This window comes from Carya illinoinensis, chromosome 8 (assembly GCF_018687715.1).
Source record: "Carya illinoinensis cultivar Pawnee chromosome 8, C.illinoinensisPawnee_v1, whole genome shotgun sequence".
In the NCBI taxonomy this organism is placed as follows: Eukaryota; Viridiplantae; Streptophyta; class Magnoliopsida; order Fagales; family Juglandaceae; genus Carya; species Carya illinoinensis.
The window spans coordinates 15,061,411-15,133,499 of record NC_056759.1 but is presented as its reverse complement, the minus strand read 5'-3'; the positions used below and the strand labels follow the sequence as shown (position 1 = coordinate 15,133,499).

The window sequence follows — 72,089 nt, the reverse complement described above, 5'->3', positions numbered from 1 at the left end:
ATTTAGAAGTTTCATTTTTCTGAGAACATTCTCCTCCTTTTAGTCTGCCTTTGTACTTCTTCTTAGCATCTTTTTGTTTCTGGTTTTTCAAATTAGCTTTCAGCCGAAATGCATTTTCTAGAGAGACTTCACTCCTTCTATCAACTCTTTGTTCATGAGCTTGTAAAGATCCCATCAACTCAGTAATAGTTAAAGTTGAAAGGTCTCTAGATTCTTCAATTGGAGCAACCATATGATCAAACTTTTCTGTTAGACTAATCAAAATTTTTTGGACTATTCTTTCATCAGGTACCTCTTCTCCATAAGCACGCATCTAATTTATAATCTCAATGAGTCTAGAACAATAATCTTTTGCATTCTTAGATTCTTTCATTTTAAGATTTTCAAGTCCACTTCTCAAACCTCAAAGCTTGATTGTCTTAACTTTAAGATTTTCTTGAAACTCTTGCGGCAGAATCTCCCAGGCCTACTTTGAAGTTGTTGCTCTCATCAGTCTTGGAAATATTGCTTCACTAACAGCCTGTTGTAGAGTAAACAAAGCTTTAGCATCTCTTTGCTTGTCTATTTTGTTTCGGGTTGATTATGAAGTTCCTTCAACTGAAGTAGAGACTCCACTTTCAACAACATCTCAAAGATCAAGTGACAGGAAAAGATTCTTCATCTTGATACTCCAATAGTCATAATTCCCACCACCAAGTGTAGGAACTATGGTAGAAGAATCAAGAGCAGCCATAATGCCCTTCACAGGTTGAAGTAGATCTGATGCCAATTGTTAGAAAACAATTAGAAAAATAAAGAATTGCAAGGAGAAACTTCAATCAACAACTTGTTTGATTGTTTCTTAATGTTCTGCCCTTTACACTTCCATGGGTATAGGTTTATATAGACACCTTGTAAATAACATAGCATTAATCAAAACAATTTCCAAGATAGGCCAATTAACAACATAGTCTAAATATAACAAACTATGCTATTAATAGAGTTTATTGAATAAGTGCCGTAGGGTATAAGTGATTATTGAAGAGTCATATTCAGTAGATGTATTATTTTATGTTGATTTGAGTACCTTAAGGCATGGATATATTTTAGTCTTTATGGAGATTTTTGTTTGTTATGTTAAGGTCTTTCTTTGATGTTCTTGTAGAGGAATATATATATATTTGGTTTTGAACAAATAAATTTATATTTTATGGATTCTTTAGAGTATATATAATTGTGATATATATGGGAGATAATCTTAGGTGACAGGAGCTAACACTCTAGACCTTTGAGACCGGAGTGTTACACTCTATCACACACACACGCTCTCTAACATCCAATGCCTCTACCTACTGTTTGACCACTGCTGAACGGTTGTTATGGCCAGCAGCTGCCATGTGTAACAACCATATTGATAGTACTTGTGATTATTCCGGCCGTCACGGACAATGAAACCAGTCCACTACTACTCTAGAGCCCGATTAAATATATCATCGCCTATTAAACTTTTTTCTGGCACAACCTCATGAACTTATCCAACATCTCTGTTATCCTTCCCATTATCATAATTTAAGTATCTTAATTATTACAAGCGGTTGCCTTCAAAACCTCCGATCATCAAGATGTGTATAATTTGTACGACTAAAATGATTTTGGAGAAAAACCATAAAAAGGGTTCGTTGAAATACAGAACCGGCCAAAAACAAAGAAGCTTGGGATTTTTCGGAATAAAAGAACTTAAATTAATTATTAAGATTAGAGAATAACATTATTTGAAACAAACAGATATATATTGATCACTAATTAAATAGAAACAAACAGTGCACAAATGCATTATAAAGTAGTTGATCGACATCATATCTTTGAAGAATTTAATCACGAGGATTATCTAGGATTACTCCATAGTTAATTATTCTCAGCTGCACGGTACAACGCCAGGAATCACTGTTTTGTTACGTTGTGGCTTCTTCACGAGGAATGCCCATACCAGCCTATAGTACATCTGCAATGAAATTAATTGTACTAGAATAAACAGCGGCATCAGTATGCTTCCACATGCCCGGCGATATGCAGGTATCTCTGGATCGGAACGTAATGGGAAACGTCTATAAGAGCACATGGGAGAAATAAAAGAATGAATTGAGTGGGCTTGAAACAGATACAAGCAATTCTTTCCAGGGACAAAAATACAAGAGACCACCAAGAATGAAATAAAGAAAAGAAAAGTAGCTCTCATTTCTTTGCTTTGGTACGTGAGAAGTAAAGGTTGGCTGCTTTTGGAAAACACGCATACGGACTTTATTCTTTCTTTTGGTTTTGAGTACGCCTTGTTGCAGAGTTGGGCAGTGCAACATGCTGCCAAGGACTTGCTGCAGCTACAGAGTGCCAGACGGAAGAACAGCAACACAAACAAGAAGCCGCAGCTGGAACGAGAAGGACAGCAACACAGCAGAGGAAAGCATGCCTGTAGGAGCTCTGGGACCCACGTTTTTATTTTCTTGCTTTTTGGCCCGATGCACGCGTGAAATGGCTATAAAAAGATTCTTTTTGACACTGAGTATTAGTATTTTTCGCAGTTTTTGAGAGAGAATTTTTTCTTTGTTTTTAGTAATATTATTATTTTTAGTTATTGTCTATTAGGTCTCGTATTTAATTACTCACTTCTTTTAAAAGAATTGTAAGACACTTGTATTATACTGTTGTAAATATCATTTTTCTCTAAGAAGGATGGATATCATATTTTTTTTTTCCTTTATTGATAAATGCTACTTTGTCCCTTGAATTTGTCCTGGCCTTGGATATATGTAACTGCTAGTGTATTTTACCTTTTATTATTTAGAAAAATGATCACTAATGAATCTGTAGGTTTTCATAATATTTTTAAAAAATAAAAATAAAATCTGATTGTGCTAGTGGGCACACCCATTGATATATATTGGGCGGTATAATAGCATTACCCTTTTTTATTTAACGATGTTATTGATGTTTCGGCACTTCCTAATAATTATATATATGCACCGCGTTGCGCCGTTGGCCTACTAAACTTATTCAATTATTATATATCATGTCCACTATACTTATTCAAGATCGAATAAATTAAATACGACATAAACGTTGACAACGCTTACAAAAAAAATATATGGACAATAGAACACACAGAAGGCATGCTTGGTGATAAACAAATAAAATAACTTTATTTAGAACTAATTTGGGAATTAAATAACTTAAATATGAATTAAGAATAGAAACAAACAGGTACATAGATCATTAATTAAATAGAAAGACACAGTACACAAATGCATTATAAAGTAGTTGATCGGTACTAATGAGCCGGAACATCGTATTCTTGAAGAAGTATAATCAGTAATGCTTCTCTGTAAATAATTATTCACACAAACGTACAAAGCCAGCAGGAATCACTACGTACTCTCGTCAAACGACGCGGATAGTCCTCCTTGCATGCCCGTACATAACAGCATCCCGTATGCCCGTACGTAACAGCCTCCCGTAACTCGGCAATGGCGTTTTTGGTACTAGACAAAGCCCCAGAATAATTATTATTGAATAAACTAGCCATATCGGCCATGGGTCGGACGTTGCAACATGTCCATAAAGGAAAGATACCAAAGAAAGAATCACAGATGCGTAAAACGCAGTGAGCCCACTAAGAAACACCCTCAGTGTGTTTTCTCTACGAAAACTCCTTTCACTGTAAGATGAGGCAATGATTAGAAGGAAACAAAGCACTGCTGTCGCTGAAAGGACGAAGGAGATTGAGCTCGTCGAGGAAAAAATAGTATATCGGAGAAGTTCTGCGTCTCGCTTGTTAGTTTCGTTTAATTGGACATCCAGTTTCGTTAACGAGGAGAAAGCAACGGCGACAAAGACACCCGTTGCAACCGGGCATGCCTGACTGGAAATGTCAATCATCCACTTTCTCCCTTCTTCGACAAGCACCTCATGTGATTTGGTGAAGACCTCCGTTGGCGTTTCGCCCGCCTTATTGCGAAGAAAAGGGTAACTTTCTGGCATGGATTTTTGTACATCCTGCATTGATTAAAAGGGAGCTAAAATATTATGATTGCTGGGATACGTATACAACAAAAATCTCTTTTCAAACATAAATTAAGGAAAATCAAACAATCAAGCCTAGCTAGGATGGAATATATTTGACCCTGTACGTGCCTCAAACCATTTGATTTCCGATATCATTTGGAGCTCTGGTCCATCAACTGGCCAAGGATTAGAATTCGCTACCTTCGCAGCCAAATGCAATGCAGTGTTCCCATCGTTGTCCACTTCCCAAAACACACTGTCATGAATAATATTCGTCTTCTTCTTGTCGAGTAAGAGCTCATAAACTTGACGTTGCTTATGCTCCACAGACAATAACACTATATTCTTCATATTAGAATCCGCGTCATACACAGACTCAGGAAAGATTTCGAGGATCTTCTCAACCATTTCAGTAATACCGTTCTTTGTTGCAATCAGTATGGGTGTCTGTTGTGAAAAACGATGACAATGAATTGAAAAATAACACCGAATGAGAAAACGATCACACACGCAATCACACACGACACAAGATGTACGTGGTTCGGCAAATTGCCTACGTCCACGGGAGCTGCAGAGGATTTTTATTATTGAGGAATCACACTACAAGATGGGTCACAACACTGTTCATCCACAGTGTTTTCGTAGCTGCTCTATTGCAGACAAAAGAGGCAAAAATCATATATATAGTTCAAACGGCGGAATCCCTAAAACGCATGTTCGCTCGAGCGGCGTGTCGAGCGCGCGTCGAGCGAACTTCCCTTCCGCATCCCGCTCGAGCCCACTGTCGAGCTGACGTCGAGCGTTCGACTCTGCCTGATTTCGCTCGAGCGGCCAATGCCTCCGCTCGAGCGAACTCCTCCCGCTCGAGCCCACTGTCGAGCTGACGTCGAGCGTTCGACTCTGCCTGACTTCGCTCGAGCGGCCAATGACTCCGCTCGAGCGGTGTGAACCAGACTCCACATTACTCAACAATTCTCCCACTTGGAGACTGGTACACTCGCTGTATCACCGTCTTCCTCAAACATGATATCCTCCACCTCTGCAACTCACTGCTCCTGTCTTCATTTTAGAAGACCAACTGAAGTTGCGCACAACTTCAGTTTCTCAAGCGTAACACCCTTTGTCAACATATCAGCAGGGTTCTTGCTTCCACATATCTTTTCAAGTAACAACTGTCCGTCATCTAACAATGACCGTATGAAGTGATACCTGATCTGAATGTGTTTGGTCCTGGAATGGAATGCTGGATTCTTGGCAAGGAATATGGCACTCTGACTATCACTGTGGAGAGTGCCTTTCTGATTCTTCTTACCCAATTCTTCCAAGAAGCCTTGTAGCCATACCATCTCCTTTGCAGCCTCTGACACTGCAATATACTCAGCTTCTGTTGTAGACAAAGAAACTGTTTTCTGTAAATTAGAACCCCATGACACTGCAGTACCACCAAGTGTATAAACAAAGCCCGTGGTACTCTTTCTACTGTCAATATCTCCAGCTAAATCAGCATCAACATAGCCCTGCACCTCCAAGCTCTCTCCAGAGAAACATAAACAGGTTTCTGAGGAACCCTTTAGGTACCTCAAAATCCACTTCACTGCTTCCCAATGTTGCTTTCCTGGGTTACTCATGTATCTACTCACAACTCCCACTGCATGGGCAATATCCGGTCTTGTACAAACCATAGCATACATAAGTGAACCAATGGCTGAGGCATAAGGAACCTTACTCATGTAATCTCGTTCCTCCTCTGACTCTGGTGACTGATTCTTGCTGAGTCTGAAGTGACTTCCCAAGGGTGTGCCAACTGGTTTGGCCTTGTCCATGTTGAACCTGCTGAGTACCTTTTTCACATACTCAGCCTGTGAGAGTCTCAACGTACCTCTGACTCTGTCTCTGACAATTCTCATGCCAAGGATTTGCTTTGCAGCTCCCAAATCCTTCATTGCAAAGTGCTCTGACATCTGCTTCTTCAGATTATTGATCTCATCAATACTAGCCCCTGCAATAAGCATGTCATCCACATACAATAGCAAAATAATATAAGAATTGTCAAAATGCCTGACATAACAACAGTGATCTGCCTGACATCTAATGTACCCTGCACTGTGCATAAAGTTGTCAAATTTCTTGTACCACTGTCTAGGAGCTTGTTTCAGGCCATACAAGCTCTTCTTCAGTCTGCAAACTGAACCTTCCTTTCCCTGTACCACAAACCCCTCAGGCTGGTGCATGTAGATGTCTTCTTCAAGGTCTCCATGAAGAAAAGCTGTCTTCACATCTAACTGCTCAAGAAATAGATCTTCAGTGGCAACCATAGCCAGTACCATCCTGATAGTTGTGATCTTTACCACAGGAGAAAAGATCTCAGAGTAGTCAATACCCTGCTTTTGCTGAAAGCCTTTTACAACAAGTCTAGCCTTGTACCTCTTACTGCCATCATGCTCAGTTTTCACCCGGTACACCCACTTGTTGTGTAATGCCTTCTTCCCTGATGGAAGTTCTGTCAACTCCCATGTCTGATTCCCTAGCAAGGAATCCATCTCGTCTTTCATGGCCAGCTCCCACTTGCTAGAATTCTCATCTTGCAAGGTTTCTTCATAACTCTGCAGTTCTCCACCATCTGTCAACAGAATGTAATTCAAAGTAGGTGAGAAACGCTGTGGGGGACGTATAGTCCTAACTGACCTGCGAATTGCAACTGTAGGAGTAGACGGTTCTGAAACTGCCTGCGGAATAATAGGAATGGGTGTACTGGACCCACTCTCCCCGTCACTCTCATCTCTACACTGCACTGTGACCTCTGGTAGGTCATCCAATCCTACAAACTCGGACTCCTGAGGAGCTACTGCAGGAACTGTACTCGACTTATCCTTGTACATCATTTTCTCATTGAAAATCACATTCCTGCTTCTTATGATTTTCCGACCCTGATCATCCCAGAAACGATAGCCAAATGCCTCGTCTCCATAGCCAATGAAATAGCATTTCTTTGACTTAGCCTCAAGCTTACTGCGAGCATCAGAATCAACAAGCACATAAGAAAGACAACCAAAGGTTTTAAGGTGAGAAAACTTAACCTCTTTCCCGCTCCAAACCTCCTCAGGCAATCCACAATCCAGTGGAACTGATGGCCCTCTATTTATCAAATAAACGGCAGTGCTGGCTGCATCTGCCCAGAAAGTGGGTGGTAGTCCAGCGTGCAACCTCATGCTTCTAGCACGCTCATTAATAGTCCTGTTCATACGCTCAGCAACTCCATTTTGCTGTGGTGTCCCAGGAATGGTCTTCTCCATTCTGATACCCTGAGCTGCACAGTACTCCTTGAACCCGCCATCAACATACTCACCACCATTGTCAGACCTCAAACACTTCAGTTTCAAGCCTGTCTCTGTCTCAACCATGGCTTTCCAAATTTTGAAAACATTAAATACTTCAGATTTATGTTTCAAAAAATAAATCCATACCTTTCTACTATGGTCATCAATGAACGTAACATAGTAGCGAGAACCTCCAAGAGATGCAACTGGAGAAGGACCCCACACATCTGTGTGCACAAGATCAAGTCTTCCTGTCTTTGGCGTCCTGCCACTTTTCAAGAAGCTGACCTTCTTTTGCTTCCCCATAACACAACTCTCACACATACCGAGATCAACTGTCTTCAGTTCTGGTAGCTTGCCTCTAGACAGAAGTTCCGTCATGCCCTTCTGACTCATATGGCCAAGCCTACAATGCCACAAATCTGCTGTGCTCTCTGCAACGGTAGTAGCAATAGTGTCAATTAAACCAGTAGTCATATAAAGTGTACCAGTTTTCTTACCCCGAGCTAGTACCAATGCCCCTTTTGTGACCTTCCAGGTGCTATCTGAGAACACCACTGAATGACCACACTCATCAAGCTGCCCAACAGAAATGAGGTTCTTCTTCAACTCAGGAATGTGCCTGACCTTTTGCAAGGTCCATTTGTTCTTGCCAGGGAGTGCAATGTCAATGTCTCCCATCCCCACTACGTTCAAAGCCTCACCATCAGCCAAATATACCTTCCCAAAATCACCTGCAACATAATTCCTCATTAGTTCCCGGTGGGAAGATGTATGGAAGGAAGCCCCTGAATCCAGTATCCAGTCATCAACTGGACTATGAACTGCAAGCAATAGTGCATCCTGTACTTCTTCAGTTACCACATTAGCACTATCATTCTCCGTCTTCTTGGGGTTTTTGCAGTTTTTCTTTATGTGGCCAGCTTTGCCACAATTCCAGCAAGTTGCCTGCTGACCAGGCCTCGACTTGCTCTTGCCCCTATACTTTGATTTTGATCTTCCTCTGTTTGAATTCCTGTCATGTGATCTCCCTCGAGATTCAACATTCAGGGCTGAACTCAAACCCGAGGTCTCGCCTGAATCTTTCCTGCGCACCTCCTCAGCCAAAATCAAATCACGAATATCATCATACTTCAGTTTATTTTTACCAGCAGAATTACTAACAGCCATTCTCATGGCTTCCCAACTATTTGGCAATGAAGCCAATAGTATCAGTGCACGTATCTCATCATCAAATTCAATTTCAACAGACGACAATTGATTTGTGATAGTATTAAAATCATTCAGATGTTGTGCAACAGACGTACTATCTGCCATTTTCAAATTGAATAACTTTTTCATCAGATGTACCTTGTTATTCGCTGACGGCTTTTCATACATACCTGACAAAGCCGCCATGAGATCCGCCGTCGTCTTCTCCTTGATGACGTTGTGTGCAACGGATCTCGACAGGGTCAATCGAATAACCCCCAGAACCTGTCGATCCAACAGATTCCAACTAGCATCATCCATCTTTTCCGGTTGCTGCCCCAATAGTGGAAGATGGAGTTTCTTCCCATAGAGGTAGTCCTCTATCTGCATCCTCCAGTATCCAAAATCCGTGCCATCAAACTTCTCGATCCCCGATACCTTCAATTCATCTCCAGCCATCGTTTCTCCTCAGACCCGAACCTTGGCTCTTGATACCAATTGTTGTGAAAAACGATGACAATGAATTGAAAAATAACACCGAATGAGAAAACGATCACACACGCAATCACACACGACACAAGATGTACGTGGTTCGGCAAATTGCCTACGTCCACGGGAGCTGCAGAGGATTTTTATTATTGAGGAATCACACTACAAGATGGGTCACAACACTGTTCATCCACAGTGTTTTCGTAGCTGCTCTATTGCAGACAAAAGAGGCAAAAATCATATATATAGTTCAAACGGCGGAATCCCTAAAACGCATGTTCGCTCGAGCGGCGTGTCGAGCGCGCGTCGAGCGAACTTCCCTTCCGCATCCCGCTCGAGCCCACTGTCGAGCTGACGTCGAGCGTTCGACTCTGCCTGATTTCGCTCGAGCGGCCAATGCCTCCGCTCGAGCGAACTCCTCCCGCTCGAGCCCACTGTCGAGCTGACGTCGAGCGTTCGACTCTGCCTGACTTCGCTCGAGCGGCCAATGACTCCGCTCGAGCGGTGTGAACCAGACTCCACATTACTCAACAGTGTCTCCCTTGCCATTGAAACTAAACAACAGAGTCATAATTATTATATACACAGAAAGCTGGATAAATGCATATACCCGTACATAGGCGATGTGCATACTGCGCATGCATGGGCTAGATTTATTTTAACTGTGATGACATTAGCACAGCCAATAGAATAAGGGTCGACTCATACGAACCCTCGTTCTATTGAAATTTCACAAGCCTAAATTCAAGTAGACTAAATGATAAACACTGGTAAATGTAATATTAGAGTAGTTTTGTAAGTATATGTCCTAGGCAATGTAATATCAGATCTTTTAGGGTATAATGTTTCTATTTTAGTTGTACTTAATCTTTGTAATATTGTACATAATTCTGATTAGAATCCGGAATTCCATGTGCAATAACATGAAGTCTTGTTCGTTAACTATATATATGCATGTAATAAACGTCATGTCATATATATGTAGCCAATAATAAGTACATACATCATGTGATTCTTTTTTTCTGCATGATTAATTAGTAGATAGGAAAAGCATTTTACATCGTCATTCAACAAAATTCCTTTGGGACGTCCCTTAGTAGTTTAAACTTCTATGTGTTAATGGAAAAGAATTAAGTAAGAAGGGTAAGGACATACCCAATCCACTAGTACTCCCATCGGTTGGGCTTTTTTGCTTTTGATCCCCCACCATTTCAAGCCCAATGATCATGTTGGAGTCCGTTTCTCCATCTAAATCTAAAATTTCTAGTTCTTTCATGACTTTACAAGCGGCCAATTTGCGCTTCTGTTTATCATCTCTTAGATATCCGGCAGCGCAGGGAAAACCTTATGAACATAACACAAAATCTTACAAATTAATGACAAATGAATGCACATTGTAGATAGGTATATTGTACAGTACACCCATGTATGGTTTTTTATACATTAAGAGATTTAAATGAATTAAATTAAATTATTGGTATATGGATGGAAGAAAACAATTACTGGCTTGTGTCCAATGTCCGTATAGGAAGGATTAAAGAGTGTGAGCCAGCAGCTTCGTTAGCAATTAAATTCCATACTCCAGTACATAATTCACTTGATAAATATAATTGGGAGACAAGATTGTAATGTCTTACAGCGGCGGGTAGACACTAATGAAAAGAGTCTTTAGGGGCTTAATAACAGCTTGAACGACTTGATGGATATGCTGCTTCATTGGGTGGTAAAGCAGAATAATATTCCTAATTGGTATGCTGTTAAGGAAAAATTAGTGAGATTAAAGGTTAGGAAACAAAAGCCAGTGGTAGTTGAATACCAGGAGGACAAAGAAGATTTGGCAGCTACGGATTCAACCGAGGAGACACAAAAATCGTTAGTGCATGCAGAAAAGGGGACAAAGGATGAAGATAAAGTCGTTGAAGAAGGCGTAGAAAAGGCAGCAGCGATGGAGGAGAGTGTGGCAGTGTCCAGGGAAGTTACTCCCGAAGAAATCCCTCATTCATATGTTCCTAGAAATCCAACTCTGAAATTAATTCCTAACATCTTAGAAGAACAAGTATCGCGACGGATTGCTGAAGAAAAAATTATTTAATGGGAAGCCAACATTGTCCAGTTCCATCTCAAAACTGGCAATTATAAATCTAGCGGTGATGTTCATCAAGATGGCGAGTACCTTCGAGTTCTTCATATAAGGAGAGTTGTTGCCGGATCTAATCAGGTTTCCCATTATGGGTTGTGGAATTTTGATCCGGGTATTCGCACTTGCTCTTTTTCCCAAATTCAAGTTCATCCGCTGTCTCACTCTGATTACTATGTTGACTCTAAGGCCTTTGTATCAAGTAGTAGCCTCAGATCGAGCCGCTACGGCCAGATCCTTCGCCCCGATAAATTCGGGTTCATCTCCACTGGATTGTGGTTCCTACTGAAGTGCCATTTAAAACCTCTAGTCCTCAGAGACTCGGGCACCGCAGGGGTGGGTCGATTCTAGTGTCACACTTGATTCTGCCCCTTTCGGCACCATCTTGCTTGGCATCAATGTTGGCACCAGCAGTGCCCACACAGGTGTGTTGGATGAGAATCGGAAGCTTCGGGGTTCTTATAGTAGCCTGATATAGATTTGGAAAGATGGCAACCGCGATGAGCACCTTGCCTTCAGGGACATCCACCCATGCAAGTGTTGTTTTCATTTCCGGTTCCTTTGAGATTCAAGGGCATCGCAGGAGGTAAAGAATGAAGGAACGTTAAGGGCACTGTTCCACTCGTCGTGGTCCTTACAGGGTAAGGGCCGCAACTGCTGTTGGTGGAGGCTCTCATTCTCTCTGATCCACAGAAGCTTGGTGGCCCCATCTCTGAACTCACGCACTACAACTCCATCTTCATTGACCCTGCAGCGCCACCTCCCACTGCCACCAACAATGGTTTAACACCCAACCCTCTTTCTGTTGATTATACCGCTAGCCAAGCTATGCATGGTTGACAGGTTGTACGAATTTTGAGCTCAACTTGTTCGATAAAATGCATAAGCGAATTTTTTGTGCTGGGATAGGAGGAACACAGGAGGGACCTATTAAAATTGGGGTTTTGTTAATCTTAAGGGAAATGCCCAAATTGAAGGAAGAATGCGTGGGTAGGGATTTTTTGCTGCAAGGGTCGCTCTCAATGATGAAGACACAAATATCCTCAAAACAACCTGATTCAAGCAAAATGGGAAGCTGGGTTATTTTTGTGGCTGGAAGTCAGTTGGAAGGGGTTTATCCTTTTAGCGGAGGAGCACATTCATCAAAGATTTGCTACCCACACCGCAAGAGGTTAAGGAGCTTGGCCAATTTTCATACCGTGTAGGCCCTGGTAATTTCTACGTAGCTCACATCAGCCTTGTCCCTGCTCTCAATGTCGTGGGTGAGCATAAATTTTTTGACAAGTTGCATGATCCAGTTAGAATTGCCATGGTTGGAAAATACACTTGCCTTTCAGGTTCTTACCTCTCTGTTTTAAAGGCTCTTTTGCGTGCTTTGTCACTTGCCATTGGAAGCTTATTGTAGAATGAGAGGCTTTTTACCACATGGGCAACATTCACAAGCAGCAAAACTTAGCTTCTCCCTCCTTTGCCAAGCTTTGGAGATGTGCGGAATACGTCCCTTCTATCTCTATCATTTCCCTCATCCAGCATACACATGGACAACTAGATGCTCGCACGCTGTACCAATTCCCATAGATGTGACAGAGTGCCCTGTGACACCAGCTCCACAAATTATTTGCATGTCACTCAGTCTCTCCCTATAATCTGTCTTCTGCAACATAGAAATCTCTTCTTCTCTCTCACACACTCTCTCTCTCTCTTTTGCCCTAACCTATGCTCCAGAGAACTATTAGGAAATAAGTGTAGGAGTAACCACACTCACTCTAAATTATAATGAGACAGGCAATGAAAAAAATACAGAAACACAAGAATCAAGAACACACACACGACACTCAAATTTTACATGGTTTGGAAACTTGCCTACTTCCATGGAGCTGTAGGAATTAAAACACACACAATGAGTTACAAGAGCTTCACTCTACTCACACAATCTCAACTCTCTCTCTCTCTCTCTCTAGGGCTTTTCTTATTTACTCTAGCTCTCTCTAACGCCTCTTGCCTCTCAATCTGATTACATTCTGATGCGTATAATCCTTTTAAAACATTACACATATATAGGCAGGTCTGAGAAACCCTAAAGCAAAAGAATCTAGGTTCTTCACTCTACCTGAGTATCGAGCGAACACTAGGGTTTTCCTTCGCTCGAGCCCACTGTCGCATGAACCTTGAGTGAACAATTTATCTGACCTTTGCTTGAGCCAACTGTTGAGAGCACCTCAAGCGAATAATCTATTTGAGTTTCGTTCAAACTAAGGTCAAGCAACAGTCGATCAAACAATCTGCCTGGTGCGTTTTCAACTATGAAGAAGAAACCCTAACTCTCTAAATTTCAACACCCACCCTCTTGGACCCATGAATTCACATCGAATAGCAAGAAGCCGAAGCACTGATAACCAAGCTTAGAGATTTATCACTGCTCGAGCCTTCAATTCCAAAGTTCCAGACTCATGCTCAAAATGTGCAAGGACAGCAGGAGACCTAGTGTGGAGTTTAGAGCACTAACAACCAAGACTTTCACTACTCAAGGTAGATGACCTCTCTTATTGAGCTTGAAATGGGTGAGATGGTCATAACGCTAGCATTCCTTTCAGTTTATGTTACCTTTTTTTTAAGGTTGAGAAGGGTAGAGTGATGATCCTATTTTTTTGGGTTTTTCTAATCACTTTCTCATTGTTTCTTGTCCTCCACGATGCTCCTAATAAATTGTTCTTCTATTTGGATAAGCTCATTTCTTGGGCCTTGTTCGTTGCCTGTGCAGTAACTTGAGAGTAGTAGAATATGGATATATATTTCTCGATTACATGGATGATGGTAAACTGTTTTTTCTCTTCATTATGTTTTTCGGTCTTTTTCTATATCTCAGGCAAGGATCATGGATTTTTGGGTTCTTACCTCAGTTTGTTGTTAATCGATTTTACCAAAGCATGTACACAATTTTGGATGATTGACCCACGTGTAAAATTTTGATAATTTGGGTTGATATGCTTCTTGAGTTATGCTTTTCATTTTCAAATAAAAGGATGATATATTTTTAACAAATGGTTGATGTTTTTAAGCAAGAGGAGTACGTGGGTGTGTGCCAAGTCGAGATGGGGCATTATCTAGGTAGAGTTCCTCTAGTCACTCGGGAGCATGTAAGAACAGAGTGACATCCCTTGGGTTGTCTTTGGAAAAACAATGGGCTGAGACAGTAATGCTCTCTAATCCAAATCGTTGCCTCTCGACTGGCAGAATCTATACAACGTTGTGGCCAAGTATGAACGATGTTGTGGTCAAGTACAGACACGAAACCAAACATTGCTCATAACAAAGTCACGAGTATGGTTGTTACCTGTGGTGTGGTGAAATGAGCCAAAGTGCATGAAAGACCATTTTAGAAGTGGTCATGGTGCACACATTTAATCTTTCTTCTAGTACTTATGCATGTAGTATTATTCATACCCTTTTATATTTTCGCTGTGAGGTTCTATGCTAGTATGCTATGCATATGAGCACATAAACAAGTTATCACATATTTATGGGGTGTGAACCGTGCATTGCAAGTCCCCATTCTACAACTCCCGTCAAAACACAAGTGCGGACTAAGGGCGTCATAATTTAGAGGTCAAACTCTGTCACCTCGGCCTTACCTGTCTCCCCACCACCTCCTTCCCGTCACCATGACTTTCTTTTTGTTTTGTTGTCTATAATTTCTCGCTTAACGTATTAGATCAACCTATTGTTGACCATTTTTATGCTGATTGATCATGTGATATGCTTCCTTATTTGTAGTGCATGTGTTTGGTGCTTTAATAAATGAACTTGCAAATTAAATTTTTGGTAGATAGTATGTTTACCTCGGTGTTCCTGACGTGGAGAACTCCGTATTTGAGGATTCTCTAAATCCTCCGTCTCCCCTCCTTTCTCTTTTGATCCTATGGTGTATTTAAGAAGAGATAGTTCAACCACTAGCACATACCATATATATAAATATATAGCAAGAATGAAAAAGCACTGCTTCGTCAGACCAACTTCACAAGTAAACAATAATCAAGGTGGTTGCGGCCATATGGATAGACCCCTAACTTATGAATTGATTAATTTAAAAACCAGCAGATCGGAGATGCATAAAGGAGGCCTAGATTTGAACATATATATGGTTTCTTAGTGAAATAAAAGATTTCCAAAAGGTATATCTAAAATTTAGAAATTAATCAAGATAGAAACCTTATCTAATTCTATGTAGTATGTATGATTGTCGAATCAGGAAAGAATAATATATATATATATATATATATATATTCACACACACATATAGAATCACAGGACATTTTATTTTTCTATCTCAAAATCTGAGTAATATATATGATGTTTTAGGGTATAATGTTTCTATTTTAGTTGTACTTATTCATTTTAATATTCTACATAATTCTGATTAGATTCCGGAATTCCATATGCAATAACATTAAGTCATGTTCGTTAACTATATGCATGTAATAAACGTCACGTCATATATATATATAGCCAATAATGAGTATATACATTATGTTATCCCTTCTTTCTGCATAATTAATTAGCAGATTAGAAAAACGTTTTACATCGTCATTCAACAAAATTCCTTGTGACATCCCATAGTAGTTTTATGTGTTAATGAAAAAAGAATTAAGCAAGAAGGATAAGGAAATACCCAATCCACTAGTACTTCTGGTTGGGCTTTTCTGCTTTTGATCCCCCACCATCTCAGGCCTAATGATCATGTTGGGTCCATCTTGATCTAAAAGTTTTAAAAGTTCGTTCATGACTTTACAAGCGGCCAATTTGCGCTCCTGCTCCTGTTTATGATCTCTTGGATATCCGGCGACGCGGGGAAAACCTTATGAACATAACACACAAAATCTTACAAACTAATGACAAATGAATGCACATGGTATACAGGTATATTGTACAGTACACCCGTGTATAGTTTTTTTACACATTATGAGATTTAAATGAATTAAATTAAATTATTGTTATATTGATGGAAGAAAACAATTACTGGCTAATCTCCATTAATGTCTGTATAGGAAGAATTAAAGAGTGTGTGCCTGCAGCTTCGTTAGCAATTAAATTCCGTACTCCAGTACATAATTCACTTGATAAATATAATTGAGAGACAAGATTGTAACGTCATGCTTGGGTGTATATAAGTAATTCATTGTAGTACCTAAGAAAAAAAAGTTTCTCCAAAATTCTACATTACAAGGACATATGCGATATTTAAAGATTAATTAATGACGATAAGCTTTATCGATCCTTTATTGATTCACTTACTTAGTTATTTATTTATCTTTATAAATCGAGAGAGCACTGGTAAATTAGACAAGTTAACCAAGATACAATTTAAAGAAGAGGAAAGCAACTGTGGGGATCTAAGAATTCAATTTGGAGGTGGTGGTGGGGACAAACTTATTATTTTTTCAGGTGTAGAACCACGCAAGCTATCTACACTAAACCCAACAAACATTGAAAAGTACTACTAACTATAATGTGAGAAGAAAAAATATTGAGAAGTAGTCAACTAGTTGTGTGAGGGCCTAAGTTTGTCTTGTGTTTGTGTTTGTTTAGTGGGGTTGGAGTCCAAATTGTGGTAAGTGGGTTCTTTATTTTGTATGTTGTGGCTTAAGTTTTTTGCTGGGAGGGCCCAGCCTGTGTGTATGAAATCCAATCCCTGACCAAACAACATCGTTTTGGCCTAAGGTAAGTAAAAACCCTAAAACTTCAACTCTTTCCCATAGAAACTCCTTGTTTCCCAGGCTTCCCATTGCACCTTTACCAATGGTACAATTTTGGATTATAGACTTTGTTCCTTCCATTCTGCAATTCATATCGTCTTTCTTCATAAGTCAGATTTGGTTGCGATGGAACTCATTTTGGACTAATTATGCAAGGTTGTTGGTTCTCAAAACTTTTCGTCAATGAGGAAATGTGAAACACATTGTGGATCCCTTCCTATTACCTTGGTAACTCCACTTTGTATGCTATTGAGCCTACCTTCTCCAATATCTAATAGAATCTAATGTACCTTGGTCTTAGCTTGAACCTTTTTACCCCTTTCTTAGGTGATACTTTAAGCTACACCTAATCACCTTTTTCAAAGGACAACTCTCTCCATCTTACATTGGCGTAACTTTTTTTGTTTACTTTGAGTATTTTCCATTCTTTTCAATATGAGTTTGGTTTGCTCTCACATTTTCTATACTATCTCAAGCCCAATTATCCTAGCCTCTCGAATATCTTGCCAACAAGCAGGCGATCTACACTTCGTTTCGTATAGGGCCTCATATGGGTCATTTGAATAGTCGCCTAGTAACTATTGTTGTAGGCAAACTCAATGAGTGAGATGTCGCTTTCCCATGAGCCTTTAATGTCCAACACGCATGCCCTTAGCATGTCCTCTAGTGTCTGAATTGTCCTCTTTGATTGTTCGTTGGTCTATGGATCAACCCGTCCATGATGACGACACATGGTAAGACTCAACTTTTGGAAACCACCACATCATTGATTCGCATCATTCAATCTCATCTTCTCAAATTCATTGCATAAAGATAAACAATAAATATAATGAAGAAGATATATTAGTTTCATGTAGAAAAGGGTTAGGCATGCAAAAGCTAATCTTACAACAGACTCACAAACATTTATTACCTATTCCCAATGATTGTAGGAGCTAACCTACCTGAACAATATTTCCATTATTACGGTAGCATTGGTGCTACTCCTTCCGTTGCACCCTTTGAAGTCACTTGCTTTCTTGGAGACTTTGACTAGATGCAAGGGTAAATACTTATTAATCACAAAAGTAAGATTTTGATTTTTTTCCAATGCCTTTTTAAACTAGGGAACTGTCGGTCATATTTTTGACATTCTCTGACTCTAGAAATCCTTGAACAACAGTCCTTTATTCTGGTCCATCCATTTGCCCCCTGGCCTTGCAAGATGGCAGAGATTGAGGGAAATAAGGCGTGGAAGTCCTCTGCACTTTGCCTTCGGTCAAATCCATAGTCTGTCTCCTAATGAGGGTCTCCCACATGGTGCTAAAGCATACCTTTGAGATTAGATGATATGGCCTTCAGATTTGTAAACTTTTTTCTGTCAGCTCACCCTAGAGGTGACGTCTCTTATGGAGTATGGGTCTCTACATATGAAACCTACTACGCCAAAGCACCTCTATGTTATGTTGGGGAACTCTCACATCTGTAGTGGTTTTGTCCTTACCATTGCTCACTTTTGTACTACGTGGCATCATTTTTTTAGAGCTACTAGCCTCTTTAGATCCCATCCTTGTACGGTGGCATAGTGTTTGCCCACCTGGCACATGGTGAAAAGTCCTTTTTCACCAAATATTGGATCGTATCAGTCAGGCTTTCTACAATGTTTTGCTCGCCTTACTCTAGGTGTGGCTGCACGTTGCTCGCGCAGTTGCCTCCTCTTCGCCAACACTTTGCTCACAGCAGAGGATCTCTAATTCAGTGTGATTTATAAATTTATTGTAGAATTAGTAGAATCATGATGTGGTCATGTGTGATTGGTAGATGTAAAACCTAGTTTAATACAACATCATGCTAATTCCCATGTTCCTTCCAATGTCGTTTGGTTTTGAAAGCTGTCATCCTAGATTTTATTTCTATGAGGAAATGTGCCTCACCACTCTAGAAAAACAATAAAAAATACCTCTTTGAATCTTTATAAAGACACTGATAGTCTCAATATTTAAAGAAACATTATCTCCTTGAATCTTTTTAAAGAAACTGAAAGTCTCAATAGAAGCACAAACAAAAGGAGAATGAAAAAGTAGAAAGGGGGAAGAAGTTATATATTTCTAGGTCTCGTTCAAACTTCTTGGCAAAAAGAACTCCAAAATACATATATCTACCCATGTATATATTATATCTAGGTAAAAGACCTTTACATAAGTTTGATGGGATGTTTATAAAAATATTATTATTGATTCAAGGTAAAACACTTGTAAATAAGAGGCAAATAAACTGATTATTTGGTGCTAGAAGCCGCTTTCGTTCTTTCAGTTATAGTAGTATCCGTTGATTTTTTATGGTTTCAATGTTTTTTTTTATTTATTTAAATGATTAAGCTATAAAGTCGTTTAAAATGTGACACATTTAACCAATGTAACTAAAACTAATTTGATAAAATATATTGAGGACTTTGTGCATAACAAAAATTTAGAACCCTTACATTTAGCAAGGAGCCGTACTACGAGTTCATACATGGTAGGCTTGGTAGCACTTTCAAATGCGGAAGGGTCGCTCGCCAGCACATGGAGAGGGGAGAAGCCTTGCTTATTGACGAAGTGTACTAGTTCGGGATACAGTTTAATTATTTCTAATGCCAAATCTGCAAAAATAAACTCGCATTAGCATTTATGTCGTAGTCAATACCTATTCGTGATAAACATGGATCAATTCAAATTGTTTTATATTTACTTGAAATTTGGATTAGAATTCAAACATTTTCTTTCAAAAATAAATACACATTTTCACAATTTGGTGTCAGTTACACTTTTACTATAGACCCATTATATTTATAAAATGTGTTAAAAGTATCAGTATATTTTTATATAAACTGATGTGACAGACTCGGACATCAACAGTGTTTGGTGTATCAATATATAGACTTGCGAACAGATTTTCAGGATTCATGAGGGCATTAGCCTGGGGTGAGAAACGTTGAGTTGATCCACCTGTTTCCTAACTGCTGCATTCGAAATTCTAGATTTATGGAAACGTTACTATACGACATTTGATAATGATCAGGAATCTAATAGAATTATTTAGAATCAGAAATTTTCATCATTAATTTATTCATATAAATTATGTAGGAATTATTTCTTTTTACGAGAATTATGTAGGAATTAGTTATGAGTCTGAAAATGTTCTTATTTTTCTCTCTTCAAGTGCATAAGCATATTAGAAACAAAGAAATTGGAAAAATAGAAAATTACATTTAGCCGATGATAGGATGCGTTTTTCTTTCATTCCGAATTAACACATTGTTTCTTTTATTTTCTTTAAATTCTATATTGAACTGCATAAAGCCTACTCATTTCCATTTTTGTGTAATAAAATAGATACCATACAGAAATCTTATTTATTTTTTTGATATATTTGGATCCGGAGTGGGGGTTTTGAACTCCAGACCTCCATTTTAGAGGCTAGGGGTTATGCTTATCAAATCACAGGCTTTTGGCATATAGAAAGTTTTATTACATGGTCAAAATCAAACAAAAACAGAGCATATATAAAAATAATTATTATATCTAACTTTTCTTACATAAATTAACATAATAATATACAACAAAAATAAACACATATAGTATCAAAAAGTTGATATATTATGGGTGGTTGGAAATGCTTGGTCCCTCGCTCTCTCTCCTTCGCGAGAAAGTGTAGGGTGTTGGTGCCGCTGTCTTACGACAAACGGCGTGGTCTCACAGGTGTTGTGAGTTTTGTTTCTTAGTTTAAGCTGGATTTTGATTTCCTCTCTCTCATTCTCTGCTACGATGGCTGAAGAGGAGATTACCAAACGATGGGAACGTCTGAACCTATCAAATGAAGAAACGGATGTTATTAAAATACAAGCAGAAGAAGCACGCACCAAAGATGTTCGAAAAAATGCCTGTGTGGTTGGCCGAATCCTCTCAGAAAAAGGGGTAAACAATGAAGCGTTTAGAAACACAATGACCCAGGTCTGGAGGTTGGAAGGATGGGTACGCTTTAAAGATCTAAATGATCAGTGCTTCCTAATAGAATTTCAAAAAGTGCAAGACAAAGAAAAGGTGTTGAGTGGGAGACCATGGTGCTTCGACCGAAACCTATTGACTCTCCAAGAAATTGATGCCAAAACTTCAATCAATGCTACCCAGTTTCGGTTTGAACTGTTTTGGGTGCAATGCCATAACCTTCCACTAGCTGCCATGAATGAAGACATAGGTGAAAAGCTGGGCAACTGTATTGGACATGTAATAAGGGTTGACACAGATTCGGATGGCTCAGCTTGGGGCATATGTCTTCGGGTAAGAACAGCCATAGACCTTCACAAACCTCTCCTAAGAGGTAAATGGATGGAATTTGAGGGACTAAGGCATTAGATCTCATTTAAGTATGAACGGCTGCAAGCATTCTGTTTTCATTGTGGGGTATTATACCACAAAGGCAAAATATGCTCGAGATACAACCTTGAAGTCTACCCCGAGGAAATCCAATATCAATATGGATCATGGCTTCGAGCACAACCTATGAACTCATCTATATTTGATAGGAGGACGTATGGTGGCAATCAGGCAAGCGAGGAAGTGAAAAACCAGAAAACCTCGGCTAAGGAGGACAAAGGGGAAAGGGATAGATGGGGCTATAAGGAAAGGGAGCTGGCCAGTTCTATGGAAGAGAGGGGCTGTAAGCATAATAACTGTGAAGAAGTAGAAGCAGAGATAATAAAAACAGAAAAACCTGATGATGTGCTTGAGGTGGATGGGAAAAAAAGCATTTCAGCAGCTATGATAAATCCGAGTATAGGGGAGGACCATAAAAAGAGGCAACCCGAGGAAGAGTCAAAGAGCATGGGTACACAAGAAGAAGAAGACGGATTTCAAAACTTACCAAGTATTCAAGAGGCTCCACCTACTATGATGGAGTTGGATATTAGTAATGCTGCAAAGGACACCTGTACTAAGCAAGAGGACATTACACCTAACAGTCTTCAAACACCAACTAGTCAAGAAAGAGAAATAGGGGAGTCTGAACAAAATGGTAACAACACAGGTTTATCCGAACCCAACTACAACCTCTGTAATGTCAAGATTGAAAGGGACTCGGATAGGACAGGTGCAAGACTGGATGAGAATCATAAAGGGGGCAGATGGAAGAGGAAAGCAAGGGGAGAACCCACTCCTTTTAATTTACAGGATTTCACCAACATACAAATCCAAAGGGGCCCTAAAAAGAGAAGCCTAAGGGGAGACAAAGAGGTGACCCCTCAACAGAAAAAAGCAAAGAATGATACTCAAGATCCCGAATCCAAAAACCTAAAGGCAGTGGCTGGTTCCCAGCACTGCCCTCCCCAATGAGTCTTCTAGTGTGGAATTGTCGGGGGCTTGGGAACCCTCGATCAATTCGTATCCTTAGGAAATTAACTAAGGAGAAGTTTCCCATGCTAGTTTTCCTTGTGGAAACTAAGTGTAACAAAAGTAGGATGGAGGGCATTAGAAGATCTATAGGTTTTGATGCATGCTTTGACGTGGAGAGTGTGGGGCTGAGTGGTGGGATCGCTCTGCTGTGGAAGGAGGAGTGGCAGGTCAAAATAGTTAATTATACACGATGGCACATTAGTGCAAGGATCACTGGCAAGGACTCAGCAAGGCCTTGGTTATTCACGGGCTTCTATGGCCACCCTGACAAAAGGAAAAGAAATGGCAGCTGGGAACTCCTCAAGAGGTTAAAACCTGACCCAACTACCCCCTGGTTGTGTGCAGGAGACTTAAATGAGATCTTACACCAAAGGGAGAAAGCTGGTGGACCAAGTAGACCATATAAACAAATTGAAAAGTTCAGAAGGGTGATAGAACAGTGTGAAATCAGAGATATCCCAGGTGTAGGTCAAAGTTTTTCCTGGTCAAATAACAGAAGAGGGGAAGGGCACACAAAGGAAAAGCTCGATAGAGCAATGGCAAATAAACCATGGATGGACCTCTTTAATGAAGCGAGCTGTAATGTAATGGCTGCTGTGAAGTCGGATCACTCTCCAATCCACATCAGAATACCTATTCAGATCCAGAGAGATAGGAAAAAACAGAAAATTTTCAGATATGAAGCTGCATGGGAGGTTAGTGAAGACAGTGCTGCAGTCATAGAAGCTGAATGGAACAGGGTTTGGATGGGAAAAAATAAAGCTGAATCCATGAGGATGAAGCTAGAAGGATGCCAAATGGGACTCATGAAGTGGAAAAAAGTTAAAAACCAGCAGGAGAACCAGGATTTGAACCAGCTCTGGACAAAGATAAGCCAATTGCAAGACAAGGGCGATGGTAACCATGTAAATCAAATGCTGGCCCTGCAGAAACAAGCTGAGACAGTCCTTGAGGAAAATGATTTAAAGTGGAAACAACGTGCAAAACAACATTGGCTGAAGAATGGAGATAAAAATACACCATATTTCCACATGCAAGCCACTCACCGAAGGAAGATCAACACAATCAAATCCATCCTTGGACCACAAGGCAACAATGTCGTGGAAATAGAGGAGATTGGTTCAGCCTTCACAGGTTTCTTTTCAAACTTGTTCAATTCATCATTACCGACTAATATTGAGGCATGTTTATCTGTCATTCAACCAAAAATCACAGCTGAGATGGAGGTACAGCTTTGTAAACAGTTTACTGAAGAGGAGGTTAAAATGGCCCTTTTCCAAATGAACCCTCTCGGGTCACCAGGGTTGGATGGATTCCCTGCACAGTTCTATCAGAAAAACTGGGATCTAGTAAGGAAAGATGTGTGTGAGTTTGCCCTACAATGTTTGAATCACAGTGGCACTCTGAAGGAAGTAAATGACACGTATATAGCTCTCATCCCCAAGGTCAAATGTCCAAGAAGTGTATCTGAATATACGCCAATAAGCCTATGCAATGTGCTGTATAAAGTGGTCTCCAAGACTCTAGCTAACAGATTGAAACCAATACTACCTCAGCTGATCTCGCTAAATCAAAGTGCCTTCGTTCCTGGTCGACTCATATCAGATAATACATTAGTAGCCTATGAGGTCCTCCACTCAATGAGTACAAGAATCAAGAGCAAAAAGGGATTCATGGCCCTCAAACTAGACATGAGCAAGGCATACAATAGGGTGGAATGGTCTTTCGTGAAAGCTATAATGACCAAGCTCAGTTTCCCCTCCCAGTGGGTCCAACTGATACAAGAGTGCCTCAACTCAGTCTCCTACTCAATATTGGTGAATGGAGAGCCCCAACAGAATTTTAAACCCACTAGAGGTATTCGCGAAGGAGACCCAATATCCCCATACATTTTTATACTGTGTGCTGAAGCCCTATCAGCCTTACTACACCAAGCTGAAGAGAGAGGGGAAATTTCAAATGTCCCTATTGGGAGAGGCCCAACGAAAGTAAGTCACTTGTTTTTCGCAGATGACAGCCTTTTATTCTGCCAATCATCCTCGTTGGAACTCACCAAAATAATGACAATTCTGGACATTTATGGGCAGGCATCGGGACAAGTACTAAATAGAGATAAATCCTCAGTGTTTTTCAGCAAGAACACCAAGCAAGAGTTGCAAAACAGGGTACTAAGTCAGATTGGAATGAAGGCCACAGGCAATTTTGAAAAGTATCTTGGGTTGCCAGCCATGTTAGGTAGGACCAAAGTCAGAGCTTTCCACACCCTCATTGATAGAACTTGGTCTCGTATAGTAAACTGGAAAACCAACCAGCTCTCATCAGCAGGTAAAGAAATACTCATCAAGGCTGTGCTTCAAGCCATTCCCCTTTATTCAATGGGCATGTTCTTATTACCTGAATCCCTTACCACTAAACTAAACCAACTTCTTAGAAAGTTTTGGTGGGGATTTAATGAAGATTCATCAAAGATCCAATGGGTCCCATGGGATCAGCTCAGCTCAGCAAAAGAAAATGGAGGACTCAGTTTCAGGGATCTCAAGGTTTTCAACCTAGCAATGCTTGCCAAGCAATGCTGGAGGATTATACAAGAACCTGCCTCACTAGTGTCTAGAGTTTTAAAGCAGAAGTACTTCCCCATGGGTGATTTTTTGGAAGCTAAAACAGGAGCGGGGCCATCTTTTGTTTGGAGAAGTATCATGGCTGGAATGCAAACACTCAAACCTGGACTAATGTGGAGAGTGGGTGATGGCTGTAGTATTAACATATGGACAGCAAGTTGGGTCTCATCCCTCCCATACCACAGAGTGATTTCATCAAGGGAGGAGGACTGCTAGTGTGAAAATGTATCGGACTTAATATTGGCTGGACAGAGGAGGTGGAATGAAGAGATACCCAAGGAAATGTTCTCAGTTGAGGAGTGCAAGGCCATAACTTCCATACCGATCAGTACAAGGAGCAGGGAGGACAGATTGACGTGGAGTTTATCGAACAATGGGCTATATTTGGTAAGGAGTGGTTACCACTTCCACCAGCAGTTGGAAACTGAAGAAATGGGCGAGAATTCCCAGAAACAGGTGGAAAAGGATATGTGGAAACGCCTATGGTCAATGAAAATAGCTCCTGCAGTCAAGCACTTTGTGTGGAGGGCTTGTAAAGAAGCTCTTCCTACCTTAGCCAACCTGAAAAGAAGGAAAGTTGTTGAAGAGAGCATGTGCCCAATCTGCAAGCTGGAACCCGAAACATCTGGCCATGCACTATAAGGTTGTGAAGCAGCAAGAGACGTATGGAACCAGGGAAGTGTAAAAACCCAGAAAATGTCTTTCCAACATGATCTTATTCTCAAAATATGGTCAAAGCTGAACCAAAAACTGAAAACTTCTGAACTTGAGGAGTGTGTTGTCATAATGAGAGGCATTTGGTCCAGGAGAAATGAGAGTATGCATGGAAAGGGTTTCAAACATCCAAATACAATAGTACGGGGAGCCAAAGCTGAAATCATCAACTACAAAGAAGCAAACAGTTCAAAGAAGGAACACATGTTGCCTACTATTCAGGATACACGGTTATGGAGGAAACCAACTAGGGGAACGTACAAGGTCAATTGGGACGCTGCCCTCAACATAGAAGCAGGTACAATGGGGCTGGGAGTGCTGGTTAGAGACTATAAAGGCCATGTGATTGGTGCTCTGAGGGCACGAAGGCCTCTAGCGGGGAAAGCTCTAGAAGCAGAAGCCTACGGAACTGTCTTGGCACCACTTTCTGCAGGGAACTAGGACTCAAACAGCTTCATCTGGAAGGGGATTCACAGCTGGTGATCAACCTATTGAAAGGAGCAGAGAGAAACTGGAGCCTAGGGGGCCTCCTAGTTGAAGATGCAAAGTTGATTTTATCTAATTGTGGAAGCTGGAAAGTATCGCATGTCCATAGAGAAGGAAACCAAGCTTCTCATAAGCTAGCTAAGTCTGCCTTGTCTCTTGATTATGATGTATATGACATTGAAGAATGCCCTACGTGCATTCAATCCACTGTAATGTCTGAGCTGTTTTCAGCATAATCAATGATATTAATATCCCATTTCAAAAAATAAAAATAAAAAATAGTATCAAAAAGTTGAAAAGTTTGTCAACTAGAGATCAATGCCCCCTATTTTATATATATATATATATATATATGTATGTATGTATCTATTAATGGGCTCACTCTTACATATTAGAGAATGAATATTATTAATTCTGTCCCTTTATTAAAAAATGTTCTTAGGGTGAAGGTAATGTGAATTATATACTCTTATCCGAAGGAAATCCATATTGCCAACAAAGTGATCAGATTGAGGAGAAATGCAATACAACTCAACAAGATTATAACTAAATTGATAGTTCATGTTAGAAAATACCCACCAAAACGTTTTGTAGCAATAGCAACGTGAAGAATAGTTTCATCATCATCGCTCCGACAGGAAAGGTCATTGTAGTTAAGGTTGTTCTCCTGGTAGACTTCGTGAACGGAAATGAAGGCTTCTTTCTTAGCACAAAGTGCTGCCAAGAAAAGCGGAGTCTCTCCCTTACAATTACGAGCTTCCATAAATGATAAACCAAGTTGACGGCCAGTTTCAACTATGCTTCTGCATAGAGTCACACTCCCCATTGATGCAGCAACATGGAGAGGCGTATTCCCTCCTTTATTCTTAAATTTAGGTATCTCTTGGCCTTCTCCATGATGACGAGCAATTATTTTCATAAGTTGTTCCACGGTCTCTTTTCGATCACTGGAGACAGCTATGTGTAATGCTGTGTCCTCGTTGATTGTGAGCTTTGCCGCATGAACTTCTGGGTGCTTATTATAGATATCAATAACCCCATTCCACTGACCCTTCGTGGAATTCCTGAGCAAATCTTTCTTTATCGCCTGCATTTCTGTTTCAATAATGATACCATCCAAGTTGAAAGCCATTTTCTGATCTCTTCCTGCTTCGTAATATACTGTAGGTACAAGAAAGTTAGGCAAATATATGCATGGGTTGATGGCATGCAGCTGATGATAATGTCATTGGTAGCTTTATTTATACCACAACCGAATCGCGTGCTAGTACTGTCACATGCATGAAAGCAAATACTCGTCATGTGGGAAGATAATTTAAAAACCACACCTGAAACGAAAAGCTTATTCCACATTCTTTGCGTGCGTGGCTTAATTCTATTCTCACTTTTAAAATGGAAAATATCTTATTCATAAAACTAGTTTACAACCTTTTTTACGCCGAATCATTATGACTTGTAAAAAGAGCAAAAGAATTAAGTTGCATATGCTATTACTAAAAGGATGGAAGTGAAACAACAAAATCTAAGATGGTTAAAAAAATAAATATATCAATTTCAGCAATCATACAAAACAACAAAATCTAAGTGGTTTGGGTTAAATGCTCATGTCCATGGACATATATGATAAGATGGTCACGAAAAAAATTATGAACCAAAAGATAAAAATACTATATAAAATCTTTCAAACTTAAAAAGCTAGCTTACATTGTGAATGGAATTCAACTTTGAGTAAGAGATTTTCCTTTACGCTTAATTTACCCCGGAAGACATGGAAGAACTTGAGCAACATTTGTACCACATATTTGTCGAAGGATGAATCATCGCCCCTTTTTTACAGTAATCTTATTATTTGAGATTTTCTCTTTTCAACAAAAAAGTTAAAGTTTCACATTAAAAAATAAATGTTGTCGGTCAAGGTGAATTTTCTCATTCTCAGTCGTCGTACATATTGATGTGTTATATTCTAAGTTTTTTCCTTTTAAGTGATTGACTTCCAACACTTCTTAAAATATGTCATGTTGATTGATATGGTTAATGATAACAAAATTCATAAGGAATGGTAAACTTTTCCTGAAGCTGGCGTTATATATATGTAGTATTTTTATTAATATACAATATTAAAGCGAATGAACATGTCCAACACATGTTTTTATTTTGAAATTCAGATGGTACAAGTTTTCAATAATAAGATCGAATTTACCTACTGTTAGCCGGCATACTGTAGTGTCTAACAAGCTCATCAAGCGTTTTAATTAAGAGTTTCTCAACCATACCCGGATAAGAAAAAGAAATATTCGTATCTTTTCCTTCATATGTAAGTATGGTATCGACCCACACTAAAAGAAATAGTTGCTTTACGAAAGAAGGGTTTTGGTAGCGAAAGACATGGTATCCGTGAGAAATATAACTTTTCCACCAACTTGTGCCATGAGGAGCTTGTGGAATATAATTGGTGAGATAAGCTGTTTTTTTCCACGATAGCTTCAACTCATGGGAAAAAGCTAGTTTTTTTAAGTATCGAAATATGTAACACAAGGTTACCTACTCTCGTTTATGATATATAAAGATGCGATGTTCTCAACATACATCTAGTATTATGCAATATTCATAACGGATAATTTTTTTCTTTGAACAAGACTATGTACCAAACTGATAATATCCCAATCACTCAAAACATGATCCATACATACTTGGAAAACTAAACATCTATGATTATAGTGCAGGTCTCAAAAGACTATAATTTCAAAAGTATGGGAGACCGAGCTCCATAATTACAACATCAAAATATATTACTAGGCTAGTTTATCTAGCAACTCGTGTAACTCAACTAACGATGCCAAAATACTATCTAAGAATTTAACTATGGAGGTCATAAGCTTCACATTACGTCAATAGCATTTAATCAACGTCCTCCAGTCTACTAGACTCCGCTCCCTGTCTTGGTCCTAACACATCTCCTACCATTTGAGAGCAATGATAGTTGGGATTACCACAGTAAGATTTGAGTACAAATCTCTGAAAGTTAATAGAGCATTTCCATAGAGGTTAATGATGCATGTATGCAGTAAAGGCACGAATGTATAATCAAAGTCATAAGTAAGTATAACATAACTTGAAATATAACATAGCATAAACTGACATAATTTGAACTAAAACATGAATTAAATTTGAACTTGACATGACATGAACTTGATCTAAGACTTGATATAATATGACATGAACTTGAACGTAAAATATATGAAATTGGAATCTTGTTCAATAAACTGAACTTGAGCATAAACTTGAAACATGATTCAACGTGAACTTGAACATAGCATGAACATGAACATGAAACATGACATGAATATGAACTTGAACTTAGCATGAACATAAACTTGAAACATGACATAAACGTGAACTTGAAATGTATTCTTGTCTCATGGAGTTACCACGATATTCTTGTCTCATGGGGTTACCATGATAGTGTAGTCTTGTCTCATGAGGTTATCGCGATAGAGTAGCCTTCTCTCATGGGGTTACCATAATTTAATAATAATAATGAACTGGACAATAACTTAACTATACGAGGATTTACATGAACGTGAACTTGACATGATTTGGAAGGTTGTTCCTAAGATACATAAACTGTACTCGAGATGAAACGTGACATAAAAAGAAAGGAATAAATTAAGTCTTGACATAACTTAACATGACATGTATGTGAGATGCATGACTTGTCATAACATGAAACAGACAAAATAGTATGTAACTTGGCATAACATGTATTAGACAACCATTACGTGACATGGCATAATATGTAACAAATAATATTTCATAACATGGCATAACATGTAATAGTGAATATTATTTGACATGACATACATATAATAGATGTTATAACATAACATGACATACTTGCAATAGATAGCAATACGTGATAGAATAGATTGTGTAACAAATAAGTATTTTATGATAGTGACATAGCATGGCATGGCATATATGATAACAAACATACATAAACTTACCTTGATGGTCGCGTTTATGAGAAATCAAGTGTAAAACATGAGAAACTATAAGTAGAGATTCTAAAAGTTAGAAACTTTATCACTGACAATTTATAAACATGAAAACTGTTAACTTAGAGTAAAATTACTATTTTACCATTTACATGTGACAAATGACAATTTTACTCCTAACTTAAGGATTTTACATCTTAACTCCAAATATTACCCTCATGTAAATTTTTTCCTAAACTCAAATATCTACTTAGAAAAATTTAAAACAAATCACAACTGTGGAAAACCTCATAGGGTTGAAACTTCTCAAGGCCAAAACTCTTGATTTTTGTTACAATTTCTTCCAAACTCAAAACTCATGATTAAACCAAAATTTTACAACAAAGATCTTCTTATCCTAAGTTCAAAACCATACTTAAAACATTCAAAAAAATATGCTAATCATCAACACCAAACTTTTAGTAAAAGGATTCAACTTTTTAACTAAAAAATGCAAGCCCTTGAATCCCAGGGTTTGACCTATTTTAAAGCATCTCCAAAAATTTCAAAAAATCTAAATATTTCTTCAACATATTCATAACACATTCTTAAGAACTAACATGCTTTGAATCATTACACAAAACTCACTAAAAATCACAAAACATCACTTGACATACTCGACTCCACACTTAGTCCAAAAACAGAGTTTTTCTCTTATTTAGTTTTGATCAAACACTTGATCCATGGCTCACAAAGATGAGATCTTCAAATCAAAACATCACATGGTTTAAAAATGTGTCCTAAAGATCATTAAACTTAAAATCAAATGGCTTCAAGTAGGCGGTTTGCCCGAAAATTGAAAATGGAATTATTGTACCATAAAATCCTAAATAATCGATTGAGTCTAATTGAGCAAACAATATCACATTCAGACACTTCTAACTACCTCAAATAAATAAAATTGCGTTTCTGACACTATAGTGAGTGGTAACACTGACTGTGCTGATAGACTAAAACCTACGTGATTGATCGATTCATAAAAACTTATGAGGTTTTTACGAGATTCTCCCTATAGAAATTCTACCATTGAATTTCTACGAAACTCATGGAGCTTGGAAGATTCACTCCACACTTAATAGCAACCAAAAGGATGCAAGTTTAAAAATTTCAAGGAGGACTCCAACCCTCGATCCATAGGCACATAGCTTGCTTCTACATTGATAACTTCCATGAGTTGGTTAATGTGGCTTCAAAAGCTGAAGTGGAGCAATGAAATGCCGCAACTCAAATAAGCCTATAGAGGAAGAGGGCTTCTCCCTTCATTGCAGGAGGAAGTAATGTTAAGTGTAGGATGGTGCAAGGAGCTAACTAGGGAAAGGAAGTCATGCTCACCACAGCTACAACCTATCGAAAGTGTGTTAAGGTCCACGACGATGAGTTCAAATTTGGATTGGGGGTACGCTTCAAATGTGGCCAGCCTGGCCATATGATTTGGGAAGAATGCATAAGAGGCAGAAATGTTCCTAACCATAGTAACAGACCGAATCAAAAGCCACATGCCCATGCCCACATGATTACGCCGAAAAAATAAAGCTGTAGTTGTAACACAGTTTTGGAGTGTCGATTCCACAGAGAAATAAATTAAAAGAATAGCAAAAAGAACAAAAAAACTAAAGAAAAATATTAAAATGGTCACTGGAGAACAAAAATTAATTTTAAATGCAAATTAAAGTAAAGCAAAGTTACTAACGGAAGAAGTAATCAAATTGACGGATAGTATAGCGTTAGGAATCCCTTGCACAAATTCGGTATTTTAATTATTCGTAATTCATTGAATAAATCAATTGGAAACTCAATTCCCGAAATCCTCAATCGGAAAGTATAGACTTATAAACCAAAATTAAACCAAATGTAACACTTTGAAAAATCATTCACCACTTTTAAAATACGTAAATTATTATCCATATTGAGAAAATATAACGACGACAATATACTCAGAGAGTAATATTGTAGCAAAGAACTAAATCAATATAGATAAATAATTTATTCAAACATAATCAAAGAACCAATCCATTCAATAGAAAAAGTATGACTGAATCCATAAATAAAATAAATTCTATAATTATTCGAAGAAGAAAACTGCAACAATGAATTGAGAATGATAAAATAAAAGAGTTTTAGTAATTGAAAATCAAATATATAAATTAAAAATACCATCTAATATGCAAGTTCATCCCTAGCCCTACTTGAGAATTTAGTTACCCATAAATATAATGGATAACAAAAATCTCTAGAGAAAAATAAAGCAAACCGCGGCTATGGAAGTGAATTTCTCCTCTCTTCAAATCTGCCTCTTGTGCCTCTCATCTTCCTCTATTTCATGCTAATGATATGCTTATATAGGGTAGGAAAGAAATCCTAATGTTTTCATAATTCCCGCATCAAAAATCGCCTAAATTTTAGGACTAATCGTAGCAGTCACATACGTGCTTCAGGAATTCAAATTTGGAAATCCTTATTAGAGACAAGTTTATAACCCTTTAAGATAGCTTTCTAACGCATCAATAATTGAATCAATCCAATATGTGAGTAGAAAATTACAATCAAAATACTAAAATATGTCCAGGTTGTCTCCTAGCAAATTTCAAACTTGGACTTCTTGTAGTTTCCCTTTATATTTTTTTTTCTTTTTTTTCTTGATCCAAATTGCTCTCAATCCCCATGAAAGTCCTCATTTGAATTTGACTGGGTTTTGACTTGCTCTTTTATAAACTCTGAAGTTAAATATAAAAAACTGTTTAGGAGTATCCCAACGTAAATAAAAACTCAATTTAAGAATACACATTAATTTCTAAGATTTCTATTCACATTTTAGCATTTTGATCCAATAATAGGGTATTTAGAATGCACTTTCGCACACTTATCACACCCCCCAACTTACACATTGCTAGTCCCTAGCAATTGTTATTCCAAAACAACGAAAGAGACCAAAGAAAATCACACACAAAAGCCACCAAGTCACGCTTTTTAGATTCATATGTTAAAGAAATTTTAGAAATTCAATAACCCTATCACAAACAATCCACCTATAGCAATCCACAAAAAGTGTGTGTGTGTTCCAAACTATATCCATCTAACCAGAGGCCCTGACACATGCAATATCACGAACATCTCAAGCAAAATGTTCAACTCCATAACTCACGGTTATAAAAGTGTTTCATGTGAAGATTCTCTCTGTGGAGTTGACAATAGGTGTACACATACCCTCATGGGAAATTAGGCAATTATGTACTAGTAACAAGCAAACATTGATCGTATGATAGGAATACTAACAAATGAGACTTCCACCACGCTTTCCAAAAACTTACTACGAATCCGAACGCTCAACACAAAAAGTTGTAATATGGCTTCGAAGCTATATGAAAAAAAAAAAATTGAAAATGATTCAAAAATTTCCAAGTACATACAAAGGAAATCTCATTAAATATCTCAGTAGACCACACTTCTCACTTGATGTACTCTCTAACTTTTCAGATCATCGAATAACATTGCTTTTCCTTCTTCTTCCTCTTTTCTTTTTTTTTTTCAACAATTTGATAAACAAACACACGCCACTTTGTTATTCTTGCCATTTCTATCCAAACTTGACCCTTTTCTCTTTCTTTTTTTTTTTTTGGCCTTTTAAGCTCACTCAAATTAACACTTTGCAAGTTGTGCTCTTCTCCTTTTTTTTTTTTAAATTGAAAATGATAAAACAAAATAAAGAAAATGAAAATTTCACACCTAATATACACTTGGAAGTAAAAATGGTAGAAAATCAGTATATAGGCTATACTCCAATGTGGAGAGACATGGATGATGTGGGCATATAAAAAGAGAAAGCTACATGTGTTTATTGGCTCAAAGTTGGCAACTAGGGGTCTGATGGAAAAAGGTTAGCTTGAAAGCGTCAAACGTTAATCCTAATTTGACATTCGTCATATCCCAAATATATCCACCATCTTACCACAAACCATGTAATGATATTCTCAAAATAAATGCCAAATTCAACAGATCAATAAACACTTATCACAATTTACTGCATTTGTAGGCTTTCAATCCTCTCCAAAAACTCATATGAATACTTAAGTAAAAGAGTTCTTTAGCAACATGTGTCAAACAACTATCTTACCACAAAACTTGGATGAGTGCATTAGGGGTTCTGTGAATGCTTCAATAAAAAAATGATTATGGTGGGTTTGGTGAATTCATGAAGATGGCTATGAATAAAATAAGTACACATGTGAAAAAGATGCACATATGATACAAAACATTGACACATAAAAATATGCCACATAATTCCAACAAGCATTTTAAATATTGAATTTGCACTACCATCCCCCAACTTAAATGAAACATTATCCTTAATGTTTAAGAATCAAAATTGAATGGGGATTAACCAAAAAGGGTAGAATACACCTAATGAGTGACAAGAGTAGCTCGCTAAGCACCAAAGATGGTAACCTAAAATGATGAAATGAAACTATCTTGCAAAGAAAACAATAGCAAACAAAAAATAAAAGAAAGAAAATAAGAGAAAACAAAAATAAAATAAAACAAACAAAACAAATAAAGAAAAACATACCTGGGTGGTGTGGTCAAGGGTGATAGACTGGATCCACAAGTGGAATGTCTTCCACTCCCAGAACTTGCCTATCAATTAATACTTTAAGGCGTTGACCATTTACTTTAAAGATCTGACTATCCTTAGGATCCTCTATTTCTACCGCCACATTTGCAAAAGCATTCTTCACTACAAAAGAACTAGTCCACCGAGATCAAAGTTTTCCTGGGTGCTTATGAAGTCTAAAATCATATAAGTGTACTCAGCCATTAGGCTTAAACGTCTTACTAAAAATATTTTTATCATGAAATGCCTTCATTTTAATTTTATAGATTTTAAACTTAGGTAAAGATTTCAATTTCACTCTTGGTGCTTCAATACTTGAATGAGTCTATTTTTCATTTTTCTTAGGCAACTCCTCAAATTTTGGTCGCCAAGCCCGTGTGCCATAATCCTTAGTTTTATAAAAAAAATAGCACAAATATCAATAATATCAGATGAATCACTAATAACATCAAACTCAGAATTAACAAAGGAATATCCAAGGGGATTAAAATCATGAGTTGTATGAACTCCCTTGTCTATGAGTGCGTCAATCATGTACGTTCAGTGATACTCGTCATCTATTGGCTATTTCTCAATATGGAAAGTGTTGACCTCTATGGTCATATTTTCAAAAGATAGTTTCATCAATCCATTCCTACAATTTATAAGTGCATTAGTCGTAGCAAGGAAATTTCTACCTAATATGAGAGGAATCTCAGAGTTAGACTCAACAACTGACTAAGTGTCCAAAATTAAGAAATCAACAGGATAATAAAACTTATCAATTTGGATCAAAACATCCTCAACTATTCCTCTCGATTTCTTAACTGAACAATCAGTCAACTGAAGCACAATAGAAATAGGCTTAATTTCACCTAAACTAAGCTGCAAATAAATGGAATAAGGCAACAAATTTCACCTAAATCTAGCAAGGCTTGCCCAAACTCATGATTCCTAATACTACATACAATCGTTAGACAACCAGAATCCTTATACTTAAGAGGAATTCCCTACTTAATTAGAGCACTAACTTGCTTTATCAGAAATGCTATCTTCTTAACATGGTGCTTCTTCTTAACTGTATACAAATCTTTAAGAACTTTTGCATAAGTGGAAAATTTTTAATAACATGCAAAAAAGGAAGGTTAATCTTTACCTACTTGAGGTTCTCCAATATTTCATTACTAGAATTTAAAGTTTGCATACCAAATTTTAAAGCTTGAGGAAATGGTACCTTAACTGGGTTCTTAATTACCTCAGCTTCCTTGAGAAACTCGATACTATCATTGCTTTGTTCCTCTTCAACATCCTCTAGCTTATCAATTGTTGCGCTGTGTAAGGACTTACTACTTCATGTCACAATGACATTGACCTCTTTCAAATTTCTTTGTGCTATATGTTGACCTTGGGGTGTCGATTGAGCTTAAAAAGGAAACTTGCCATGCTCATTTACACTCAAGGAGCTCATTATCTTGAATATATGACTCTTTATCTCATTATTTTCTTCAACAACCTGTATAATCAAAGATTCAAACTTTTAATTAACTTTGCCATGTGTTTCAATAAAAGCATGTAAAGTATCTTCTACGGAGTTCCTAGAAAAAGATGATGCATGATAAGGTGCTGGATAAACTCTAGGTGGCTGTGCAGACTGCTGGTTTTCTGATTTCTAACTAAAATTGGGCTGATTACGCCACCTAGAATTGTAGGTATTAGAGAAAGGTGCAAGAGGCTTCATGTACATACCTAAGGCATTACATTATTCCTCATACATTTCCCTCATTTCAGTATATGTGGGGTACTCTTGAACTAGGTGATCTACCCAGCCACATACAAAACACGATTCAAAGGAATCTACGCGAGTAGCCATGTGTGTTACTTTTAAATCCTTAGTTTTTAACACATCTAGCTCCCTAGTGAGCATCTTAACCTTAGCCTTTAGGTTATCCTCTTCCCTAAGATGGTAAATTCCACCACCATTTGGGTTTTTTGCAAGTCGTGATCTATTTGTGCTATCAGTAGCACTAGGTCCAATCCAAGTGTGAGCTTTTTCAGCAAGTTCATTGAGGTATTCTATGGATTCATCAAGATCTTTCTGTAAGAACTCAACATTACACATCATCCCCACAAATTGGCACTCTTTAGGTGTAAGTTCATTATAAAAATAGCTCACTAAGCGCCAACTCTCATACCCATAGTGAGGACACATACTCAATAGCTCCTTAAATCTCTCCCAAGATTGATACAAATTTTCACTATCCTTTTGTGCAAATGTGGAGATTTTTCTTTTTAAAGCGTTGGTCTTACGTTGGAGAAAGTATTTATTAAAGAATACTCTAGTCATCTCATTCCATGACCCAATAGACTGTGATCTCAGCGAGTATAGCCAACTCTTAACTTTATCCTTCAAAGAGAAAGGAAAGAACTTAAGTCTCACAATGTCATCAGTTGCATTTTGACTATGAAAAGTTGCAACTACTTTCTCAAACTCCCTAATGTGCAAATATGGATTTTCTTTTTTCAAGCCATGAAAAGTAGGGAATAACTATATCATGCTTGTTTTAAAATCTAGTTGGCGAGTATTAGTTGGAAACATGATGCATGATGGTGTGGTTGTGCGTGTAGGGTAGAGGTAATCCTGTAGGGTCCTAGTGGGTTGATCTCCGTATTCACTCATTTACTCAGAATTAAAAGAATTATCAAACAAATGATTAGAAAGTTTAGACTCTGACTCTGACTCCAACACATGTCTACAATCAAACCGACCCAATGTGTCTTTATACCTGAGCATGCAAAGTAGAGAAAAACGCAACACCCAAAAAAACTACAAAAAGAAAAAGAAAATAAAATAAGATGAAGTAAGCTAAAAGAAGGAATGAAGTTGCCTTTACAAATTGCTGAAAAGAAAAACAATCTAGCAATTCTTCTACCATCTCTCCAGCAACGGTGCCAAAATTTGATTACGCCTAAAGAATAATGTGGTAGTTGTAGCACAACTTTGGGATATCTATTCCATAGAGAGACAAATTAAAAGAATAGTAGAAGCAACAAAGAAATTGAAAAAAAATATTAAATGGTTAATGGAGAACAAAGATTAATTTTAAATACAAATTAAAGTGAACTAAAGTTACTAACGGAAGAAGTAATCAAATTGAAGAATAGTATAGCGTTGAAAATCCCTTAAACAAATCCGATATTTTAGTTATTCTTAATTCATTGAATAACTCAATTGGAAACTCAATTCCCGAAATTTCCAAGTGGAAGGTATAGATTTATAAACCAAAATTAAACCAAATGTAATCCTTTGAAAAATCATTCACCACTTTTAAAATACGTAAATTATTATCTCTATTGAGAAAATCTAACGACGGCAATATAATCAGGGAGCAATATTGCATCAAAAAACTAAATCAATACAGATAAATAATTGATCCAAAATAATCAAAAAACCAATTAATTCAAAAGAAAAAGCATGACTGAATCCATAAATAGAATAAATTTCATGATTATTCGAAGAAGAAAACATCAATAATGAATTGAGAATGATAAAATAAAAAAGTTTTAGCAATTTAAAATAAAATATATAAATTAAAAATATCATCTAATGTACAAGTTCATCCATAACCCTACTTGAGAATTTAGCTACCATAAATATAATGGACAACAAAAATCTCCAGAGAAAAATAAAGCAAAAGGTGGCATGAAAGTGATTTTCTCCTCTCTTCAAATCTACCTCTTGTGCCTCTCCTCTTCTCATATTTCGTGCTAATCATATGCTTATATAGGGTATGAAAGAAACCCTAATGTCTTCATAATTCCTACGGAAAAAAATCGCCTAAATTTTAGGACTAATCTTGGCAGCCATGTAAGTGCTTCAGGACTAAAGCATCAAGAATCGCATCAATCCAATATGTGATTAGAAAGTTACGTTCAAAATACTAAAGTATGTCCAGGCTGTCTCCTAGCAAATTTTGGAATTGGACTTCTTGCAATTTTTGTATTTTTTTTTTTTTTTTGTGATTTTTTTTGTTGATCCAAATTGCTCTGAATCCTCATAAAATTCCTTTTTGAATTTGGCTGGGCTTTGACTTGCTGTTTTATAAACTCTGAAGTTAAACGTAAAAAAATGCTTAGAAGTACCCCAACGTAAATAGAAACTCAATTCAAGAATATATATTAATTTCTATAATTTCTATTTACATTTTAGCATTTTGATCCAATAATATGGTATTTAGAATGCACTTTCGTGCACTCATCACCGCGTCTACACCATTACCCTCAATGAAATAGATGAGGAAGCTCCAGGAGTAGAAGAAACGGAAGTCATTACTGGTATTTTTCCTTAGCACCTCTCTTTTGGTTTTTGGTTTTTTTTTTTTTTTTATCTCTTAAAGAAACTAGCACTTTTAATTTAGCAGCTAGGTATAAGGTAGTTCATGATTGCGTGCTCTAGGTAATATCATGCTATACAGATATACAGCATGTGCCTTATTTGACTCTAGCACAATGAGGTCTTTCATGTCAACAGAGTTTGCACGAATGTTTAACCTACCGATAGAATCACTACCTCAAATAGTAGTAGTTATGATTCCCGATGGTAGTCACATGTACCTGAGTAATTAGAAATTGCCCCTTTATATCTAGATGGAAGTATTCTGGACGCAGACAGTCGATTGTGGTTTGATTTGATATTAGGAATGGATTCGTTATTCAAACACTATGCCAAGATAGACTGTTGGAGGAAAGAGATTGTTGTGTTTGTCTCACCTGAAATTGGTAGGATCCATTATATGGGAACAACTGTAAAGGTTATTCCTCCTTTTGACCTCAACTTTGCAAGTTATAAATTTTATCGTTAATGGTGTTGTAGCTTGTCTGGCTTTGATAGTTGAAGATTCCAGCAAGAATAAGGAGATTCAGAGGATACCTATAGTTGAGGATTTTCCTAAGGTTTTCACAGACAACCTACCAGATTTACCTCCCAATAAGGAAACATAGTTCATTATAGAATTGGAACTTGCCACAACCCCCCATTTATAATGCGCCATACCATATGGCCCCATTAGAATCAAAGGAGTTGAAGGTTCAGATAGAGGAACATATGCAACATAAGTTGTACCCTAAGTTCAGCAAGTTTGAATTTTGAATCAAGGAAGTGAAATTTTATGGCATTTGATTTTGAGTAAAGGAGTAGTGGTTGATTCTAGTAAGATTGAAGTGATAGTGAATAGATGACTTCCTACAATATACACGAGATTTGAAGATTCTTAGGATTAGTTGGTTATTACCAAAGGTTTTTAGAGGGTTTCTCTAAATTATCAAGACCGCTCGCCATCCTAACAAAGAAGAATGCCAATTATGTCTAGGTGAGAGATGTGAGAAAAGTTGTCTAGTGTTGAATAAAAGGTTGACAACCGCACCAGTTCTAGCATTGCAAAAACTACATAAGCCTTATATGGTATGCAACTAAGCATCTAAATCAGGACTTGGATGTGTGCTCATGCAACATGAATGCGTTGTCGTTTACACTTCCCTACAACTTAAGAACTACAAGTAAAATTATCCTACCCATGACTTGGAGTTAGCAACCATGATTTTCTCCCTAAAGATCTGGAGGACATTTCATTACAACCCAACTTGACATATGAGGAAGTTCCTGTTCAATTTTGGATTGGAAAGAAAAGAAACTTGGAAATTGTAAAATTCCATTGGTGAATGTGCTTTGACGAAATCATGACATTGAAGAAGCCAGTTAGGAGAAGAAGGATAAAATGAAAACCAACTACCCTTACTTGTTTGGGTTGTAACTAGTTTGACATCACATCACATCACAGCTTTTGCATCCATGCATGCACTTATGGCATCCATTTATTTTCATATGTATAATTTGGTCCCCCCATTTATTATTTCCAGTATCGACATGGCTTGAAGCAAGAGAGTGGCACAATGATCTATTCTAACTCATAGGCAGGTATGGAGATAGAGAGAAGAGCATAGAATGAGGAGGTTGAACAATATGGTTGAATCTTATTGGACTCAAAGAGATAAATTAGAGTATCACAGGACTCAGGTTTTGGGTCACAATGGACAAGGTAATATTAGGACTAGGAGAGCATTGCCCCATGATGAGTACCAGGCACCATTAGACCTGCTACTTGGATTAGTGAGACCTGGACCCGTTGGCTTAGATGCCAAGAGGAAGGAAGTAGCTCGACCAACCACACCACACACAACCAACCTAAGTCCAGTTGAGCAGCTAAACTATGCCAAGCAAACCAAAAAAGACTTTATCATGTTAACTCTTACATGGATACATCAGAGTTATCTGACTCGTCCGTTTACCATGAAAGATACCACGAGAAGGGATCTCCAGAGATAGAGGATGTGTTGATTGAACACTAGAGGGAGTTTGGAAAACAAGTGAATGTGTACTATGACTTAGAGGAAGATACATTCTTCTATCGTACACAGGAGGTGTAGGATGATGGTGATGTCACTAAAGATTCCTCATCTACTTTGGGACCATAGAGTCATTAGACTATTCTTTAGTCAGGTACCTCTTCTCCATAAGCACGCATCTGATTTATAATCTCAGTCTAGAACAATAATCTTTTGCATTCTCAGATTCTTTCATTTTGAGATTTTCAACTCCTCTTCTCAAACCTTGAAGCTTGATTGTCTTAACTACTTTAAGATTTCCTTGAAACTCTTGCTGCAGAATCTCCCAAGCCTGGTTTGAAGTTGTTGCTCTCATCAGTCTTGGAAAGATTGCTTCACTAACAGCTTATTGTAGAGTAAACAAATTTTTAGCATCTCTTTGCTTGTCTATCTTGTTTTGGGTTGATTATGAAGTTCCTTCCGCTAGAGCAAAGACTCCACTTTCAACAACATCCCAAAGATCAAGTGACAGGAAGAGAGTCTTCATCTTGAAACTCCAATCATCATAATTCCCACCGCTAAGTACGAAGAGCAGTCTTAACACCCTTCACATATCGAAGTAGCTATAATGCCAATTGTTAGAAAGCAATTAGAAAAACAGAAAATTGTAAGGAGAAACTTCAATCAACGACCTGTTTGATTGATTCTTAATGTTCTACCCATTACACTTCCAAGGGTACAGGTTTATATAGACACCTTGTAAATAACATAGCATTAATCAAAACATGTTCCAAGATAGGCCAATTAACAGCATAGTCTAACTATAACAAACTATGTTATTAATAGATTTTATTGAAAAACTGCATCAGCTCCATTACGCATTAGCTTCAATAAGCATGCACTTGGTGCCCATCCTAAACACCATCATAATTCGTTTCTTTCCCACGGCAAGCCGTTGGCCGGAGCTTTCTCTTCCCTCTATTGCACCAAGCTTCAACACCACTAAACCACGACAACCACCGTTAGCCAAGATCAAACAGATCTTGGGAATCCATCAGATGTGGTGGATAACAGGGTGAGTTGTCTTGAGAATGAAAGCCTTGTTGAGAAGGAAAGGCCTGATGGACTGGTGATGAAGCTGCTGCTGACGCTACTGCTTGCTGTAGTGGTGATAATCTGACTTGATGTTGTGAATCTTCATCGTCAATGTATGAAACTTGTGACATTGCCTCTGCTAATTTTTCAAGTCTTTTTTGCTAGTAATTGATGCTAATTGAGCCTGAAATCTACTCCTTTAGACTAGCACTTCAAGAGTTTTGATAATTTTTGAAAACATTTTTACAACATGATTATAATTATATTTTTTCCACCATTTGATAGAAATTTGGTGGGCCAAAAACATAATATTTTTTAGAGAGGGATGAGGTTTAATAACATATTTCCACTTCATAATCCAATTTAATTTTGTTTTAAGGAAGAAACGAAGAAGTGGTGAACAGTATGTTAAGAAGGGTGGATAATCATTTTGTAATGTAAAAACCTAGAGACTTTCTTGGAGAGGAATGGGAATAAGAAGGGTTTCTGGTCCAAAATGATCCCACCATAGTAGAAACTATTGCGGGAGTGTCTTAATTTCCTATAATTTATCAAAATGAAGAAACCAAGAATAGCGCGAATTTTTGTTTTGTCTCAAGAAAATTTTTGTCCATGCCTGCTAATAATCATAATAATCAAAATAAGGTAAATCATATGGCTGAGAAAATCTTCTTATTAAATAGGGGTTTTTTCCCCATTGTTCCAAGGTAAGAACTTGCTTAATAGTAACTTGGTGGAAGACAATAATTGGAGATGAAGGTGGAGAATGTTGAGTTTGGAGAGAACAAGGAATCTCAAAGATAATAATGAAGTCTATGTCTACTAATATGAATTCATAAAAATTTTGGATTTTCTTAATGTTTTGTGAAACATAATGTCAATCTAGTAAGATAAATGCATCAAGTAATTTTTGAAGATCATAAAGGTGCTAGAATTCACACTCAATAGGAAAGACTGGATCCTGGTGGGTTTTAATGATAATAGGGGTTGTAGAAGGCTGATATAATGGTGGAGGATTAATAATTTGATAAAAGGAGAAAGGAGAAACAACTTTAGAATATGTTGGTAATTTCTGAGGAGTTAATGGTAAAAATTGATTGTAAGATGGCCTAATATTTTGGGATAATGTCCCCAATACTGTGTATAGTTTTGGAGTGGCAAAAAGATAGGGTGAACGATAAGAATGAGATGGTGGCCTAACATAAGGGGATTTAGACTTTATTCTAAACTAGAGGATGACATTATTGTCCCTATAAGAATTCTTGAGATAGAAAATCAGAAAGAGAATTAGATTCTCCTTTAATATATTCAATATCAAAATAAAAAATACTTGATAGCTTAAAAATACTTAATATAGCTTACCATCTAGAAAATATTTGTTTAGCAACTAGGTTTTTCACATCTTCAATCAAAACTTCATTGGCTGATTTACAATCTATTCTAAGTAAAAGCTTCTGATTCAACAAATCATCTTAAAATTTGGAAATACATAATATGATAGCTAAAATCTCTTTTTTAATAGTACTATAATTCTTTTGAGCATGATTCCAACATCCTAAATGAAATCTAATAATTTGTTCAAAATTATCAGATAATCTTTGTTTCATAATTCATCCGTAACCAAGATCAGAAATATTTGTTTTAACTATTTTAAAAGTATGAGGAGATGGAAGTCCTAAACATAATAATTTCTTAACATAAGCCTTTATTTGTTTTATAATATTTGTATGATTTTCTGTCCATGGTGATGGATTCTTTTTTGATATTTTAAATAACGGTTTGCATAATGGTCTGAGAGATTGATAAAAATATGCCACATAAATCAAACTTCCTAGAAATCTTTGTAATTGTTGCTTATCTTTTATTTCATTAGGAAATTTATTAACAAATTCTATTGCTCTACTAATTGGTGTAATAGTTTCATTTTGTTTAATAATTTGAATAAAAGTATTTAAATGTTTTCAATGTTGTTCAATAGATGAAGAAAAGATTAATACATCATCTATGTAAACTATTGAAAAGTGAGTTGAGTAAATATTTCATTCATAATATTTTGAAATGCACTAGGAAAATTTTTTAATCCAAATAACATAACATTCCGTTCATAATGTCCAAATGGAACTGTAAATACCGTTTTGTATCTATCTATTTTAGCAATTTTAATTTGCTAAAATCCACTTTTCATATCACATTTTGAAAATATAGTAGCATCATAAAGTCGAGATAATAAATATTTTTTATAAAGAATAGGGTACCTTATCCATTGTGTGTGTGTGTGTGTGTGTTTTTTTTTTTTAACATCAGAACTTCTCATTAAACAACAAACATTACACTGTTATCAACCCAAACAGGTTGTATAATAGGAAACAGGAATATCATCACACCAAACATTGACATCCTGGACATTCAAAGCTATTCTAGCTATCGGGTTTGTGAACCATCACCTTGGCCTTTCAATATACATACTAGAGAGACCATTAAGATCCTCTTTTCATCAATTGCTTCACCTCTTCTCAGGATAGCACGTTAATCTGCTACATATAACTCTGTGACAGCCATTCTTCCTTCTATTTCTCAACCACATGATTACAACATCTCATCCCTTACTATTCATTGCACATAGGAAGGGATCTCTTCAAGTACAAACAGATCTTCTGAGATAAGGAGTGCATTTTGTGGTAGTACATGTGCTGCTTTGTTGCCTTCACGTTTAGTGTGGATACCTGACCACTCAGCATATTGATCCAGTAGTCTTTTAGCTTCCTCTAGAATTAGACCTCCATAACTCCAGTCGATTGTTAATCCCTTGAAAATATTTATAACCTGTAGTGCATCACCTTCAATGATAAGCTTGGTGATTCCAATATCCTTGCAAAATATGGCACTCATCAGCATTGCATAAGCTTCACATGTGAAAGTATCAACTTGTAACTTCCTTTTAGCTTGGATAGTACCAATGATCTGGCCATTACTATCTCTCAGGATGATACCAATTCCAATCATTCCTTCTCTTCCATTGATTGCTACATCCCAATTTACCTTATAGGTTCTTGGTAAGGGTCTAATCCAAGCAACCCTGGAATTGTCACTCCCTCTTGTTTTGCTCTGATCCTTTCTGTTCTAGAGTGTACCATATGCTACTACCTCCTGTCTAGCTCTCTCAAGTAGCATATTTGGCTCCATAAAACCTTTACCATGTACAAATTCATTCCTCCTATACCATAACAGTCGAGTGACCATGGCCACCTCCATTAGCTCTTCCTGGTTTAGGTGAGTAACAAGATAATTCCAAGCACCTAGGAATTTTGGCCAGTGCAGGCTCATTTTTTAACTTTCCTACACCCTTGTCTCCATACGTCCTTTGCAGCTTCACATCCCCATAAGACATGGCCTGATGTCTCTATTTCAGTCTTGTATATAGGGCAGCTACTATCTATCACTATTTTCCTTTGCATGAGATTGGACATGGTTGGTAAGGCATTGGTGCAAGCCCTCCACACAAACATTCTTATTGTTGTGGGCACTTGGAGTTTCCCTAGTATTTTCCACTGGTCAGGTTGTGGATTGTGGTTAGATGGCCCCCTGGTCTCAAGCCAACCCTTCTCTATGCAAGTAGTAAGCACTCCTGACTGAAAACTGGCTGTTTTTTGTACATCTCCAAACCAGTTTGTCCTCTCTTCCTCCTAGGCTAATAGGCATGGATTTAATCAACTATATTTCCAAGGGTGAGAATAGAGCTTCCAAAACTAGTTCCTTCCACCTTTTCAAATCTTGGTCAATAAGATTAGCCACTAAAACCCAAAAACATCTCTTACCGATTGAATGAAATAGGTGTTTGGCCTTGGGATCCATTTGTCTTCCCAGATGTTAACCTGCTTACCATTGCCAATCCTCCAAATTAAACCTTCCTTTATCAGCTTTTGCCCACTGATGATACTTCTCCATGTATAAGAAGGGCCCTGTCCCAAGTCTACTGCTAGAAAATCCTTATGAGGGAAGTATTTTTGTTTGAGAATTTGGGCAATAATGGAGCTTTCTGAATGATGCGCCAGCTTTGTTTTGTAAGCAAAGCTAGGTTGAAGCTCCTAAGGTCTCTAAGTCCTGGACCCCCTTGATCCTTCCCTTTAGTCAGTTTCTCCCACTTAAGCCAATGTGTTTTAGAGTGGTCCTCATTGAAACTCTACTAGAACTTTCTCATCAACTGGTTAAGCCTTTTTGAGATAGAGATGGACAATAGAAAAATCCCCATGGAATATGTTGGAATAGCTTGGAGAACTGCCTTCAGAAGCACTTCCTTCCCTGCTGCAGAAAGCCACTTTGTCTTCCAGTTTGTGATCCTATGCCATGTTCTATCTATGAGTGAGTGGAAGGCTGCTACTTTGGATCTACCTATCATAGCAAGTAATCCCAAATATTTTTCAAAGGATCTTGAGGCTTTGACACCTACAATACTCAAGATGATTTTCTACACCTTAGTAGGAGTATTCCTGCTGAAGAAAATGGTAGTTTTGTCTTTGTTTACCATTTTTCCAGAGGCCTTCTCATAGATTTCTAGCAGGTATATCATCCTACTCCATTCAAGTGAGTTGGTTTTGCAAAATAGGAGGCTATCATCTGTTAAAAATAGATGATTGACTCGAATTGGATCTGATCCAATTGGTATACTGGTTATGCTACCTCGAGCTTCAGCTTGGTACAACAAGCAGATTAGTGCTTCAGCATATATGAGAAACAAATAGGGAGATAGGGGATCTCCTTGTCTAAGGCCTCTTGTTGGAATGATTGGTGTTGTTGCTGCTCTATTTAGTAGAATCAAGTAAGAAACTGAGGTGATGCAATTTAGGATAAGGTTGATCCATCTTTGTTCAAACCCCAATTTTTCCATAATTGATTTAAGAAAATCTCATTCCACTCGATCATAGGCCTTACTCATGTCTAACTTGAGTGCCATATAACCAGTTCTGCATTGCATTCTTGAATTCATTGAGTGGAGTGTCTCATAGGCAACCAAAACATTGTCAGTTATAAATCTCCCGGGGATAAAAGCACTTTAGTTCTTGGAGATTATTTTAGGAAGGATGAGCTTGAGTCTATTAGCCAAAACATGAGTAACAATCTTGTAGCTTACATTGCATAAGCTAATTGGTCTAAATTCAGTATCTTTTTTTGGATCCTTAACTTTGGGGATAAGTGTAATATAGGTATCATCGAAACTTTTTAATGAGCCTCCCTAGTTTAGAACTGAAAGAACAAAGTTACACACTTCCTTGCCTATGTTATCCCAATGGGCTTGGTAGAAGTGGGTTGGAAACCCACCTGGCCCTGGAGATCTGAGAGGATTCATCTAGAACATAGCCTCCTTCACTTCCTTTTCTATAAATCTTGCAAATAATTTGTTGTTCATACCAGTAGTGACTTTAGCTTCCATTCCTTGCAAGCATTCTTGGAAATTAGAAGGGCTTGATGTGGAGAACAGTTGAGAATAATAAGTTGAAAAAGCAACAGCTATTTGTTCCACATCTGATATTGGCATTCCATTATGGTCCAAGATATGGGAAATTGTATTGGTTTTCCTCCTCTGGTTTGCATGCATGTGATAGAACTGAGTGTTTCTATCTCCATGTAGTAGCCAATGTTGTTTTGCCCTCTGTCTCCATTTTAAATCCTCCTCTTCCAAGGCTTGTTCCACCTCTTGCTGTATGTGCTAGAATGGTTGATTCTGGTCTCCTTTATCAACTACTTATAATTCTGCTGTCCTTTCCATCTTCTGTCTGGGTGCACTAGCTTCCTCTTTTTTCAAGTCTGTTATCCATCGCTTCAGATCAGAAGAACATTGAGAAAGTTTGGATCTTATGGTGGAGCTTGCATCATTACCATCTATTATCCTCGACTGGAAAGCTTGTATAATATTTGAGCATTCTGACTTAAGGGACCAGGCTGCCTCATATCGAAAATGGGCCTTTTTCCTTCTGCATTCAAAAGAATTGTTAACCAAGTGCAAATTGAGAAGGGAGTGGTCAGATTTTATGGCAGGTAAAACATAACAAGTGGCATTAGGAAATTTGAGTTTCCATTATGAATTGGCCAAACCCCTATCAAGCTTTTCCTTTGTGAATCTTCTGCCCCACCTTATGTTTGACCATGTACATTTTTTACCTTTAGTGTAAATAGAGGATAAGGAACAGGTGTCTATGGCCTCACGAAAAGCCTCCAATTGCTTGTATGGTCTAGTGACAGTCCCTACTTTTTCATCCTGACTTATAATTTCATTGAAATCTCCAATACACACCCATGCCATTGGTGATGTAGGCTGCAATTCCTTCAGTAGCTCCCAACTTTGTGACCTCTTTGAAGTTACTGGGTGTCCATAAAACCCAGTGAGCATCCATTGGTGTCCCTCTCCTTTTGTCTTTTATTAGTACACTAATAGGCCATTGAGAATAAGTAGACAATTGGACATCAATATCATCTTTCCAAAGCATGGCCAAGCCTCCACTTCTCCCTTTGCTATCAACTACCAAGAACTTTTCATACCTAAGAGTCCTTTTAATAGCTTCAATTCGATCTTTTGAACACTTGGTCTCCATAAGCAAGATCAAGTTTGGGTGCTTATTCTTAACAATGAAGTTAAGGATTCAAACTATCCGCCCAAGCCCTAGGCAATTCCAGCTGAGGAGATTCATCTTAACTAGCAGGGTTGGAAACCAACTCCTGCCATATCCATCAAACTTTCATCTTCCAAATTCAACTTTCTTTTGCCTCTTTTCTTCAAAACTCGTTGGTTTGCTACTTTGCGTTTGGAAATTGTCCTAGTCAAAATTCTAAGAGCTACTGGATCAGGTATGTTTTCAGTATTGCTACCAGCCTTATCACCTGTTAATGAGATAATAGCACGTGCCCTTCTTCTCCATTTCTTGGGTTGATCTGTCATCACATAGTTCATGTCAACCTCCGCTAATGTCAAATCCTTGTCCTAACCCTCCATTTTGTTTTGTGTTGCAGGTACCCCTTCTTCTCCTCCATTCTGTTTTGAGGGAGGTTCGTCCTTGTCTGATCCCTCTATAGTAGTTTCCACTAACTCCCCATGAGTGTCTCTTAAATAATCCCCTATACCCAACCTAGTGCAGCTCCCTCCCCCTATGTAGGGCTTGAAAAAAGGGTCTCAGGTTTATACCTGGCTCTTGGCTCAATGGTCCCTCCTAGTCTCTAGCATGGAAAATTACATGGCCCTCTCCTCGATGAATGGGCTCCCCCTAGGATTCCACCACTACTTCAGGCATAGTTGAGCTCTGTGCATTTTTGCCCACTGAAGTAAACCTTGTGAGTTGGGATTGTACCATGATAGTGGACATGGCTAACCTTTTCACCAAATTTGGTCTTGCTCATCTCCTTATGGTTAGAGGCACATAACTAGACCCCATACTTGGCTTGATTGTGGCCATGCATTGATTTCATATCTGCTACTTTTAAGCATCCAGCAGCTTTAGGTCAAATGGCACCACAGCTAAAACAAAAGTTTGGCAACCGTTCATATTGGAAAGAGATCCAATAACTTTTGCCATTAATCGAATTGAGAATACCATGGCTGAGAGGTTTTGTGATGCTAATGTTGATCTGAACTCTTAAGTAAGGACCCCAACCAATACCTTCCTCATCAACGTCAACCTCTAGTACCTCCCCATCATACTCCCTATTTTCTTCAACCAATACCATGCCTGAGAGGTTTTGTGATGCTAATGTTGATCTAAACTCTTAAGTAAGGACCCCAACCAATACCTTCCTCATCAACGTCAACCTCTAGTACCTCCCCTATCATACTCCCTATTTTCTTCCCAACATCCCTTGTCATCCCTCCCATAGGAAGATTATGGAGCACATCGGTTCCTTCTCAAAGGCAATATCACTGGTTGATATCATCCCATCATATTCCTTTAAGCTAACCAGATTTCTATCAAAGGTCCACGGTTTGCCCTGTTTTACCCTCTCCATATCCTGGACCTTGGTGAACTCTATTAGGAAGAGGTTGTCACCCACTCATCGATATGCTTGAAATGGATACCTCCACTTGGCCGTTAGACCTTTATCATGGTGGTCTTGAAAGCATCTTTGTTGATCAACTTCTCCACAACTATAAGACCAACTAAACTCATTTTTCCTCGCCTTACGAGCACTACATCTCCTTCGAACTCTAGCTATACCTTCCTCTGTTTTACCTAAGTTAGCTTGAGTTTCCCCCACTTTTCCACCAGTTCCTCAGCCATCTAACCTCCCTCTCAGTTTGGTACGCAAACTAGAGGATGACCTTGCTAGCTGCAACACACCTCTCCTTAGCAAGAGCTAGGAGACCACGTCACCTTATCCATTGTAATACTTTATTTATTAGCTTATAATTTATAACTAATTAAGGAACACATCTTTCTAATTCTGATTGGGTTTTAATATAGAAAGCAGCACAACTCCATCGTGATTTACTTTTTCTAACTAATCATTTTGATAATAAATCATTAATTTCTTTTTTTCAAAATTCTAATAGTTCATTATTCATTTGAATTAGTCTAGCTTTAGTAGGAATATTCTTTTTAGAAAATTCTTTTTCATAAGGTAATTCAATTATGTGTTGTTTTCTATCCAGAAAGCATTAGGTAAGTTGGAGCATACTTATTTTTCAATTACAATTTTAAAGTTATTAATTTTTTGAATTAATAATGGATCTTTTAATTGTTCTTTGATTCTTTTATATCTTAATTCTTGTTTTAAGAAATTTATTTGTTTTTCTTTCCTTTTAATCTTATTTTTTGTTAAAAAGTTAATTTCTTTAATTAATGAAACTTCTTTTAAAGTATTAATTTCTTATGAAACTGGATGAAATAGAAGTTTAAATTGAACTTCTTTTCCTAATTTTTGTAGAAATTCCTTTATCTATTATATAGAAATGATAAAGGAAGACAAGGAATGGGTTTCATAATATTACTCTGGCATTAATATTTTTTACTAAAATAAATGTTGTTTTAAAGAAAATTCTATTATTGCAAATGTGTGCATTTGATAATTTATAATTTATGTTTAATTTTGCTCTATTGGCTTGAGATAATGTTTCTTTTGTTTTTTCAAAATATTTAAAATGTATTATTCTTTCTTGTATACAGTTTAAATATGCTCCTATGTATAATAAACCAATAGTCGTAAAAGAAAATTCTTTGTTAATAAAGATAGTTACTTCAGTATACCATTTTTGAAAATTTATTTTATTAAGAATATTAATGAAATTATCTGACTCCTCTTTAATAACTATTACTCAGTTTTCTCATTATTCTTTCTTAGGAGAATTAGTATTATTATCAATTTTTAATAGAATAATTTCTTATATTAATTGTTCATTTGAAACTTCTAATTTAGTATTAGAGGCTTTGAGATCTCTAATTTATTTTTTTATTTCATTAATTTCTTGTTGTAGGTCTTTTAAAGTTATTTTTTGTGTTTTTGTTTTAAATCTATTTACTATTTCCGAGAAATTGTATGATGAAGGTGTTTGGGTTAGTTACTGAAGTGGTTTGATTAGTAAAAGTATCTTTTAATTTTTCCAAATATTCTTTTCTTTCTTGTGCATCACTAATTTTATCTATTAATTCTAACATAATGTTTTCATGTGTTGACAACATAGTTTTCTTACAAATGCAATTATTCTTATCCAAGCAGTTACAAACTTGCATCTCATCATCTTCTGATTCACTATCAAAAGATTATTCTAATAAACTTGATTCTTTTAATTGATAAATTTCTTCTTCTTTTAAAGAGTTTTCCTCTTCCTCACTTGAATATATTATTAAAATATTAAATAATTTTTCTTATATTGTTTCAGGTACATCTAATTTATTAATTTATTTTTTAACCTTACAATTTGATGAATAATGTACTACTTTTTCACATTTATAACAAATAATTTGTTTTTTCTTTTTATTATACTTTTTTGTACTTTTTACTTATTTATATTATGTTTGTTTTTCTTTTATCTTATTATAAGGCCTTTTATATTTTCATTTTTTATTTGGGTAATTTTTATAATTTCTTTTCACCTTTTTGTGTTTTCTAGATGGAGCTAATAATGGAGTATAATCAAACTGTTCACGAAAGGTATATAATTCTTTCCTTGCAAATTTCTTTTCTTTTTCCATTAACTTTTTTAATCTTAAATCATTGCACATAATTAGACCAATTCTATTGATAGCAATTATTATGTCACTATTTGTAAGATTAATAAAATCAATAGTACCATCTAGTTTTACTGATGATTCTCATACCTTTTGGGCGAAGAAATATGGAAGTCTGGCAATGAACTTTTCCTTCCAGTATTATTGTTGGTAGTCATTTCTGATCATAATTTTAGTTAGAAATATGTGTTTATACCAACGGAAATCAAATAATTGAGGACATATTAAATTAATTAATAAATCACTAGTTCTTTCTTTAATTTGAATAGGGTCTCCTAAAAAATGTTTGGTTAATATAAATATTAGAGTATTAATAACATCTTCTAATCGTTGACTATCATCTGTTTTAATCTCTTGTATATTTTCATCATGTTTATATTGATTTAATATTCTTATTCTTTGTTCATGTGAAAGATAATGATCCCACCAACCCTTTAATTGGCCAGTGAAACCTATAGCCAGAATATGTGCTACTTGATGATTTGTTTTTCTACTAGCTTTATAAATATTAGCTACCATAATCATTTCTTGAAATTGATTTAATATTTCATATTTAGATAATCTATTTATGTTCCGTTCATATAATACATCTAGTGCAAAGATAGATCATAATATATGTTCTCTTTCTTCGAATTGCATATCCGACGAAGTAGGCCTTGGATACCAATTACGAATAATAGAAATATGATGTTTAGATTCTCTAGTTGATTGAATTTCTTCTCTAATTTTACTTATTTGTAAATCTTTAAATTAATTTTCAATATTACTAATTTCATAATCAGATATATTAGGTGAGTCCATCTTACTTAGTACATTAATATGAGATTGTCTTGAAATAGATGCAATATTAATATTTCATTTTTCTAGTTTATTAAAAAATTGTTCTAATAAATCATTTCTAATTTTAGAAAAATTGGGTTTTAGATGAGAAGGAATTTCATAGGGAATGAATAAAGGATTTTCTTTTGTTTCTTTAATAGTATGGTTGATAGGAGATATTTGATTCTCAATTCTTTTTAATTTTTTACTCATGGTTTTTAGATATAAATTAGTATAATTATTTTGTTAGATTATATTAGTAGTGTTTTTAATTTCTATGTAGAATTATATTTTTTTTTATTGGTGAGGCTAGGGGTGAGTTCGGTCCGGTCCGGGGAGGTTTTGTGGACCGGACCGAACCTATTCGGTCCAGGGTTTTTCCACCCTGGACCGGACCGAACTCCATCAGGACCGGTCCGGTCCGGTCCTATTCGGTCAGGTCCGGTCGGTCCATTCGGTCCAAGGTTGACTTTTTTTTTTTTTTTTTTATTATCTAATGACATTTTTTTTAATATTTATGTAATTATATTGTAATATATTTAATATATATACATATAGTATTATATATATATATATTAGTAATATGCTAATACTATTAGTCTATTAGTAATAATACTATAACTAATAAATATATGTAATAATAACTATACTATAACTAATAAATATATGTAATAATAGTAATAGTGATAACTATATATTTATATAATATGCTAATATTTAATGACATTTTTTTTAATATTTATGTAATTATATTGTAATATATTTAATATATATACATGTAGTATACTATTATATATATTAGTAATATGCTAATACTATTATATAAATAATATATATAAATAATATTTTTTTTTTATTTCTATTCGGTCCGGTCCGGTCCGGTCCGGGGTGAAAAACTCCCGGACCGGGACCGGACCGAATCTTTTCGGTCCCTTAAAAATGGGACCGGACCGGACCGGACCCAATTCGGTCCGGTCCGGTCCGGTCCGGTCCAAACAGTGCCGGTCCGGACCGGCAAAACCGACCGGACCGGCCGATGCTCACCCCTAGGTGAGGCTATTATTTGTGTACTTATTATACTTAATAGTTTCAAAATTGGGATATTCTTCATAAATAATTTAAATATTATCTCCTTTAGTCTATTGATTATTTTCCTATTTAGGGTTGATAATTGATTTGATTTATATATTTCAAACCATGTAAAGAAAGGTATATTAATTTGTATACTTTTTAAGTACTCATAATATTTTGTTTGAATCAAATCTTTCTATTTTTGTGAAAGTTAAGAAAAACTAATCTAATCTCTTTTGTTTATTTTTTTCCTTCATATAATCTTGTTTGAGATATTCTTTATTAATTTTAAATTCTTTTTTATCCAGGGTAAATCTTTGGCCATCATCTCCAACCACTTGTTGAGAATTATGAGAGGTGGATACTGTATCAGGATGATTAACAGCATATATTAGTGTATCAATAATATTTCCAGAAATAATACATCGAATCTGGGTATCCAGATTTTGAGATTTATTGTCAAAATTTTGTGATCTATTTTTGGAAATTGAAGTGAGTGCAGATCTAGGTGTATGATAACTAGAGGGTACTGGAGATGAATTATATGACTGGGAAGATGATTTTCTAAAGGGTTGAAAAGTAATTTGGACTATTCTATCCGTTTTTTTTTTTTTTTATCTATATAATCTAAGTTGTCCTTAGAATTATTTTCTATTTTAGTTAATGGAATAATATTTTCTAACTGCCATTCATTAAAAAGAGTAATTTGATTCCAATTAATTTGTTTAGGAATTTGTATCAATTGTAATAATAATGTATAACCTTTTGGATTAATAATAAGAGCTTATGGCTTTAATGTTATTTTCATTAGTTTATAATGAATTATATATACTACAATTAAAGGATGTGATCCTTTCATTGTATGATAACTATTTATTTCTATATTTAATGTTAAAGTATGTAAAATATTAGTTTCAAATAATGAAAGTGAATAATTAGGATAACAATTAAAATAAACTGGACCTTGAAATAGGCTTGATTCAACTATGCCAAATAATGAATCATGGAAATTATAATATCTTCCTTCTCTTAGACAGAGTAATACTAAAGCGTTTAATCCGCTTCTGGTTAGTGGTTTTATAACCACTTGTTTGTCTCTATTGTGCATGATTTGTGAGGTTGTATTTGAAGATTGGATTTCTTGATGTTGTTCTAGGTTTGCACCTAGGATCTGGGTTGAATCCATTCAAACAATATATGTTACCATTCGAACGGTAATGTTGCATTTGAACATTAGTTTTATACATTCGAACGTTAAACTGCATTAATACTGATTACACATAGCAAATATACTTATTAAAAATACATATTTACAAGAATGTATTTGCAAGAAAATCATAGAATACATAAGGATATTATAAAAAGATGCTTTTAAAAAAATACTTAAAAAATAGTTAATACTTAACATAAGAATAGTATAAAACATATGCTTAAAAAATGCTTAACATAAGGATAGTATAAAAAAGTACTTATCAAATAATTAATACTTAAAATAAGAATAGAATAAAAAAAATATTAAAAAATACTTAACATAACGATAGTATAAACAAAGAATTAAAAAATACTTAATACTTAACATAAGAATAGTATAAAAAATGCTTAAAAAATAACCAATACATAACATAAGGATAATATAAAAAAAGTATCAAAAAATACTTAATACTTAACATAAGGAGAGTATAAATAAAAGTATTAAAAAAACACTTAATACTTAACATCTTTTTTAATACTTAGAATACTTAAAATAGGACCAGGGAAATAGAGGATAAAATTTAATAATATTTAGAATAAGTTATAACTTAATTGTTAACTTATTCTAATAATAATCATATTTATAAGAAAATCATAGAAAATCGAATATTTAATAATAATTAGAATAAGTTAAAATCTTAATTAATTATTAAATTTAATATAAAATCGAATTTTTTTTGGTTGTTTGATATAAGCTTTACGTTGGAACGCTATAGAATAGTTGCATTTCGTTTCGTCTCCAAAACTCCTTTAGTACAACGATACTGGGATAACGTTGGGAACAATTTTCTTCATCCCAAAAAATCTTTTATGTTGTAGTTTTGATTTGTGAATTGCAATTTCTTATATTCATTTTTAATTCTCTTTGGTTTGGCATTCATGCAAAATATATGATTTTTTTTTAAATTCTTTTTACATTTTTTTCATTTTTGTTTGTGGGGGCGTCATAACTCATGTTGGGATCTTTTCGACAATAATATTAGTTTTCGTTTCAGATATTTTAGATTTTATAACTTTTAAAATATTATATTAGAAAAATGCTACTATACTACCTTGAATTTATCCACTCATTTTAACTGCTCATGTATTTATATTTTTTTATGATTAAAAAAATAATTTTTAATATATTGATATTTTTTTATTTTTTAAATATATTTAAATATGTTAAAAAATGTAAAAAATAAAAGAATAAAAAAATAAATTGAGAAATTTGTCGTGGCTGAATCTGAACTTGTTCGCACCCTTCGGCCTGACAGTTCTACCCACCCACCTATGACAAAGGTGGCAGGTCTGCCAAAGGAACACAATCGCTCAAATTAATGGAAGATGCAGAGACCATAACGCCCATTTGTAAGAGTTTGAGAAAACACAATACAAGCAGATTTGTCACACATATGTCCCTACACAAATTAAAATAATGTTAATCCAACAAACCGATCATAGTATACATAGCTAGTAGCCCTCCTTTGGGGCAGGCATTATCCGAAGCCTCTCCTCAAAGGCTTCATTACCCCCAGAAACCCTCTCTTCAGCTAGCAGAGATTGCAAGTCACTACCATTTGCCAGGCTGTTGAACTCAACGGCTTTGGAGGGCATTGCAGGGTACCTTCGTTGGCAAAAGGTCATTAATCTCTTGACTGATTGCAAGTATTTACGAGTGGTCTCATCATTCATGATGTGGGCAACACTATTGGTGTAGATCTTCTCACGGGCAGACCGTTCATGGATACCAACCATGGTGACACCAATAGGCCAGGGTGCATTTCCAATGGCCATCTTGATATACTGGTCCATTGCAGCCAAGTAGTCTCGCTTCATGCAGCATTCAACCACCACCAGCAACGCTTGGCGAATATCATCCGGGAGAACCTATAAATAGAATTATCATTAGTCCAACACACTGTTCTTTATAAGACGAAAACAAAGCAGTCAATACGAAATCTAAGCACAAATCATAAAGATGGGATGAATGCATAAAGCATAATCTGAAATAGTGGGATTTTTCTTTTTTTCTTTTTTTTTTTCTTTTTTTGGTGGTGTGGGGGGGGGGGGGGGGGGGGGGGGGGGGTTAGTGGGGGACTCAATTCAGAAGCTTTCAAAGAATTGAAACAGTTCAACTAAGTTTTGGTTTTATTTTTTTGATAAGTTTTGGTTTGATAAGTAGTTCAACTAAGTTTTGGTTTGATAAATACTTGTAAAAAAAAAAAAAACGAAGTTTTTATAAACGCTAAGCAAAGAGATCAAAACAATAGAATATAGTTTTCCAGCTCAATCCTTCTTCCAATTTCAAGATTTACCTAGTTAGCTCGAATCAGAAATAGATTTGGACCAAAACCTAAGCAGAACAAATAGATGTAGCTGTCAATGAAAATCTACTTTATTATGATGTTTACTATATGATGTAGCTGTTTACCGAGTATTCAACTCATTATTTGTTTTTATGTGTTAATCATCCCGGTAAAGAAGAGTATGATGACAGGTCTACAAATCCAGGTATATAGCTCAAGAAGATGAGACCAAGGCAGAGTGTTCTATCAGAAAGTTTAAAATGTATGTTTTTCATTATTATTATTAAGAAATTTTGTGGAAAAAGCACAAGACTAAGGTTGTTCAATAACTGCTACTAATGTCTTTTTATAGAGGAAATTGCTACTAATGACTTTTTGTCAATAAAGCTGGGATTGTTTTGTCATTTATAGAATTTTTTATACCTAGCTCATATGTGATCATCACAAGTTAGTGTCATTCCTAACCCTGGAATTTGAAGTCTTTAGGAACATCAATGACTAGCTGGACAAACTTTTTATGGAGTTGCAGCAACATGATGAGAGAGAAGAGGAAATGGCGTTATCAATTGAGGATAGGACAAGAAGACTGACTATAGTCGCTGAGCTGGAAAAAATCACCATTTATGGAGGAAATCTCGTGGAGGCAAAAATCACGGGCTCTTTGGTTGAAGGAAAGGGATAGGAGCACAAAGTTTTTTCAAAGGGCCACAAACTCCCATAAAAGGAACAACGCCATATAGGTCCTCCATGAGCAGGGCAGGGTTATATCAAGTAGAGATGCTATTAAGGACCATATTGTCCATTCTTACGATAAGCTTTTGGCAGAGCAGTACTTTTGGAGGCCCAAGATGGACGAACTAGCTTTCGATTCCATCGACCACACAAGCATGGCCTAGTTGGAGAGGACTTTCAAAGAAAAAGAGGTGTTTGGTGTGATAAAAGGTATGAACAAAGATAAAGCCCCAGAACAAGATGGTTTTCCAATGGATTTTTTTCACGAGTGTTGGGACATTGTTAAAGAACACATAATGAAGGGTTTTTTGGAATTTCATTCTTTTATGAAATTTGAGAAGAGCCTTAATATCTCTTTCATCGCACTTATTCCCAAGAGGGCAAAGTCGGTGGAAGTGAATGATTTCCGGCCATAAGTTTGATAAGTGGGGTTTACAAGATTGTTTTAGCAAATCGGTTGAACGAGGTTATGGGGAAGATCATCTTGAAGTCATAAAATGCCTTCGTGAAAGGAAGGCAAATACTAGACTCGGTCCTCATTGCCAACGAATGTCTGGAGAGCAAAGTCAAAGCCGATATTCTAGGTATCTTGTGTAAACTGGATATGGAAAAGGCATTTGACCATGTGAACTGGGACTTTTTGTTGTATATTCTTGGTAGGTATGGCTTTGGGGCAAGAAGGTGTCAATGGATCAAGCACTGTATAACAACTGTCAGATTCTCTGTTTTGGTCAATGGCACTCCCGAAGGTTTCTTCAACAACTCTTGAGGATTAAGACAAGGAGATCCATTATCCCCACTCTTATTTATTCTTGTCATGGATGTGCTAAGAAAAATGATGGAAAGGGCGGTGGATATGGGTTTCATCTCGGGTTACTTGGTGGGTGGTTCTACTCATGGAAGCTTGACAATTTCCCATCTTCTATGCGCCGATGATACGTTGATTTTTTGTGACCCGGATCTGAATCAAATTCGCTCCCTCAAAGCACTTCTACTTTGCTTTGAAGTTGTATCTGGACTAAAGGTGAACTTATCTAAGTCGAAAGTAGTCCTCGTTGGCTCGGTCAACAGCTTAGGGGAGGTGGCTGCCATCTTAGAATGCAAGGTCACATCCTTGCCAATGAAGTACCTTGGACTCCCATTGGGAACCCCTCATAATTCTACGATAATGTGGGAATGGATTGTTGAGAAAATTGAAGGCAAACTAGCGGGATGGAAGAGAATTTACTTGTCTAAGGGTAAGAGAATCACACTTATTCCAATCTCCCAACGTATTTTCTTTCCTTATTTCCAATGCCTGTAGGGGTGTCAAATAGACTGGAAAAGATTTTTCATGATTTCTTATGGGGAGGGCTAGAGGATACAAAGAAATTCTATTTGATCAAATGGGATAAAGTATGCACCTCGTTGTCTTGTGGCGGTTTGGGCTTAAGAAATTTGAGAACCTTCAACAAGGCACTTCTCGAAAAATGGTTATGGCGTTTTCACCTTGAGGGAGACACTCTTTGAAGAAATATTTTAGAGATCAAATATGGGAGTGTATGATTAATGTGGTGCACATGGAACGAAAGAAATGGCCGCTGTTTTGAGGATAGGGAACGCTCCCCGGACAGTTTTAGAGACTTTTTCTTTCATACTTTGTTGCTTTAGGCCTCTTCTATTGTATGAAATGGAACGAGTCTAAATGATTTGTATGCTACTATCAGTAGCACATAGTTTTGTAATTAGACTCTTTCTTGTAAAGTTCCTATGTACTCGGGTTTTGCCTATATATGTAGATTAATAAAACTTCTTTTTACCTATAAAAAAAAAGGGTCTACTTTAGGATTGAAAAAGAACTGACTCAACACATGTACTGGAAAATGTGAGCCTAATCTATCATGACCTAGAGAAGATCTCATACCCACATATGCATTATGCCAAAAACATTAATCATTATTAGGAGCTCTTTCTACTTGAAATTGTTTGTATAGTCCAGTTCCATATGCCCACACAACGCCTCCATGATCTCTACAGTCCAGAATCAACTCAATCCAAACTAATCCAGGATATCAAAGTCTCCCACGCTCAAATCCGCAACATTCACATCAAGGCCACATTCAGCTACAGCACCCTTGCACTGTATGGCATTAATATGTTGGCTCCAAAACTATTTTTCATAACCTGAGAAATACTTATAAGATACTTTTACACTAAGGATTAGGATTAGTCACTATTTAGGATCCTGTAGTAGCTTGTATAACCAAGTTCCACATGGCACCTACCCCTTAACAATCCAACAATCCATCCAATCCCAGTAAATCCAATCCAACGCAGTTAACGAAAAAAACATATACACCAATCAGAACCCAAGTAAAATTTATATTTTGCAAGAAAAATATTTGAACCAAATATAGGAAAACAAAACACTCACCTTCTTCCTGCAAAACTTGAAAAGTGGATTCAGATACCGAGCACACTGCTTAAACGTGGCCACCATGGACTTCCCCTTGGCCGTCCGCTTCTCGGCATCGGGCATCTCATCCAATTCCTGGTTCCACTCATTTAACAGCCTCTTGAAGAACACTAGAATCTTATCCTCCACACACAAGTCCTCGAAATTGGCTTTCATTCGCTTCAAATCCTTATCGGAGGCGTCAACACCACTGGATCCTCCATCGCCGCTCAGCTCCTCTTCTCCTCCTCCTCCATCTCTATCCTCCGGTTTACCGTCCTCGCTCTTCTGCCTCTTCCTGTCGCTCAAAATCCCCGTCCTCTGGCGCTTCCTCAGCTCCGCGATGTCGCGCAGGAAGTCATTGGTTTGCCCCTCGGTCATGTCACTATCGACCTCAAACAGGCCGGCCTTGAGGATAAACTTCATCCGCTCCAGCCGGGCATCGTCGTCTTCTCCAAAGAGGGTGATGGGCTGCTTGAGGAAGCGGAGGCGGCGGATGACTTCTTGTCTGGGGAGGACGAGGTTGTCGATGTTCTGCTCGTCGGTGAGGGATTTGGAGGCGGTCGATGTGGAGGCGGAAGAGGTGGCGGCGGAGGTGGTGGTGGCATTAGTTGCCGAGGAATTGGGCTGCGAAGAGGTAGTGGTGGTGGCGGTGGTGGATTGGCGTTGGGATTTGGCTTGGAGTTCGATTTTCTCTTCGTCACGTAGCTTCTGGATCTGTTTCTGTTCGATCTCCGAGCGCTTGAAGACTCGCCTCCCGCCAGTGTGTTGGGCGAGGGACTGGCGCTTCTTAAGAAGCTCCTGCTTCAGAAGATCCATCTCTCTCTCTCTCTGTCTAGGGCTTGAATTCTTCTATCCGACGAGAAAGAAGAACTGAAGAAGACCGGAATGCATACGGTCCGATTTGAATTATATTTGTTTTCTAAATCGGGTTACGACTTACGAGCCGATTTATTATTTGATACCAAATCGGAAATGGAAAAGATAGAAGCATAATATTTTCATGGAAAATGCTAGATCTCCAGCTGGGGAATCCCGCTGAGAGCTACTACTCTTAATTTTTTTTTTTAGTGATTAATAAAAATTAATTAATATTATTGTGAATTTTTTATATTTTTTTAAATATTTAAAAATATTAAAAAAATGATGTAAAAAAAAAAAACAAAAATAGAAAAAAAAATTTTAGCCTAGCGGGAGCCCCAACGGTAGCCGTAGCACTATCCTATTTTCATAATTTTTTATATAATTATATAGGAATATTAATAGTATTATATAAAAATGCACCCGTTTAAAATATAATTATATAAAAATTTATTGCTCTCATCTTAAAATATGATCATGTAAAACATTATCAAATAATTGTACATGAATTTTATAAATTATAACCTTCAGATTATGAGAATATAGAAAATTATCATTCAATCACTCAGCATATTCAAAGAATAAAGACAAGCAACTTCGTTCATTATCAAAATTATTATTTATCGTTTCTATCAAATTATTGTTTAAAAAAATCAAGACAAGAGTTACTGGAGTTACCAAATAGGCGCTAAATTTCAGGCTCAATAGGGAAAACTAAATGCCAATGAATCTTAATAGTAATTAGAGATGTAGAAGGTTAAGATATAAGTGGATGATTAATAAATTGAGAATGTGTAAAGGAAGAAGGAGGAACAACTTTAGAATATGTTGGTAATTTCTAAGAAGTTAATAGTAAAAATGGATTGTAAGATAGCCTAATATTTTATGGTAATGTCCTTAATATCGTGTATGGTTTAATTGAACGCATATTACTCATATACAAATTACACATTTGATCCTACTTCGAGATGTAGAAGGCTAAGATAATAGTAGATGATTAATAAATTGAGAATGTGTAAAGGAAGAAGGAGCAACAACTTTAGAATATGTTGGCAATTTCTAAGAAGTTAATAGTAAAAATGGATTGTAAGATGGCCTAATATTTTATAATATTGTCCTTAATATCGTGTATGGTTTAATTGTACGCATATTACTAATATACAAATTACACATTTGATCCTACTTCAATTATTTATAAAAGGGTTATTCTATTTGTGAAGAGTCATTTTACTTTTAGAAAATAATAATGACTTTCAAAAATATGCACCAAATGTGTCAACCCATATATTTTTATTTTTTCTTAGTAGTTAAGGATGTTTAAGAAATATTTAAAGAAAAACAAAAAAACTCATTTGCACTAGTATGCATATCTGGGATGCATATTTGGTGTGCACCCCAACATTGTCCTTACTTTTGTAAAATGATATTTGTCATTTGAATGTACAAACTCTACGCACTTCTTTTAAAAAACATCGTATATCTGAGACACACATGAAAAAAATATTTTTTTATAGTAGATTTCATTTTTTTCAAATAGAGTACATAGGACTTACATTTCTCAAGACTGTATCTAATATTACTTTTTATTTTTATATTAAATTATGTTATATTAATCTTTAGAAAAATATATCGTTTTCCATTTGTAAATACAGTTTTTCATTTAATTTTTCAATTTTAACACTATAATCGTTGAATTTAAGCATTTGTAATTAATTCCTTCCATCCAATATGGTCAAATTCATTAGCCAATCAAAATCCAACAATAGGCTAAAAATGCCACATTAGCTACATTATAAAGCACACAAGAGCACCCACACAAACACACACAAATATATAAATATATATATATATATATATTATATTTATATAATATAAATATACATGAACAATTTGGGTTAAAGAAAATATGGATCCCTAAATTTTTACTTATTTGCAAAATACTTTTCAGTTTTTAATTTTAGTATTATAATTCTTTGATTTTAAAACTATTTGCAATTAATCTCATTAAATTCAAAACACTTTTGAGCTTATAGGTTGAACTCGTCTTGTTGACTCTCGCGCTTGGCAAAAAAGACCCTAAGGGCATGTAGAGCCAAGCTCGCCTAAATATTTTGATAGAGGTCGAGTAGCTCATAGGTTGAACTCGCCTCGTTGGGCCTCGCACTTGGCAAGAGGGGGCCGAGCAGCATGTAGAGTCGGGCTCACCCAGATACTTTGATGGAAGTCGAGCAGCTCATAGGCTGAACTCGCCTCAGTGACCCTGGCGTTTGGCGAGAAGGGGCTGAGCGGCATGCAAAGTTGGGCTTACCTAGATACTTTGATGGAGGTCAAGTAGTATGTATGACTAGGCTCGCCTCATTGACCCTCGTGCTTGGTTGTTTGTAGAAGCTGCAAAAGCCAAACCAATCAGTGCAAATAATCACTAAACTTTGCGAACCTGGTCATGCTTGGCTGGTGTGCGGAGAAATTTTGAGATGCTATTCGTTGGAGGAAACAATCTTTCTGAAGTTGTGTAAGGTAGATTTGGGACTATACCGCACTCCACCGAGGGAGGGGTGGGGCACCTCAAACCACGCCCTCCCCTTTGAATTCCCCGGGGGAGATAATCATCCCTTCACCGCGATGGAACAAGTTAGCGTTTGAGCAATTTACGATTATACCCGCTCATTGACATTGTAGGAAAGGGGAGTGAGGGCCAAGCTGGCACTGTGCCCAGTCTTCTTCGTGGCGGGATGAGGTAATGTTTAGACAACCTTAGGGCTAGACCTGCTCTCCCCCGTGGAAGGGTCGGGATGACCTTTGGCTCATCTCACCCTTTGGTACCCTGAGGGGAGGTAAAGTTGTTCAGGCAGTATGTTTGACTAAACCCACTCCCATTGATTGATGCCCACGAGGAAGATAAGGTGTGTCAGATTGTAGATGATAGGCTCGCACTCCATCAAGGGAGGGGCAGAGGCACCTCAAACCACTCTCTCCCTATTCATTCCCTCGGGGGAGGTAATCAGTCGATGACCTTAGAGCCAGATTGCTCTTCGCCACTGTAGGATGGGGTAATTTTTTAGGCAGCCTCAGGGTTGGTCCCTCTTTCCTCTGCAGGGGAGGTCGGGCTAACTCGGGGTTAGTCCAACCTATTGACCCTTATATGGAGGTAGTCTATTCAGGCAGTATGTTCGACTGAACTCACTCTCATCCATTGATACCGTAGGGAAGGCGGGGTGTGTCGGGCTGTTGAGGACAGACCCGCACTCCACCGATGGAGGGGTAGAAGTGCCTCAAATCACTCTATCCCTATTCATTTCCTCGGGAGAGGTAATTTGTTGACGGCCTTAGAGCTGGATTACTCTTCGCCACGACGGGATGGGGTAATCTGTTCGAGCAGTCTTAGGACTAGTCCCACTCTCCTTCACAAGGGAGATCAGGCTAACTCGGAGTTAGTCCCTCCTATTGACCCTTAAGTAGAAGTAGTTTGTTCAAGCAATATGTCTAACTAAACCCGCTCCCATCCGTTGATACCGCAAGGAAGGTAGGCGAGGGTTGTGGCGGAAAAGTGTAATATTTGGACAACCTTAGGGCTGGACCCGCTCTCCCATACTGTTGGGTCAGGATGGCCTCTGGCTCATCTCACCTTTTGGTACCCCAAGGGGAGGTAAAGTTGTTCGGGCAGTATGTCTGACTGAACCCGCTCCATCGGTCAATGTCCACAAGGAAGGTAAGGTGTGTCGGGCTGTTTGAGGACAAGCCCACACTCCACTGCAGGAGGGATAAAGCAACCTTCGGCATTACACCCATCTCTTTGTTACCCTACGGGAAGGTAATTGGTCAGTGAAAATTTGACGTTTGGAGGAGGTATTTGTCACTTGGAGATTTGTTCACTGAATTCTTGAAAAAGACTAGCGTTTTTCATTAAAATATATTTTATATAGCAGGGAATGAAATTCACAAAAGTACAAGAGGATCTAGGTTGTTTTTTGCTTTCCTTATATGCACCCCTCTCCCCCCTTCAGCAGGGACAGTTCGCGCTTCTGACAAGAGGTTGTTGTGACTTCATGAGAGGTGCATATTCACACTGTGTGTCATCCCATTGGTCTTTGGCTTCAGCTCTTGCATGTAACATTCAAGTGCCAAGGCTTGCTTCCCTCAGAATTTTCCTATCCTTTGGGCTATTGGAAACTTTATCTTCAAGTGGTAGGTGGAGGTGATTTTCTTCAACTTATTGAGAGTCGGTCGGTCGATGATGGTGTTGTATAAGGAAAGGGCCCTTACTACCAAGAAGTTGACCATAATAAAGATAGTGCAAGGAGCGTTGCCTACTAAGACCAATAAGGTGATCGTTCCTGCTAGTTGAACTGTTTCCCCGGATAAGCCTTTGAGCTACATTGGGGCCAGTAGGAGCCGAGCAGCGTCTATTCCCATAAGGGTAAATGCTTCCCAGGAACAAAATGTCTGTCGAACTGCCATTGTCAATGAGCATCCTCCTTGTGGTGAAGTTGGTGATTTGCATGGTCACCATCAACGCGTCGTCGTGTGGATAGAGGACTCCTCCCTTATCAGCTTCTCTGAAGGAGATAATGGGGGTGGATTTGCCCCTTTTGTACTTAGTGGAGTGGTGGGAGGCCGATTAGACTTCTCATTATCGATCCTCTCTTGCATGCGCTTTCCTTCCAGATGAAGTTGCCCCTCTGCTAACGAAGCCCCTGCAATAGTGCAGATTTCCCCTATTGAAGGCACCTCTTGGTGCTGTTGTTGTGGGGTAGCGTGTGAAGGTTCTCGCTCAACTTCCCTTCTTCTAGGCTTTTCGCTCTTCTCTGTCGATATCCTTTGCAGGGGCTCCTCTCTCAGGAGCGTCCCCTCCACGATCGTTCCTCTTGTCGAGGTGCTTGGGTGCTGCTCAGTCCCCTACAGTGTGAACGGCAATCACCAATGTTGTGGGTGGTCAACTAATGGTAGGTGTAGTAGCGATGCTCCTCCAAGTTCGGTCGTCTCTCCTCCCTTTGGACGGTGGACATTGATTGGTCATGTTGGTACGATGCATACCTTGAGGTAGGCTCCTCCTTCCTTCTATCTTGTGATTTCCATTCAAGTTTCTCATGAACATGGCCTTTCGATGCTTTCCCTTTGCAATCTACCCGCTCTAGATCCTTTTTCCTTGGTTCAGTCAAGGCACGAAAGGTGTCTTCGACATTGCAAAAGTTGTTGGCTTGAGCGCCATAAACTCTAGTGAGGTCGTGGGAGTCTTTTTGGCCAGTTCCACCATGAATACGGAGTGGGGCCATACTCCCCCTAGAAGTGCTGCTAGGGTGATCTTTTCGCTCTGGTCCTCTTTGGTCATTCATTCTTTATTGAATTGGGCAAGGTAGACCTCCAAATCTCATCTTCCCTTTGCTTGATAGTTAGGAGGAATGCTGCAGGGCGCCTCCTCCTTTTGCTAGCCATGAAGTGGGTGAGGAACAGGCGAAATAACTAGTCAAAGTTTTATATGGAGCCTGACGTCAGGGAGCTGAACCACACTCTTGCTGATCCTCTTAAAGTCAACAGAAAGGCCTTGCAGGCCACCTCTCCAAGGAACCCATGTAGGGTCATGTGGGCGTTGAAAGTTTCAAAGTGCTCCACCAGATCTCAAGTTTCGTCATATACTTCCATGGGTGGAACTAGGAACTTTGGCAATAATTGAACTGCCATCACATTTGCGTTGTATGGTAAGCCTATGCTGACGAGTAGTTGATCTATTGTCGATGAGCTTCCCATCCTTCTCCTCATCTCCTCATACTTCCCTCTGAGGTTACGATGCTTATATTGCATGTGCTTCATTTCTTCTTGGCCATTGTCACCTCTTTCTTACTATTGGGACTCCTGGTACTCGCTGGCACTCGGCTTTCCATGGCGCACTGAATCTTGGTTATTGCCCTTGAGGGCTAGGTTTTCCTCACGGAGTACATTCATCTCATTAGTGAGTTTTTCAATGAGTTGTTCCATGGCCACTATCCTAGTCTCCATGTTGATTAAGGCTGCCTCCTTCTTGGTCTCGCACCAACTGAGAACAGGTCCTTGCAGACATACGAAGGACATGTTTTAAGGTTTTTCCGATCCCACATAGGACATCACTGTTAATGGCATGTTTCGTATGCCTGAGGGCTAGGCTCTCAAAGGTCTGGGTCTTCGATCTTATAAGCCTGCGATTATAGAAAAACGGTATGAAAGGGTGGCCCGGGGAGTCTCTGATGCCTAAGTTAGCTGTGATCTTCCAATAATATGAGGAAGCATAAATTTAATGAGTAAAAGGAAGAGTTTAGATGAGAATTTGATCGTGCCTTTCCCTGATGGTCTGGGGTCCTTTTATAGTCAGCCCTATAGGTTAGACGACCACACCCTGTTGCTTGGGCCAAGGGGTGTCTTCTCGGGGTTCCCTCCACCATACTTCAATTAATGTGGCATGATCCCCTAGATGAAGTAATTAATGCGGCATGATTTCCTGGTGAGTTCAATTAATGCGGTGTGATCTCTTGATGTTGCTCTAGAGTCCCCTCCTTTCCCTTTGGTGTGCTTTCCTTCCTCTTTGCCGATTTGGTTTCCCATGTTTCCTGTGTTACATTCCATCCTAACCCAAACAAACACGCTCGACCCACGTGGGTCACGGGTTTTTGTTGGGTCACTGAGGGGCTCTGCAGGCTTGAACCAAGTTTTTCGAGCCCTTAGGGATGTGGGGGACCCTCCTAATGTCTGGTCTAGACTAGTCTTCGTGTGTCTGAGGCCCTAACAAAAATCCCCCCAACAATTAGAGATAAAGTACTCGTCAACTCAACAAGTACACTAAAAGAGCATTAAGTTTGCTACATTGATAAGTAACATGGGAAGGGAATTTCCTTGCCCCCAAAGCAAGTACCATGAGGAGCAAAAGCGCTCATCACCCAAGCAAGCACCATAGAAAATAAAAGTGATCACCACCTCAATAAGTTGTGGAAGGCAAAGTGTCACCACAACGAGCACCATGAAGAGTATGAAGCTCGCTGCCTCAGTGAGCATCGTCGAAAGGGAATGTGCTTGCCTAGGGAGCAATAGTACTTACCACCTTGGTGAGCACCTAGGAAGGCAAGTAGGGGTGACAATTCACGTTCGCGAGCCTTGTTCATGTCATATCAAGTCATGGATATTCAATCATAAGAGTCAACCCAAACATGACCTGTTAAACTAAATGGGTTAGACCTTTAAACCTTAACACGACCAATTTAAATAATGGGTCATATCGTGCCATCCATTCTGACCTATTTAATAATTAATTAGAAATGGGTAAACACGAAACAACTCATTTCAACCAATTTCATGTAAATGTGTTGAACTAACCCACATAACCCATTTGACCTAATTAATATAATTTCATATAAAAGTTAAAATTCATATTTATTAGTAGCTAAAATATCTTCAAAAAAATAATAAGATTACCTACTCACAAAAAATATGAGCAGTATTTAGATTTTAACCTATAATAAAACCAACATTACAAACCTATTAATAACAAATATGAGCATAGGTCTAGAATTACAATTCCAATAATAAAAATATAAGAATATTGTGAAATACCAATATTTCAGCCTAACAATAGTAAAATTGTAATTTTGAAATAAAATTTAAATGGGTTGTTACAGGTTGATTTTGGGTTGAACAGATTGACCCGTTATTAACCCGTTTATTAATCGTATCTTAATGGGTCAATCTATTTTGACCCGAACTCATTTATATCAAACTCAATGTTGCTGATTTTGTGTCGTATTTGTGTTAGGTTTATAAATCTTGTCACATATTGTCACCCTTATGGCAAACTGCATCTCATGGTGCTCGTCCGTGGGGGAGCACTTTTCCTTTCCATAATGTTCATCAAGGTGATGAGTTTTATACTCCTTCATGGTGCTCTCTCAGGTGATGGGCACTTTGTTTCCCATAGTGATCACCTCTGGAGCGAGCACTTTCCCTCTCCCTGAACCCAGGTTGCTATTTTTATGCTCCTTCAGGATGCTTGTAGAGGTGAGGAGCACTTTGCTTCCCATGATACTCTACAAGGCGACAAGCACTTTGCCTCCCATGGTGATCACCTAGGGGATGAGCACTTTCCCTCTCCATGAGCCGAGGTTGTAAATTTTATGCTCCTTCAAGGTGCTCTACAAGTTGACGAGCAATTTATGTCATATGGTGCTCTACAAAGTGATGAGCACTTCACCTCACATGGCACTCATCGAGGTGTTAAGTACTTTTACTCCCCATGGTGGCTGCCTAGGAGCAAGAACTTTCCCTTTCAATGATGCTCGCCGAGGTGGCAAATTGATGCTCCTTGATAGTGCTCTCCAAGGTGACGAGCATTGTGCTTTTATCCAAGGTGCTCACTAAGGTAATGAGCGGTTTGCCTTCCACTCACCCAAGTGGCAGGCACTTTGCTTCCCATCATGCTCACCAAGATGGCACATCTAGAATCTGCATAGGAATCAAAGAACATAGAATTTTATTTATATTATCAACCATAGAAACCAAATAGAACCCCCAAAATATAGAGACTCAAACTAAACATACCACATAAATGATACACCATAAGGTACTTAGAGATTAGTACTGGCATAGCTGATGTAGTTGTCGTTTATTTGCAACTTGTGTTCCAGTTTTTCGACCCACCAACCTGCACAAATCATTAACGACAAGAACTTATATTGGGGCAACATGTCAACATTAGAAAACTAAAATAATAGATATATATTTTTAGTCCACTCGATCAACTTTCTAGAGAGAGAAGCTCTCACTTCTCTCTAGAGTTTCAACACAGCCAATCACCCAAAATGGAGGGGGGAAGCCTCAGCTCCTCCCTTCCTCCTTCCTTCTTATATTCTGTCTGCTTTGTTTCGATGCTTGATAATAAGGCTTCCGTGGTGGTTAATGTTATGGTGGCTTAAGGAAACCAGAGAACAAGTTCTCTGGTTTGTGGCCCACACAGGCTTCTATGGTGTTTCATGGAAGCTCTCTGTGGACGTGTATGGAGATGGAAGTGCATCTCGTGCTTGGCAACTTGTGGCATTTATATGGATGGGATCACAATCTATTGTGGCCCAACCAGGTCAAGAAAGGAGGTTGTGAATCTATGCTTGTCTTGAGCAGTCGTTTGTGCATCAGAAACTATCGCAAGTCTTGGGCGATCTCACGTGGATAAAGTGCTTGAAGAAGTAATTGGTGTAGTCAGTTGGTAGATTGCCCCAGAGCTCAGACTTAACCGTAGGCAAAGTCAACTTTGGAACCAAACTTTAGTGTTGAGATCATCGACTTGGGGTACAGGCCGTTTTGGGCAAGCTCATGGCGGGGCAACCACGAGGGTTGGCTCTAACGCTTAAGAAAGTTGCCGTCACTAGCCATGAGCTTGGCGAACGAACTGCGTAGCATGAGATACATGTTTGTCGTAGCCGTGGATGGTGGTGATGACTCTGGTTTACTATTGGGCTTGGAGTCAAGTCGTGGTGTGGAGTCACATTGTGAGATGTGGAGGAGGACTATCTATTTGGTGATGCAACAAACTGGGTTACAGCGGACATAGAGGAATGTTGGGTGTTCTAATCGAGAGAGCTGGATTGTAGCCCACTCACGCATGCTTGCTGCAAGAGAACTTGGGTGTCTATTGGGCACTCACGAACAGACTAATGGGCAAAAGATAGTGGCAAGAAAGTGTTGTGGCGTGGGCTGGACAAAAGTCCATCACTACTGACAGCCTATTGGAAGGCCATTATGAGTGTTTTAATATTTTAATGTTTAATGTTGTAATGTTGTTTTTTTTATTATAGTTAGGTAAAATAAATAAGAATAGGCTATTGGACTATATATCCATAGTAAGCTTGTCCCTCTCCTCCTTTAAAGGAGGAGGGTTTTCTTTTGCTCCTCCTTTGGAGGGTGGGGTTTGGGATGTGTTTTCTCAGACAAGTCAAGATTGACATCTCTGTTGTTTATAGAGTCTAGCATTTCAAAAGGTTTTGTCAATAGAGAGTTTATTTGAAGTTTCAGACAATATCCGCCACAAAGGAATTTGAGTGCGGGGAAGCCCCAAATAGTTGAGTTGTTTGACTTGTAATCGGGGTTGTCTTCCTGTATTTATCAATCATAACTATAACTTCGTTCATGAATAAATTGAAGTCTATTTCTCAAAAAAATAAATAAATAAAA

General features: G+C 37.5%; 2 protein-coding genes and 1 non-coding gene across 3 annotated transcripts; 1 reads left to right on the top strand and 2 right to left on the bottom strand.

Moving 5' to 3' along the window:
* Positions 1-3,246: 3,246 nt before the first annotated feature.
* Positions 3,247-27,384, bottom strand: LOC122274744. The gene is made up of 7 exons (XM_043083761.1): positions 26,728-27,384; positions 19,384-19,542; positions 15,839-16,024; positions 15,009-15,086; positions 10,188-10,376; positions 9,572-9,586; positions 3,247-4,484 (listed from the first exon to the last, which is right to left on the bottom strand). The coding sequence occupies exons 1-7, from the start codon at positions 27,278-27,280 to the stop codon at positions 4,129-4,131; spliced, it is 1,536 nt and encodes a 511-aa protein (XP_042939695.1). The 5' UTR covers positions 27,281-27,384; the 3' UTR covers positions 3,247-4,128.
* A 9,575-nt stretch (positions 27,385-36,959) lies between these two features.
* On the top strand, positions 36,960-37,067 carry LOC122274819. The gene has a single exon (XR_006228363.1). It is a non-coding gene; the product is annotated as a small nucleolar RNA R71 (small nucleolar RNA).
* Positions 37,068-56,908: 19,841 nt separating this feature from the next.
* LOC122319182 (pre-mRNA-splicing factor 18) lies at positions 56,909-61,973 on the bottom strand. The gene is made up of 2 exons (XM_043137130.1): positions 61,026-61,973; positions 56,909-57,461 (listed from the first exon to the last, which is right to left on the bottom strand). Exons 1-2 carry the CDS (start codon positions 61,863-61,865, stop codon positions 57,045-57,047), a joined length of 1,257 nt encoding a protein of 418 aa, XP_042993064.1. The 5' UTR covers positions 61,866-61,973; the 3' UTR covers positions 56,909-57,044.
* Between the last annotated feature and the right edge of the window lie 10,116 nt (positions 61,974-72,089).

Coding starts and splice junctions, on each gene's coding strand:
- LOC122274744 (XM_043083761.1), bottom strand. CDS start 27,280: ATGGCTTTCAACTTGGATGGTATCATTATTGAAACAGAAATGCAGGCG. Junction 16,025..19,383: donor AGTACGGCTCCTTGCTAAAT/GTAAGGGTTCTA, acceptor TATGTTCATAAG/GTTTTCCCCGCGTCGCCGGA. Junction 15,087..15,838: donor CAGAAGTACTAGTGGATTGG/GTATTTCCTTAT, acceptor AATACACCATAG/GATCAAAAGAGAAAGGAGGG.
- LOC122319182 (XM_043137130.1), bottom strand. CDS start 61,865: ATGGATCTTCTGAAGCAGGAGCTTCTTAAGAAGCGCCAGTCCCTCGCC. Junction 57,462..61,025: donor TCAAGTTTTGCAGGAAGAAG/GTGAGTGTTTTG, acceptor TTCTATTTATAG/GTTCTCCCGGATGATATTCG.